This window comes from Nerophis lumbriciformis, linkage group LG11 (assembly GCF_033978685.3).
Source record: "Nerophis lumbriciformis linkage group LG11, RoL_Nlum_v2.1, whole genome shotgun sequence".
NCBI classification, from domain to species: Eukaryota; Metazoa; Chordata; class Actinopteri; order Syngnathiformes; family Syngnathidae; genus Nerophis; species Nerophis lumbriciformis.
The window spans coordinates 22,644,647-22,716,735 of NC_084558.2; the positions used below are offsets into that span (position 1 = coordinate 22,644,647).

Sequence of the window (72,089 nt, forward strand, 5' to 3'; positions counted from 1 at the left end):
TGGGATGACAATGAGAAACCTTGGATGGGACCGCAGATGTGGGGACCCCCCTGGGCGACCGGTGCAATGAACGTCGAGTGGATCTAGCATAATATTGTGAGAGTCCAGTCCGTAGTGGATTTAACATAATAGTGTGAGAGGCCAGTCCATAGTGGGGCCAGCAGGAGATAATCTTGAGTGGAGACAGGTCAGCAGCGCAGAGACGTCCCCAACTGATGCACAGATGAGTGGTCCACCCTGGGTCCCCACTTTGGACAGCTAACGCATCATCTGTGGTCACCAAATCTGTGCCCCCCCCCACGAAACGGCAGATCAACTGGTCTAAAAGGGGGGTCTATTAAAGGCTAGAGTATACAAATGAGTTTTAAGATGGGACTTAAATGCTTCTACTGATTTTACTGTTGGTTTGCTATGTTTGAAATATTTGTAACATTCATCTCTGCAGAATGATGTTGCCTAGAACAGGGATCAGTTCAAAGACAGAGACTCTCAACAGTTTTGCAGCAAATTAAATATAATAAAACACTAAAGCAATTAATAGACAAAAACTCAACACATGTCCACTAGAGCAGTGTTTTTAATACTTTTTTGAGCCGAGGCGCATTTTTTTCATTGAAAAAATGCGGAGGCACACCACCAGCAGAAATCATTAAAAAACGAAACTAAGTTGGCAGTAAAAAATCGTTGTCGCAATTGTTGGATATGACTTTAAACCATAACCAACCATCCATCCATCCACGTAGCTCTTGTCTCAAACTAGGTGTACTGTCATCACCTGTCACATCATGCCCTGACTTATTTGGAGTTTTTTGGTGTTTTCCCGTGTGTAGTGTCTTGCGCTCCTATTTTGGTGGCTTTTCCTGTTGCAGTTTCATGTCTTCCTTTGGCGCTATTCCCCGCACCTGCTTTGTTTTAGCAATCAAGAATATTTAAGTTGTTGCTATCTTTTTTTGTGTGGACATTGTTGTCATGTCATGTACGGATGTACTTTGTGGACGCCGTCTCTGCTCCACACGCTGTAAGTTTTTGCTGTCGTCCAGCATTCTGTTTTTGCTTACTTTGTAGCCAGTTCAGTTTTAGTTTTGTTCTGCATAGCCTTCCCTAAGCTTTAATGCCTTTTCTTAGGGGCACTCACCTTGTGTTTATTTTTGGTTTAAGCATTAGATACCCTTTTACCTGCACCCTGCCTCCCGCTGTCGCCTGCATATTGTGATCACGACAAACCATTGTCGTTTCACACGACCTGTTCCCAACATCTACAAAGCAATTAGCTACTGACTTCCACCTACTGATATGGTATGGTACAACATGGTTACTCTGCCAAGCTCTAGACAGCACCGACACTCAACAACGACACATTATTTGCAGATTATAATTACTGGTTTGCAAAACATATTTTTAACCCAAATAGGTGAAACTGCATAATGTCCCACGGCACACTAGGCCAGTGGTTCTCAACCTTTTTTCAGTGATGTACCCCCGGTGAACATTTTTTTAATTCAAGTAGCCCCTAATCAGAGCAAAGCATTTTTGGTTGAAAAAAAGAGATAAAGAAGTAAAATACAGCACTATGTCATCAGTTTCTGATTTATTAAATTGTACAACAGTGCAAAGTATTGCTCATTTGTAGTGGTCTTTCTTGAACTATTTGGAAAAAAAAGATATAAAAATAACTAAAAACTTGTTGAAAAATAAACAAGTGATTCAATTATAAATAAAGATTTCTACACATAGAAGTAATCATCAACTTAAAGTGCCCTCTTTGGGGATTGTAATGGAGATCCATCTGGATTCATGAACTTAATTCTAAACATTTCTTCACAAAAAAAGAAATCTTTAACATCAATATTTATGGAACATGTCCACAAAAAAATCTAGCTGTCAACACTGAATATTGCATTGTTGCATTTCTTATCACAGTTCTTTTTGACAGACATTTTAGTGAGGGTCACACCATCATGGCATGGGGGAAACTCTAGGTTTATTGTAATGAATGGAATAGTCCAGTGGTTCTCAAATGGGGGTACGCGTACACCTGGGGGTACTTGAAGGTATGCCAAGGGGTACGTGAGACTTTTTTTAAAATATTCTAAAAATAGCAACAATTAAAAAATCCTTTGTAAATATAAAAAAAAAAAAAAAACTATCTTTTTTTTTACAAATAGTTTAAGAAAGACCACTACAAATGAGCAATATTTTGCACTGTTATACAATTTAATAAATCAGAAACTGATGACATAGTGCTGTATTTTACTTCTTTATCTCTTTTTTTCAACCAAAAATGCTTTGCTCTGATTAAGGGGTACTTGAATTTTTAAAAAAATTCACAGAGGGTACATCACTGAAAAAAGGTTGAGAACCACTGGAATAGCCTACTTGATTTGATGTTCAGTTTATGAACTTACATTCATATGTTGAAGTATTATTCAATAAATATATTTATAAAGGATTTTTGAATTGTTGCTATTTTTAGAATATTAAAAAAAAATCTCACGTACCCTTTGGCATACCTTCAAGTACCCCCAGGGGTATATGCGTGCCCCCATTTGAGAACCACTGCACTAGGCTGTATCTCATGGCACAGTGGTTGTAAAACACTGCACTAGAGATTATTCTGGTTTTCAAAATAAAAATAAAGAATAAAGAATAGAGAACAACTTATTTAAATAATTTGGCCTAGTTTACCACCTTATTAATTCATGAACAAACATGTATTTATTGTCGGTGTATTTGAACGCAGAACGAATATTTTGTGTATCTTATTTAAAGAACACAGGGCCTTCACTCTCACATCTAACTCCGCCATCTTTAAACGGGCTTCTCGTGTATTGACGGAGTTTCTCTTACCACAACTTCAGTCTGAAGTCTTCAAGATAACAAAGGGTGTCGTCGAGCAGGTGAGCGGACAAACAGTCATCTCCCTTGGCAACAGCCTCGTTAATGCAAACACTGCGTCTCCATGCTCACATTGTGACCCGGCAGCCCCCAAAGCAGACATGGACGAGTCTCCCGCCGAGGACCGCCGACTGGACTTTATTGAGGACTACGTGCTGAGGACTCTTCAAGTTAAACACGACCGCTGGCAGAAGTGCGTGTCCTGCGAGGAGAACTTGCGTGTCCTGCAGGACTTCCTGGACGCACCGGGACAGGGGAGCTTAGTGGTGTCTGTGACCGCTGCTGGACTTCTGCAGCCCGCCGCTGGATTCACTTTCCAGTCCGGAATTAAAGCGGTCTACTTTCTAAAGACGAGGAACACACAGCTCAGTCCGGACCGGATGAAGGACTACCTGGTCTGTGGGGACTTGTCCTACGCGCCGTTGGACCACTTGTCTGTCCTGGTTGACGAGGTAAAAGTATTTCATTAATCCAGGGGTGTCAAACTCAAATACTGAGTGGGCCAAAATTTTAAACTGAACAAAGCCACGGGCCAAGGTTGAACAAATTAACCTTTTAATAGGGGCCCAAACAAGTTTTGCATTGAATATTGAACAAGCAACGCTTATATAACTTAATAGTGCACAATCAACTTTCAAAAAACCAATGTAAAAACATCAATGGTATATTAAATAAAATTTAAATAAACAATTGAATGCCTCTTTTCTATTTGCAGCCTTCTGAGGTAAATATCAACTTTTGGTGGTAGCTGGGGGATGTATATTGTAGCGTCCCAGAAGAGTTAGTGCTGCAAGGGGTTTTGGGTATTTTCTGTTGTGTTTATGTTGTGTTACAGTGCGGATGTTCTGTGTTTGTCATTCTTGTTTGGTGTGGGTTCACAGTGTGGCGCATATTTGTAACAGTGTTAAAGTTGTTTATACGGCCACCCTCAGTGTGACCTGTATGGCTGTTGACCAAGTATGATTGCATTCACTTATGTGTGTGTAGAAGCCGCATATATTATGTGAGTGGGCCGGCACGCTGTTTGTATGGAGGAAAAGCAGACTTGACGACAGGTTGTAGAGGACGCCGAAGGTAGTGCCTTTAAGGCACGCCCCCAATATTGTTGTCCGGGTGGAAATCGGGAGAAATTCGGGAGAATGGTTGCCCCGGGAGATTTTCGGGAGGGGCACTGAAATTCGGGAGTCTGCCGGGAAAATCGTGAGGGTTGGCAAGTATGTTAGTGGTGAATGTTGTGTTACAGCGCCACCGCCGCTGTATAATACTGGCGGGCCAGCTCTAATGTTAATTTGATATTGCCTCAAGGGCCAAATTAAATTACACGGCGGGCCGAATGTGGCCCGCCGGTCAGAGTTTGACACCCATGCATTAATCAAATACAACGTTCATATGAAGAGGTCAGCATACCATTTAAAGTGGTAAACAACAATCAAACGTATACCTTATAACTTATTTGTACCATGAATTGATTAATGTGGACACCGACTTAAACAAGTTGAAAAACTTATTCGGGTGTTACCATTTAGTGGTCAATTATACGGAATATGTACTGTACTGTGCAATCTACTAATAAAAGTCTCAATCAATCAATCAATACAATATCTTTACTGCACTAAATAGTTCAGTTTAGACCAGGGATGTCCAAAGTGGGGCCCGCGGGGCTAAATTTCGCCCGTCATGTAATTGCCTTTGACCTGCCTTAGGGTAGTTACTCTTTCAAGCTGCACAACCATGTCCACACAGCTACACTGTAAAAAAACAAAACAGAATCAGAATCAGAAATACTTTAATATTCCCGGAGGGGAAATTAAGATTTTCAGCACAATCCCATTCCAGAGCAGACAAACATTACAGGGAGACAGAACAGGATTGCTGACGGGTCTGCCAACTTCCGGCACCCCTTACAAAAAATGTGAGAAACAGGTTGGAGTGGGGGCGTGAGAAAAAAAAAAATCAGTCTAAGCCTGGGCCAAGGAGAAAATAACCTCATAGCCATAGCACACATAAACACGTGTGTAAGAGGTGTGTAAAAAAAGTCAGTAATTGAATCTAAAACCCTGCACACTAAAAAGTGCTGGGTTATTATAATTTAAAAAAACCATTAAAACATTATTAATAATCATAATCAGAAATAATACGAAGGTCCTGGGTTCAATCCTTGGCTCGGGATCTTTCTGTGTGGAGTTCGCATGTTCTCCCCTTGACTGTGTGGGTTCCCTCCGGGTACTCAGGCTTCCTCCTACTTCCAAAGACATGCACCTGGGGATAGGTTGATTGGCAACACTAAATGGTCCCTAGTGTGTGAATTTGAGTGTGAATGTTGTCTGTCTATCTGTGTTGGCCCTGTGATGAGGTGGCGACTTGTCCAGGGTGTACCCCGCCTTCTGCCCGAATGCAGCTGAGATAGGTACCAGCACCCCCCGCGACCCCGAAAGGGACAAGTGGTAGAAAATGGATGGATGGATAATCAGAAATAAAATAAAAGAATATAAACAAATTAAAAAAGAAAGTATTACTCCCTACATGTCTACATATAAAGATATATATATAGACATATAGGGAGTAATCCTTTTTTTTTTTTTTTTTTACAGTACAATCACTAATTTGAGAAATTAAAGTCAGGTTTATGGGGCATGACATAATTGACCCAGTTTTCCCAGTATAAAGTACATTTCTCCAATTAATAATTAATAAAAGCGGTTATATTCTCCATTTTATATATGTCAAGGGTATTATTTTAACTCAATATCTGGGTTTTCAAAACTATGAATCGTTTTTGGGTTGCTTTTTCAATGAGTAACGCATTTTTTGAGTAAAAGGCTTTTTTTTTTTATTAAAAAGGTACTTTTTTTCTTGAAGGGAATTTTATTAAGGATTAATCTTATTAACATTTTTTTTACAATCACACAACTTATGTACATGAAAATATTTGAGGAATGCTGTATAGAACTACTAATGTCATGTTTGTTTAGTTTTTGACTCCCTCAGTTCCTGTTTTGTGCACCCCTGGGTTTGTGTTTTAGTTGCCATGACTGCATATTGTTTTCAGCTGCCTCTGATTAGTGTTAGGGGACGCTCACCTGCTCCCGGGCACTAATCAGAGAGCTACTTATTCACTGCTTTTCGCCACACTCAGTCTGGCTTTCTTATTTGCTTCCATGCAACAGTTATGACGGCTACTAATTTGATTCCTGAGCTAAGCTCCGCCTTTTTGTTTGCCTGTTTACATGCTAAGCTTTTCTTGTTCGCTATTCCGTTTGCTTCTCGTGCTAAGTTTTGGTGCTCTATTGTTTGTATCCCGCATGATTTATGGAACATAAATCATGTCCTTACCTGCACCTTGCCTCTGGAGTCCCGTCGGCATCCTGGGAGAACGATCAGCGCAGTAAAATATGACCCCGCCGTGACAACTATGACCATATACGGCACTTCTTATAAAATAAATGTCACTCATGACTTTATAATTTTTAACCAACTATTTGGTCAAGTAGCGCTAAATTGCGCAACCCAATAGTTGGGTTTGGAATAACCCAACATTGTAGTGAGCATAACTCAGCTTTTGTTAAATAAATTCAACCCAATAGTTGGGTTATGAATCAACCAACATTGAGTTTGCGTAACTCAACTTTCTGGTTGAATAATTCAATGCAAAAGTTGGGTTGAAAAAATTAACCCAAAATGTTGAGTTAAAATAACTCAAATAAGGGGTTCGTCCTTTTCTGAACCAGCAGTTGGGTTCAAATTGGGTTATTTTTTAACCCAACATTTTTTAGTGTGTGGCAGCTCAGTCTCCAGAAATTTACTGTAAAATCATCAGTGGTACCATACCAACATGGAAAGTAAAAAACACAGTAAAAAAAGTAGCAGCTCAGTTGCCAGAATGTTGCGGTAAAAATAACAGTTCAATTTATAGTAATGCACTTTATACAAATGGCCATAGCTTTTATGGTAAAACTAAACAAAGCTGGGCCGCTCAGTCACCAGAATTTTAACATAAAAACAACAGTGGTACAGTTTTTCAATTTACAGTAATTTGGTGTAAAAAAAAAATATATATGGTAATATTCTTGTGACTGAAGTGCCAGTTGGTTTTACCCTGAAATCTATAGGGTTTTTGTTTTTTTACAGGCTAAGTCGTTGCGGTTGAGACACTTGCTTTACAGCAGGGGTGTCAAACTTATTTTAGATCAGGGGCCATATCCACATCTACTCCCCCGTGGGCCATACTGGTAAAATCACGGCACGATAACTTAAAAATAAAGACAAATTCAGATTGTTTTCTTTGTTTAAAAATAGAACAAGCACATTCTGAAAATGTACAAATCATGGGGATGGCGTGGCGAAGTTGGTAGAGTGGCCGTGCCAGCAATCGGAGGGTTGCTGGTTACTGCGGTTCAATCCCCACCTTCTACAATCCTAGTCACGTCCGTTGTGTCCTTGGGCAAGACACTTCACCCTTGCTCCTGATGGGTGCTGGTTAGCGCCTTGCATGGCAGCTCCCGCCATCAGTGTGGGAATGTGTGTGTGAATGGGTGAATGTGGAAATACTGTCAAAGCGCTTTGAGTACCTTGAAGGTAGAAAAGCGCTGTACAAGTATAACCCATATATCATTTATTTATCATTATAATGTTGTTGGGTTTTTTTTACACTTACATGTTGCGGTTAATAGTATTCTATCTTTATTTGTTGTAATTTATACTTTCTGAATAAATTATGTGACAATGTCAGTCAACTAATTGGTGTTTATTTTCAATCTATCAAGATAAAAAATGGATATCAAAATCAAATTACAGGATGTTAATTATGTAGTTTGCTCATTTGGTGCACTAACATTATTACTATTATTTTTTTTACGTATCCATCCATCTATTTCCTACCGCTTATCCCTTCCGGGGTTGCGGGGGGTGCTGGAGCCTATCTCAGCGACAATCGGAAGGCGGGGTACACCCTGGACAAGTCGCCACCTCATCGCAGTGCCAACACAAATAGACAGACAACGTTAGAAAATGGATGGATGGATGGATTTTTTTACATATGTAGCATAATCTACAAAGAATTGCTATTGGGACATCTAGTGGACACATTTAGAACAGCAGTTTCTTTCATTAAACAATTTCTGCTCATTTTCCGGGTCGGATAAAGCCGTACGTTTGACGCCCCTGCTCTACGGTAAAGTTGTGACTTTTTGACTCAGTATTTATCCCCGAGACCTGTACTGTGATTTTTTTTTTTAATGGTCATTGCTCAAATAATAATAATGAACCAAAAGCAATGTTGTTATGAATTATTTACCTATTAAAGCTTCCAATTACTTCACTTCAAATATTTAACTTTGAACATTTTCTTGGGGAAAATATTGCATATTTTCTGTTTTTCCTATTTAAAAGAAGAGTCCTTTGACAAAAAGGGCATACAACACATTTAAACTTTATTTCAACGGATAGCTCTAGAGTTGATTTATAAATATTTAAGCATTGAAAGTAAAAAAAAAAATATATATATATTTTAAAGGTGTTTTCGGCAATTTTTATTAGTGGTTGAACAGAACACATTTGTTTAACAATCGTCTATATTTTTCACAATTACAAAGTTTATGGAATAAACATTTTTATCGGCCCCAAAAAAGTGATTGCTGTTTAGGGCAGTCACTCACCCGGTCTCGTCAACACGTACATGCAGGTAGTGCACGCACACATACAGAAGCAGTTCGAGAGAGGCAACGAACAATTTGCAGTCATGTTGTTGTTATGATAGAATATACATTCAATGACAGCTAACGCTAACTATCCAAATCGCTATTATTAGCTAACAACCCCTAAAGCTAATGCGCGTGTATGTGTTACGTACGAACGTCATTACATGCGAGAAGCCATAAGAGGGTGGGATTTACTGTGTAAAATACATCGGAAAATTGGCACCCTCTAGGCATCTGTGAAATCTTTTAATGAAAGAAACCGCTGTTCTAAATGTGTCCACTGGATGTCACAATAGCAATTCTTTGTATCTTTGTAGATAATGCTACATATGTACAAAATAAACCACATGATGTTAGTACATCAGTCGAGGAAAATGATCGAACTACATAAATAACATCCTGTAATTTGATTTTGATATCATTTTCTTATCTTGATAGATTGAAAATGAACACCAATGAGTTGACTGATGAACATTATCATATAATTTATTCAGAAAATGTAAATAACGACAAATAAAGATAGAATACTATTAACCGCAACATGTCACAATACGAAGGTCCTGAGTAGTCTTGGGTTCAATCCCAGGCTCGGGATCTTTCTGTGTGGAGTTTGCATGTTCTCCCCGTGACTGCGTGGGTTCCCTCCGGGTACTCCGGCTTCCTCCCACCTCCAAAGACATGCACCTGGGGATAAGTTGATTGGCAACACTAAATTGGCCCTAGTGTGTGGATGTGAGTGTGAATGTTGTCTGTCTATCTGTGTTGGCCCTGCGATGAGGTGGAGACTTGTCCAGGGTGTACACCGCCTTCCGCCCGATTGTAGCTGAGATAGGCTCCAGCGCCCCCCGCGACCCCAAAGGGAATAAGCGGTAGAAAATGGATGGATGGATGTAAGTGTAACAAAACCCCCAACAACATTATGTTTTGTACAATTTCAGAATGTGCTTCTTCTATTTTTAAACAAAGAAAATAATTTGAAAGTTGTCTTTATTTTTAAGTTATCGTGCCGGGATTTTACCAGTCTGGCCCACTTGGGAGTAGATTTTTCTGCATGTGGCCCCCGATCTAAAATGAGTTTGACACACCTGGTTTAGACTATATTTTACGGACTATAACTCATTGAGTAAAGTGCATTTCTATCTGTCTATACATTTATTGCTCTATAATTTTCTATTTCATTGTTAACTTTTGCATATTCTCCAAGTAAAACAGGGCCTGCTTTAACATTACAGAGAAACAAATGTAAAACTAATGGAAATCAGTGTTGCACTCATCAGGAGGCAAAAAATAGCAATCTGCCAGAAGTCGCTAAATTTTGTCATAATCTAATTTGCATGATTAGTCATTTCCATTCCTGTGTTTATTCCGCTCTTTTAGAGGGTGTACTGTGAAGCCCACACCTCCTCCTTCAATTTTGAGTCAACCTTTTTGCATTAAAAGTGACTGTAACATGTTGATTAGTTTCAGCTCCAATAACAATCTGTGTTTCGCTTGAATTGTCACTATAAATCGAAAGGGCGGGGCGGGGGGGGGGGGGGGGGGGGGGGGGGAGAGGGGGCTTTTGCAGCCCACTGGTTATTTTTTATTGGCTCGATCACACATTCTAATGATACAATTGATTAAGAAAATTAAAAAAAATATAACAATAGTAACATTGTAAAAAATTATTTTGGATAATTTTGGGAGAAAACTAATTAAAAACAGTTATTTTTGGGCCACATCACGATTCAATTACGATTACGATTCAGGATTCACATTTGATTATCGATGCATCTTTAATTTATGTATATTGATGCAGTTTTACATTTATTTTGATTTCACTAAATCTGCGTTCATCACTTTCAACTTTTCAAAAACAGTGCATTTGTAATAAGAAATTCCCAACACATTTATGAAATTCATGGAAATATTGGCAGCAAAACAGGCCCAGAACATAATACCACCACCAATACCACCAAGTCTGGGCTTCTCTACTGAGGCAACCCGACCAAAGACTATAGTGCTTGACACTCAGCATTAAAGGTTGGAATTCGGGGTTAAATCACCAAAATAATTCCCGAGCGCGGCCACCGGTGCTGCTAACTGCTCCCCTCACCTCCCAGGGGGTGGAACAAGGGGATGGGTCAAATGCAGAGGGTAATTTCACCACACCTAGTGTGTGTGTGACTATCAGTTGTACTTTAACTGTTAACTTTAAATTGCATAGACATGGACAGCACAAATTACCTGTTATAAAATAATAAATAAAATAAAAACACATTTTAGTTACGTATCTAACAGCTGCCCTGATCTCTCTTTCCCCAACCCCATTTGTGACACATTTACACAGTGTTTGCTTGATCATTTGTTGCCAGGCAGGGCTTATAGAGCTTAGTGTTTACCCAACCATTACCCATGTCCCCAACAAGGTTGCAGCATGCAGCGCACAGCTAATCCTACTGTACTGTAATCACTCCTCCACACTACATTTCATAAACTTTTTATAATGAAAAGAAATAGACTCCATTGTAATCCATGAAGTCAATAATATAGAGCAGATGATGTAAATGTGGCAAAGTAGAGACATACATTTCATACTGTCATGTAAATAAGATAATTAGAATCAGACTATTTATTTTGTTTAGTTAAAAAAGAGACCAGGGGCCTGGGGCCTGTATAATTAATAAGTCATAAGAACAGATAAGATTGAGATTTAAGTCCGGATAGGCAGTACTATCAGGCGAGTTAACTTTTTAGGTGGATACATTGACATAGTAATTAATGCGCTGGAGCTAAACTGCTCAGGTGCAGGCTCGATTTGGGAATACAAGATTAGAGCCAATACAGAGTATAGCCCACTGACCAATTAGAGATCAGAGCCTACTGACCAATGAGTTGTGTCTTATGGTGATCCGCACAGATAATAAAAATTGAAAGCCAGGATTTGCTGAGATCTAGAAAAAAACCTTTGATTTTCTCCTTGCTTTTCACGAGGAAAGTTCTAGATTGTTGTTTAAGAGACTGTTTTATCTCTGCCAGCTTCTTCGGCTATTTACAATTACATGTACAGTGAAGTACATTGGTAGATAACAGTTTACATTTTTGAGTGTAAGTTTATATTTAAGTGTGTTTTACTGCGATAATAATGTTTTAATGAGACATTTAAGGCACATATGACATAAATAACCCTTAAATAATAGTTTCTTATTTAATTTGTATTTGCCACCGCGTTCACCTGACAGCACTCTGGTTGTGTTGCAGTATTTATACTGCAAAACAGTACAGTACTTTGTTAATGACGTGGCAAACTCACACTCACTACTCACATAGGCTGTGATTTTCTGAAAGCCTTCTCTTCTGCACTTAGCAACTGCAACCGTGTTTCCTTTAGAAAGTATAATATCTTTATATTCTTCATACTTAATACAAATATATTGTTCTTCCCGCGTGAAGATAACTGATGTGTTGTTGGCACATTCTTCTTGTTTGTGAATGGTCACCTAATGCTAACTCCATCCCTTTTATATCATAAGACTGGAAAATCCTGACCTGTTTAATCAAGTTTAAAGACTTAAGATTTATTTTTGTCAATTTTTGCATCGTGATCTAGCTTTGTAGTAGGGCTGGGCGATATGACCTTTTATTAATATCTCGATATTTTTAGGCCATGTCACGATACACGATATATATCTCGATATTTTGCCTTAGCCTTGAATTAACACTTGATGCATATAATCACATCAGTATGATGATTCTATGTGTCTACATTAAAACATTCTTGTTCATACTGCATTAATATATGCTATTTTTAAACTTTCATGCAGAAAGGGAAATCACAACTAAGTCAATTTACCAAAACTGTATTTATTAAACAGTTATTTAGCAGTGGCACAAACATTCATGTCATTTCAAAACAGAAAGTGCAAGATTGTCAGAAACATTTTCCATCCATCCATCCATTTTCTACCGTCCATTTTATCCATTTTCCCTTCGGGGTCGAGCTGGAGCCTATCTCAGCTACAATCGGGCGGAAGGCGGGGTACACCCTGGACAAGTCGCCACCTCATCGCAGGGCCAACACAGATAGACAGACAACATTCACACTCACATTCAGAGACATTTTAAAACAAGCTATTAGTGCACTTCTGTGCATGATGTCACGAAGATGACATATCAAAACAACACTAAATTAAAGTGCACTTTTTGTACATAACGCCACGACAGTATTTTAAAACAAATAAGGTGCACTTTTGTGGATGATGTCACACAAGATATTTCAATAACTGTCAAATAAAAATTAGCTGCATAATAGGATATCAAATAGTGTATGTCCTTCACTATGTGGTAGGTTACTGTGGACGTTATCTCCTTCTGTTGTTGACTATTTTTTTCATACGGTGTTGATCTGGAAATGGAAGACGCCAGGCTCAATTGGGTCAGTGCTGGTTGCTTGTTGGCTGTGTCACCGGCCGAGATGTTGACATGCGGAGTTTCAAGCACTCTTCATTCTCTAGCGGGTGACTTTTCAAATGATGCTATAAATTAGTAGTGCTGCTACTTTTTGTAGCAACACTTTTGCCGCATACTTGACATATTACGGTTGTCTGTTCAACATCTGCCCGCTTGAAGCCAAACCACTGCCAGACGATGGACCCCGTGCTGTTCTTCTTCCTTCATTTGTTACCAGATTGGCACCTTCTTTCTCTCGTATTACCACTCGCACGGCTCCGCTTGCACCACAGCTAACGTTACCCATTCCGCTACCTCTCTGCTAGTTGAGGGCGTATGATGTTGCACGTGTGACAGTATGTGACGTATGTAAGAAGGTGCACTTGTTTTATCTCTCTGTGAGAAGGAGAGACAAGAAAGAGTGAGAAAATCCTGTAGTGTAATGCCCGCAGCTAAAAGCAACTGCGTGAGAACGTATACTCAAATACTCACGATATAGTCATTTTCTACATCGCACAGAGACAAACCCACGATATATCGATTATATTAGATATATTGCCCAGCCCCACTTTGTAGTACCATTTATCACACATCTTCAATGTTTGGCAAGGTTCAGCCGGATAACAAAGTAGAGATCCTGGATAACTTAAACATTGTTTATGGTACTGGCCCCTGTTCTTAAGGAGTTCTGTATGTACATAATTCTTAGGATTTCAAATAGTGTATGTCTTTCGTAAAGTATGACATCCTATTTTAATGGTTAATATAATGGTAGGGAAAGACTTAATCAATCAATCAATCAATCAGTGTTTATTTATATAGCCCTAAACCACAAGTGTCTCAAAGGGCTGCACAAGCCACAACGACATCCTCGATACAGAGCCCACATAAGGGCAAGGAAAAACTCACCCCAGTGGGACGTCGATGTGAATGACTATGAGAAACCTTGGAGAGGACCGCATATGTGGGTAAACCCCCCCCCCCTCTAGGGGAGACCGAATGCAATGGATGTCGAGTGGGTCTGGCATAATATTGTGAGAGTCCAGTCCATAGTGGATCCAACATAATAGTAAGAGTCCAGTCCATAGTGGGGCCAGCAGGAAACCATCCCGAGCGGAGACGGGTCAGCAGCGCAGACTTAACAAATCTTAATGTTGACTTTGTGGAATTATTTAGACTCTTTCTAAAGAAGCATCAACTATCCCAATCCCCACCAACCCACATACATGCTGTGCATACTGCATACTGTACAGTATGCACCTGTATACAATACATGCATGCATGTATACCCCCCAAACTGTAAACATAGGAGAAACAATGAAGTTGTCTAGTTGTGTTGCAATGTATATGTACGGAATGCATTGTTTTTTGCACTGCAAAATGTAACACACCTTTGCATTATCTGCTCCCCTTATCCAGGTTGTGGCCCCATTGCTTTCCAACAGCAGCAACCACACCGAATGGCCCCAGGTAGTGTCCCAAGAAGTCAGACACCTCATACACTCCCTCAAGAGCAATGTGTTTGTGGTGTCGGGCCAAGTGCAAGGCAAGACACTCTTATCACTTCCTGTTAGTTTTGAGGGAAGGGGAAAAGCCGCCTTGGAGACAGACAAGAGGTACAGTAATTATGGAAAACAGCATTGTTATGTCAACTTCTTAAGTTATAAATACTCCTGTATTGGGTGCAACTGAGTCATTGTTGCTATGGTTATAGCTACATGATAATTTTGACAATTAGCATGTGCAATACTTTCACATAACCTTTCTAAAGTCAGCTGAAAGCTTAGCTAAACCAATTTTATTAAAAGGGAAGACAGTTCTTTTTCAGAGCACAAACACTAGAATTGGCTTAGGTCAAAAACAAATGTGCCAGAACATATACATAATCAATCCATAAAACATGAAACTCATTCGACAATTTTAGCTTTAAAGGTAACTTAATAGTCGATACCAATGGTACAATATTACCCACATATTTACCTAAGAAAACTAATGAAGAAAAATTAACATGAAAATCTGAAGCAATGAGTACAAATCCTGTCTAAGCTTTGCTGTTTTCCGTAACTTTGTTTGAAGACGCTTCTGCCAAAATTATATTCCATTGTTGAGCTTATATAGAAAACATGCACTTTTCACTGTCAGTTTAGGGTTATTTTTTCCCTTAGATCTTATTGGTAAACATGAAAATGGAGCCTGAAGACTAGTAAAAAATTAAATTTTTTTGCTTTTTGACATGAAAACCAAATATTCGTGCATACCTAACACCTCTTAGTGAAAATGTCCAAATTAAGGCCAAAGTTTCAATATTTTGTGTGGCTACCATTATTTTCCAGTACTACCTTAGCTCTTCTTGGGTATGATGTTTAATAGTGCTTCACAGGTTGCTTCTGGAATTCACTTCCACTCCTCCACGACGACATCTTGGAGCCGGGGGATGTTACAGACCTTGCACTTTTCCACTTTACACTTTAGGATGACCCACAGATGCTCAATAAGGTTTAGGTCTGAAGACATGCTATTCAGATTCATTCAGTGAACCGTAGCTCCCCAGTTCCGGCAACTTTCATGCATCCCCAGACCATGATGCTCTTACCACCATGCTTGACTGTTAGCAAGACACACATGTCTCTTCACTCTTCACCTGGTTGCTTCCTTTAGCCTAGGCTCTTTTTATGGAGATCAACAATTATGGATGGGCGATATAGCCTAAAATCCATAATGCAATAGCCTATAATTATTACATATTATAGCCTTTCGCGATAAAGATATGGAGCACAATATATGTTTTGGCCTTATAAATTACAATAAATCCCACTTCAAAACAGGTTGCAAAGGCTCTTCGTTTGGCTTCTGATGTGTGTAGCGTCTTTACTGTTTTTCTCTGCTCTGTGTGGCTATGTTTGTTGCTTTCTCTAGAATCGTATTAATCTACTTGATAATTTCCTGTTCATAGCTTGTTTTTCTCCGCTGTAACACATTTCAGCTATCCATCCATTTTCTACTGCTTGTTCCTCCTGGGGAGCCTATCCCAGCTGCACTAGGGTGGAAGGCAGGGTAGACCCTGGACAAGTTGCCACCTTGCGTTTCCAGCTAGTCTTCTGTTAAAGTGTACTAAGCCCTTATTATGTCTTTCCGCTATTTTACAATCAAGCTCGCTTAGCAGTTAGCATGGCTTTGCATCTCCTCTTGCTCCCTCTTGCTCAGGGTGTTGCATGTTTATTCCTCATCTTCCAGTGATAATGATACGAAGAGTTGCCACCACAGAGGTTGAGATTAGTAATTTAGAGGAGCGGGTCTGCACTGTGGAAGGACATACTTGAACACCTAGCCCACCTCTGACAGGACGGTACATTACATCCACGCAATGCATCAAGCATCTACATTTTTCGAGAAACGGCTATGTCATCAACATGTACTATTGCAATGAGACAATAGAATTAAAAACATCACTGTAGGCAAAATTTATATAATTTATATTGTATACTGTTTACATGGAGCAACCATAGCAATATTTCACTTTTCACATCCTCAGAGTTATTGGCATGTTCAACTTTCTGTGGCCAGTATGAAAGTGTGAGAGCGATATCACCAACTTTTTAACACTTGCACCTGAAACCTTGTCAAATTAATTAGACTTATTAACAACGGAGAGACTAATTGACCACAATTGGAACATGTTTGCTTATTGTATTTGTGTGTTGACTTTTGTTGCCAGTGGTTTAGACATTAAAAGCTATGTGCTGAGTTATTTTGAGGGGACAGTACTGTTATACAAGCTAGCGACTGATTCCTTTGCATTTTATCAACAAGTCATTTCTTCAGCGTTGTCCCATGAAAATATAGAAGAAAATATTAGCAAAAATGTGAGGGCAGGGTACTCATTTTTGTGAGGTACTGTACATTGAAATATGTGTGACATTTCACAGGGGGGAAATAGTAGATAAAAGCATCATCCACTCCTTGGAGTCAGCAGTGATTGAGTGGAGCCATCAGATCCGTGCAGTGGTGAAACAAGACTCGGCAAAGCTTTTGGTTGAAGGCAAAAACCCAACACCGCACACAGAACTGCTCCTTTGGAAGAACAGGTCAGCATATTTCGTTGCAGTTATGATTTATTTGTTTCAGACATGTTTAACAAGTTAAGGAACGTCACACGGTTACATCTGCACAATTCAATTATCTGAAAAGGAGTTGTAAGGAGCAAAGTTTTAGATTATACATAAATGTGTATATATATATATATATATATATATGTATATATATATATATATATATATATATATATATATATATATATATATACCCTGTATATGTGTATATATATATATGTGTATATATATATATATATATATATATATATATATATATATATATACATATATACACAAAACCAGTGAAGTTGGCACGTTGTGTAAATCGTCAATAAAAACAGAATACAATGATTTGCAAATCTTTTCAACCTATATTCAATTAAATACCATGCAAAGACAAGATACCTAACGTTCAAACTGGTAAACTTGCAAATATTAGCTCATTTGGAATTTGATGCCTGCAACATGTTTTAAAAGAAACTGGCACAAGTGGCAAAACAACTGATAAAGTTGAGAAATGCTCATCAAACACTTATTCGGATCATCCCACAGGTGAACAGACCAAATGGGAACAGGTGGGTGACATGATTGGGTATAGAAGCAGCTTCCATGAAATGCTCAGTCATTCACAAACAAGGATGGAGCGAGGGTCACCACTCTGAACAATTGCGTGAGTCAATAAACGATTGGGAATTGAGGACACTAATTGTTGAAGCTTTGAAAGTGGAATTCTTTCCCATTCTTGTTTTATGTAGAGCTTCAGTCGTTCAGCAGTCCGGGGTCTCCGCTGTCGTATTTTACGCTTCATAATGCGCCACACATTTTTGATGGGAGACAGGTCTGGACTGCAGGCAGACCAGGAAAGTACCCGCACTCTTTTTTTACGAAGCCACGCTGTTGTAACACGTGCTGAATGTGGCTTGGCATTGTCTTGCTGAAATAAGCAGGGGCGTCCATGAAAAAGACGGCGCTTAGATGGCAGCATATGTTGTTCCAAAACCTGTATGTACCTTTCAGCATTAATGGTGCCTTCACAGATGTGTAAGTTACCCATGCCTTGGGCACTAATGCACCCCCATACCATCACAGATGCTGGCTTTTGAACTTTGCGTCGATAACAGTCTGGATGGTTCGCTTCCCCTTTGGTCCGGATGACACGATGTCGAATATTTCCAAAAACAATTTGAAATGTGGACTCGTCAGACCACAGAACACTTTTCCACTTTGCATGAGTCCATCTTAGATGATCTCGGGCCCAGAGAAGCCGGCGGCGTTTCTGGATGTTGTTGATAAATGGCTTTCGCTTTGCATAGTAGAGCTTTAACTTGCACTTACAGATGTAGAGACGAACTGTATTTAGTGACAGTGGTTTTCTGAAATGTTCCTGAGCCCATGTGGTGATATCTTTTAGAGATTGATGTCGGTTTTTGATACAGTGCCGTCTGAGGGATCGAAGGTCACGGTCATTCAATATTGATTTCCGGTCATGCCGCTTACGTGGAGTGATTTCTCCAGATTCTCTGAACCTTTTGATGATATTATGGACCGTAGATGTTGAAATCCCTAAATTTCTTGCAATTGCACTTTGAGAAACGTTTTTCTTAAACTGTTTGACTATTTGCTCACGCAGTTGTGGACAAAGGGGTGTACCTCGCCCCATCCTTTCTTGTGAAAGACTGAGCATTTTTTGGGAAGCTGTTTTTATACCCAATCATGGCACCCACCTGTTCCCAATTAGCCTGCACACCTGTGGGATGTTCCAAATAAGTGTTTGATGAGCATTCCTCAACTTTATCAGTATTTATTGCCACCTTTCCCAACTTCTTTGTCACGTGTTGCTGGCATCAAATTCTAAAGTTAATGATTGTTTGCAAAAAAAAAATGTTTATCAGTTTGAACATCAAATATGTTGTCTTTGTAGCATATTCAACTGAATATGGGTTGAAAATGATTTGCAAATCATTGTATTCCGTTTATATTCACATCTAACCCAATTTTCCAACTCATATGGAAACGGGGGTTGTGCGAGTGTGTGGGCTTTCCCACAGACAAAAATGAGACCAACAATAAAAAAATCTGAAAGTATGTAAACGCTGAATCATGAATATGCGGGGATCAACTGGATGTGCAACATCACACATCTTTGACATAAATTTGTAGTATTTTAGAAAAAAAAAATCACAGATGTCTTTTATATGTAACACTTGATCTGTGGTAGATATGCTATCATTTTACTTTGAACTCAAATTAATACAGATTATTATGGGTTAGTAGTTTCTTTTTCTAGTGGAACATTAATAGTCTCACACAACTCAACCCATACAAAACTAAGGTATCAATATTTGTTTTTCAGTTGTGTTAAGCATAGCTGCCTTAATTCTATCCTAAAGGCAGGTGTTTTGCTGGCAGAAGGCTCTTGTTGCATCTTAACAGCTGTCCTTTTGTACAACAATACTCTGGGTCCAAATTTAGACTTGTATTAACTAATCTGAACTAAATCTGTCTTATTCAAGTATGTGAGTTTAAAGCGATTAAGCCTACTCGGATGGGAGCTGAAACGTCTTCCAAGACAATCCGAACAGTACAGTTGCGATTGACTCAAGACCCTGAAAGTACAATGACCTGGATGAATAAGAATATTCACACGCGTATTAAACTTCATGTTCTTTTTAGGTGAGCATCTTATAAAAGCAGATTGTAAACATCTGTAGAACACAACTCTAGTGTGTATAATGGAATGGAATGGAATTTTATTGTCCTGGCACTTAAAAAGTACAGCAACATTTGTTTTCCGTACAACCCATCAAAGAACAAACATAGCGTATACCGGGGGTTGACAGAACACAAAGACTGATGGGTCACCACCAAGCGGCGCCCCGTAGAGAGGTATAAAGTAAATGTAAACATTGGAGGAGGAGGGAGAAGAAAAAAGCAACCCCCAAACTAAGCTATAAGGGAGGAGGTTTTAAGACCCGACAAAAAACCTCAAGCAGCCATAACACATATGAGCACATATTACGACATACAAAACTCGATCAGCTGGTTGTCAGTGGGTGCCGGGACTTGATCCCCGGCCTCTGTATGGATTTGTTGGTTTATATATGTGAATGTTTGTGTGTGTGTGTGTGTGTGTGTTTATTTATATATATATATATATATATATATATATATATATATATATATATATATATATATATATATATATATATATATATATATATGAATGTATGTGTATGTATATGTGTGTATGTCTATATGTGTGTGTGTGTATATATATATGTATATACAATATACTGTATATATATATACACTATAAATGTATGTATGTGTGTATTAGGTTTGTCTCGATACCAACAATTTGGTACCGGTACCAAAATGTATATTGATACTTTGATACTTTTCCAAAATTAAAGGGAACTACGAAAAAATGTCAATGTTGGCTTTATTTTAACAGAAAATCTTACAATACGATAAACATATATTTCCTATTGCACTCAAAGAACAATTTTAGAAGGTTAAAATTAAAGGAGATTAAACACATTGGGTTTTTCTTGTTGCACTCAAAGAACAATTTAAAATTTTCCATAATCGAGAATTAGATTGGAATATAGTAAAAACAAAGCTTTATTAACATAATATTGAATTATTTATGATTTATAGTTGCCAATCTTGGTCTGTGTTTTAAGACAAATACAATCATTAGTAAGTACTAAAAATTAAACGATGGATAAATGTACACAGATAAGCCATGTAGCAGGTAAAACACATTTGTTAAAAATAAAACACAAACTGTAGCAATTTGTTACCAAATTCAGTCATTTTACTTGCACGAGTTGATGCTATTAATGGGCGGTCTTAACTCCGCTAATATTTGGCATCAATCCAAGCAGCTGTGTGCGCGTCTACGTATCTACATGTTGTGTATCTACATGTGCACAACAGAGGAGCTGGTTAACTATGTTATAAGAGTAGTGTATGTGTGTTTGTGAGAATGGCAACATGTTGTCTGAGTGACGTCAGTGAGTGAGTGGACGAGTAAAGAGAGGGATAGATAGCGCATGTACTGCGCAGTAGAGTGATGAACGGGTCCGGTTGTGTCCTGCAAAACTGATAATAAAGCAATGTCAGAAATCGGCGGCCTCGAATTCTAACTGGAAAGCGGAGCTTAGCAGACCCATTGTAAAGTGAAGGGTTACCCCCGACGAAAACATCGACCGTAGAGGGAACGTCTGCCCTGTGCTCATTGATGAAAGTCTGCACCGGAGCCGAACAGCAAGACAGGTGGAACAACTACATTATTACCTGTCACTCTTTAAACTACTTGTGCAGATGTAAATGTTCATTATTTAAAGTGTTTACCTAAGTTTGAAGCAAAGGTCCATCCATCCATCCATCTTCTTCCGCTTATCCGAGGTCGGGTCGCGGGGGCAGCAGCTTAAGCAGGGAAGCCCAGACTTCCCTCTCCCCAGCCACTTCGTCCAGCTCCTCCCGGGGGATCCCGAGGCGTTCCCAGGCCAGCCGGGAGAGATAGTCTTCCCAGCGTGTCCTGGGTCTTCCCCGTGGCCTCCTACCGGTCGGACGTGCCCGAAACACCTTCCTAGGGAGGCGTTCGGGTGGCATCCTGACCAGATGCCCGAACCACCTCATCTGGCTCCTCTCGATGTGGAGGAGCAGCGGCTTTACTTTGAGCTCCCCCCGAATGACAGAGCTTCTCACCCTATCTCTAAGGGAGAGCCCCGCCACTCGGCGGAGGAAACTCATTTCGGCCGCTTGTACCCGTGATCTTGTCCTTTCAGTCATGACCCAAAGCTCATGACCATAGGTGAGGATGGGAACGTAGATCGACCGGTAAATCGAGAGCTTTGCCTTCCGGCTCAGCTCCTTCTTCACCACAACGGATCGATACAGCGTCCGCATTACTGAAGACGCCGCACCGATCCGCCTGTCGATCTCACGATCCACTCTTCCCCCACTCGTGAACAAGACTCCGAGGTACTTGAACTCCTCCACTTGGGGCAAGATCTCCTCCCCAACCCGGAGATGGCACTCCACCCTTTTCCGGGAGAGAACCATGGACTCGGACTTGGAGGTGCTGATTCCCATCCCAGTCGCTTCACACTCGGCTGTGAACCGATCCAGCGAGAGCTGAAGATCTTGGCCGGAGGAAGCCATCAGGACCACATCATCTGCAAATAGCAGTGACCTAATCCTGCAGCCACCAAACCAGATCCCCTCAACGCCCTGACTGCGCCTAGAAATTCTGTCCATAAAGGTTATGAACAGAATCGGTGACAAAGGGCAGCCTTGGCGGAGTCCAACCCTCACTGGAAACGTGTCCGACTTCCTGCCGGCAATGCGGACCAAGCTCTGACACTGATTATACAGGGAGCGAACTGCCACAATAAGACAGTCCATTACCCCATACTCTCTGAGCACTCCCCACAGGACTTCCCGGGGTACACGGTCGAATGCCTTCTCCAAGTCCACAAAGCACATGTAGACTGGTTGGGCAAACTCCCATGCACCCTCAAGGACCCTGCCAAGAGTATAGAGCTGGTCCACAGTTCCACGACCAGGGCAAAAACCACACTGTTCCTCCTGAATCCGAGGTTCGACTATCCGGCGTAGCCTCCTCTCCAGTACACCTGAATAGACCTTACCGGGAAGGCTGAGGAGTGTGATCCCACGATAGTTGGAACACACCCTCCGGTTCTCCTTCTTAAAGAGAGGAACCACCACCCCGGTCTGCCAATCCAGAGGTACCGCCCCCGATGTCCACGCGATGTTGCAGAGACTTGTCAACCAAGACAGCCCCACAACATCCAAGAAGCAAAGGTGCTAATGCTAATCGCCACGTTTGGCGAGGCGTGTTTTAAAGTAACACTTGAAGCGTGGCACTTCCTTGTTTAAAGCGCCACCTTTACCGTTAGTTTTGAAGCCCAAATACCTCCATATTGCGCTTCACGCACCCTCAGTATTAACCAGTAGAATTGTCGTTTTTTTTTGCCATTCTTCCCCACTACGATGTTATCGCTTGTATGCCCTTTGTGGGGGCCCGGTTGCTGGTGGGGCGGGGAGTCTCTGGTCCCCTCGGGGCAAGAAGAAGTGACAACAGAAGCAGTTTTACTTGATGGCCAGCTTGTTGAAATTGTGGAAGCATTCAAATATCTTCGTACAGTCCTTGATAGTAGGGCTGGGTCGATATGGACGAAAAAGTATACCTTGATATATTTTTACTTAAACTCGATATTCGATATATATCTCGATATATTTTCCGGTGAAAGTATACATATAAAGATATTCATTTTTGAGCGAGATTTACTGAAATTGAACTGAATGACAATTGTACTGTAAACAGTCAGTGGCACTTTTATTGACACAGTTAGTCAAGATGGGTATTAACAGCACAGAAAAGAAACTGTTTAAGTAGCACAGAATTACATAACATAAATAACATAGAAAAACATTATTTCTATGTAAAATAAATAACAAAGCTCTGCAAATAATACAAAATGTATCAAACTCAGATAAAAAATTCATTTGCAGGCAGGCACATTTAAATTCCCAGTCGACGACGTAATGGACTGTCACACACGCACGGTTCTGGTCAGCGCCAAGTAAGTGACTTTACTTAATTGTGCGGCTATGATCTTCCTCACTTTGGCATACATTTTTGGCGAACTTTGCAAATTGACAACTCGAGTACAGTTTTGATTTGGGCTTACATGGTAAACAACTCAAATTAATGTTTTATCCAGACGCATACATTTGTCCAAATGTGGCCAAGTAGACGCATTGTGGGTTTCCTGGACGTCGTCAACATCGCTAAAAGAAAAATCTAAGGATGAGAATCCCTCTGCCATCTTCCACTAGTTTTTTTTAATATATAAATCGCCCGTTTGAATATTCCCTCTTCACTTCTCCGACTTTCTCATTGTCATTTGGGATGTCTGTTGTGATTTCCCTTCCTGGTTCGATGACCCGCCCTATCTTGCCTCTGATTGGCCTGTCAGTAATGTTTTGCTCTAATCTTAAACAATCGTGACTCATCATAGTAAACAACCGACCAATCATGGATGCAAGCACGTCTTGGAAAGAGGAAGGGGAGGGGTTTATTATCCCATGGAGTTTTGAGAGGGATTGGGAAGCAGGGGAGAACAATGAGCACAACAAATAAGCGGTGTTTGGTAATTTTGACGTGAAATAAATTATATCGATATTACAATATTTTCTTAATTCATATCTTGTTTAAAAATATATCGATCTATCGCCCAGGCCTACTTGATAGCCATATTTCCTTTTCTGAAAATACTGACTTTATATTCAAGAAATGTTTACAGCAACTTAGTCTTCTAAAAAGATTCCTATTCTATAATCATTTGTAGCAGTTTTGTGGTACCTTGAACGGCTACCAGCATCCTCCGAATTTGTCGATACACCAGGGCAAGGCTTACTAGTGATGGGATCGGCAGTTCTTTTGACTGTACTGAATCACTAGAATCAGTTCCTTAAATTGAGTCGTTCAAAAAATTTGTTCACCGAATCTCCCCCCCCCCCCCCCCAAAAAAAAAAAAAAAAAAAAAAATAGGAGGGGGGTGGGGAGGGTGCATAGTACAGTACAGTGCAGACATTCGCGGGAGAAGCAGCAAATAGGGTGAACGTGAGTCCCTACACAGCTCTGTGCATGCAGTACACCAGGCAGTGAGTGACTTACACAGCGCCACAGTCAGCACAGTTCAGTACGTGAACCTGAATCACTTCTGCAACAGCAGTTCTGTGTGCAGGTCGACGAATCAAGAGTCAGTCAGTAACAGATTCCCCAGCGGCAGATCTCGGTGTGTGTCAGTTCGCGAACGGCACAAGCCCTCAGCACCCAATGAATGACACGCACGGTGACTGAACGAGAGCCTCAATGTGACGTCCTCCTCCGCGACACAGTCAGTTCTCTGTGTCAGTAGGTTCGCGAGTCCTGATTCTGTCGTTCACTGATTGATTCATGTCGTTAATCCGCGGTGAACGAATCGTTCGCTCAGTCCCTACCCCCGCCCCCATGATGATAGCTGGCTGCGTCGTTTGCCGACGTCAAGGGTTCAGTGAGTCACAGAATGCGCCAGTTCCACTCATACCGGCATGGTCGCGGCGGAGCTCAACTGAACTGAGAAAGGAACGAATCAGTTCATGAAGTGATTCGGTTCAGTACGTTCACTCAAAAGATTTGTTCGTTCGAACGAATCGTTCGCGAACGACACAACATTAAGGCTTACTACAATCAGCAGATGTCCTGTTATCATGATTCCGAATAGGAATAACACGACCCTCCTTTTCTCCCAAGAGTCCATTGTGTATCGAGCAACGTTGAATTAGGACAGACAGGGTCCTCCGAATGCGAAGTTCTCGTCAAGAAGATCTTGTCAATTTCTTTGAGAGGCCAGTTGAACAATTCCATTGTTTAGATTTTGGAGACTATTGCAAAAAGAGACTCCAAAAAAATTAAGACAAAAAAAGACGAGACATCCAGCCCATCCACTTTCTACCGCTGGTCCCTATTGGTGTCGCGGGGGGTCGCTGGAGCCTATCTCAGCTGCATTCGGGCGGTAGGCGGGGTACACCCTGGACAAGTCGGACAAGTGGCCACCTCATCGCAGGGCCAACACAGATAGACAGACAACATTCACACTCACATTCACACACTAGGGCCAATTTAGTGTTACCAATCAACCTATCCCCAGGTGCATGTCTTTGGAGGTGGGAGGAAGCCGGGCAAAGAAGCAAAAACAAGAGAGATAAGGAAGAGGGAAGGGAAGCGTCCGCATTTGTCAAGAGCCTGAAATAAGTAAATTAAAATAAAATATTTAGAATTTAGCAGCTTTGAAAAAATGTTTTACTTACCAAATGCAATTGAATGAGTTCATTTGAACGCTATCTGTATGTACAAATATTCTAATTCACAAAAAGCCTTTAAAAATGTATAATTTCCAGGAACTATTAACATCCAGAGAGAAATGTGACTTTGTGTGTTCTCTATACTCTCCTTAAAGATGTGCTGATTTGGAGTGCATTTACTCCCAGTTAACATCACACAAAGGGAACACAATGAAGATTCTTCTGGATGCTGTGGAGAGCAGCTATTCCCTAGCTTTTCAAAACATCCTGCGGGATGTCCTTGCAGGTAATTACACATCATGACAACAGATTGAAAGTGTAAAAGCCACTGTGAGGTCGGCTTTTCAAGTTTGGAGTGTTGAACAGAATATGAAAACAATGTTCCCATCTACCTCTACACATGAATCTACTCAAGTGACTAATCCCCTCTTCACTTGGCAGCGTTGGAGGAAGCAAAGGACATCTGCACCTACTTGACACCACTGCAGCACCTAATTGAGGACATGGAGAATAGAGAATTTTCTGATGTCAAGAGTCAAATAGGCCCAATGATGCACACCGTGTGCCTTGTGTGGGCAAACTCTAGATACTACAACACCCCAGCACGACTCATTGTTCTACTGCAAGAGATCTGCAATGTCTTCATCCAACAGGTCAGCTGTAGTTGGCTGTCTAGCCCTCAGTATTCCGTAGGCAGTGTTTCATGGATTTATGTTATTGCAAAACCTGTTTCTGAATTCAGCACCTGCCAGTAATTGAGTGGTCATTGAAAATGTAATGCAAATGTAATGTTCGCTTTTGGTTTACAGCTTTGAAAGGTCAGGGGGCACAAACACGTGCACATGCATGCTGAGCCAACTCTAATGTAGAGAAAGCAATGACATTATTAATGTCCTATAAATAAAATAAACAATGAACTATTTAGTTTATTTAACTAAGGAACAAAGGCATACACACATGCATTTGCACAGTTAGCCAACTTTAATGTAAAGTTAAAGTTAAAGTACCAATGATTGTCACACACACACTAGGTGTGGCGAAATTATTCTCTGCATTTGACCCATCACCCTTGATCACCCCCTGAGAGGTGAGGGGAGCAGTGGGCAGCAGCGGTAGCCGCGCCTGGGAATCATTTTTGGTGATTTAACCCCCAATTCCAACCCTTGATGCTGAGTGCCAAGCAGGGAGGTAATGGGTCCCATTTTTATAGTCTTTGGTATGACTCGGCCAGGGTTTGAACTCACAACCTACCGATCTCAGGGCCGACACTCTAACCACTAGGCCACTGAGTAGGGGTCTAACATTGAACAATATAATGATAAACCGCACTAAAACTTTCCACGGTTAGTATTACTGTTTTAATTAGTTGCATGGTCACTGATGATGATAGCGTGGATGTGAATATTTGAGATGTCAGATAAAATTGAGTGACTTGTTAAAAAGTAGTCAATGCAAGAAGGTGAGTGGTTAATTGGAGAAAAATAAGTTTATTCCCTAAGAGTGGGGTAATAAGAACGGCAAGCATCACAAAGACCGCAACGTTCATATATTTCTTAAGTATTCCCCCTAAAATTTGGTTATAAGGGTGTATGATTACTTTTTGAGCAACAGTACCGTGATAATAATGATTACCATATTATGAAATTGTCATATCCTTTCAGTCCTACTTTAATGTGATTCATCCTCTCCAGTTATATTCGGGATGCAGGTGGGCCCTCTTCTCTCATGCGATTATGTAAAAAAGGAAGCTGCGCAACTGCATGGATTCTGGCTGTGCTGCATTCTCCTCCTCGAATTAGTCCATCAAATAATCAACCAAAGTTGACTTATATAGCCCTTAATCACAAATGTCTCAAAGGGCTGCACAAGCCACAACAACATCCTTGGCTCAGATCACACATCACGGCAAGAAGCCCCCGGACAACATAGCTCCTAGGATCATTGGGACACGCAAACTCCTCTACCACAATAAGGTGGCAGCTCAGAAAGGAGAAAGAAACACAAAAAAGAAACAACACATCCAAAATATGATTTAGTTTATTTTAGACTGCGACTCAAAAAATAGCAGTGATGTTCGTCTTTAAGATATATATATCTAACATTGTACATTTTCCAAAAAAAAACAACTGTTTTGGAGAGGATTGGGCATAAAGGGTTTCATTTACAATTTAAAGGGGATGCGTCTGAAACCATTTTCAGACGCAAAAAGTGGGTTATAAATGTAAGTGTGGTGCAAAATTTACGCAAAATTTAAACCAAAGCAATACAATAACAAATCAAATACATATTATTTAAACCAAAAGGAAGTGTTTTAAATGTAGATTAAAATCATTATAAGTCCCCTTTGAACATGGCGTTTTGCTTTACACACTCAGCCTGCATCAATTTTCCTTTTTTTTTTAGCATGAGCGGACATATTTTTTTACTGAATACTGCTAAACTCAAATCTGGTAAAGGAGAAAAGTGTTCACGCGCAGTTCAATAAACTCTTACAAACAGTTAAACTGTTAAACTTGTTTCTGCTGTCCAACAACAGGCTCGGGGTTATTTGGTGCCTGAGGAACTTTTCAAAGGAGAGGTTTCTGAGAGTCTCTTGAAAGTTCAGACCAGCCTAAACATCTTGGAGCTATTCAGGAGCACCTACAAGGATCGAAGAGCCAATCTGGACCAATACCAGAGAAACGGAAGCATGGTAAAACCCTGGGATTTTTCCCCTGCTTTGGTTTTCTCTGGACTTGATCACTTCATCCATAGAGTCAAGGCTGCAGAAGTAAGTGTGTTCAATCGCTGAAGGGATTTTTGGACGCATAATATTTTCCTGAGTGAGGTTCTTCATGGATATCTTTTCCATTTCTGGATAGAACATTCTTTTGACGGCCGCAAACTTGCTCAAGCTTGAGAAATTGGAAATTGGAGGTGTTCAAGGTCGAACACTCAGCCAGCAGGTCCAGCTACTCTACCAGGATTTTATAGAGCGTTTCAAGATCTTAACAGAGAAGCCTTATGATTTAGACTTCCTAGACCTCAACAATAAGGTAAGGAGCACTTTTGTATTTGCTTTGCTACTTGGCCTACCACTCTATTTTACTGCAGCTAATGCATCAAAGACAACAAGCAATGTTAACCCTAATCACAACATAGCACATACAATGGGGAACATTTTTATTTAATCCCTTGCTGATTTTGTTAGTTTACACTCTTACAAAGATATTGCATAGTTCATATTTTTTATGGTATGTTTTTTTCTAACAGAGAGAGAGACTGAATGTGAAAATCTTAGAAAAAAACGTATGTGCTAAATTAAGGGCAAGACTAAAGAGCTACACAAGGCTGGAATTGACGACAAGACCTTTCGCAAGAAGCTTGGTGAAAAACAGACAATAATTCAGAGAAATACAAGATAACAGTTAGTCGCTCTCAGTGTTGGTAATAACACTGTTATTTTTTTCAGTAACGAGTAATCTAATTAATTGCTGTTCCTATGGTTGCAACGCCGTTGCCGTTACTGAGAATGTGAATTGGCTCGTTAATACAGTTTGGTTGAATGAATAACTATAATGCTTATCGCTTTTTGATGACGTTCTGGTCGGATGAAGGCAACCAGAGCGCGGGAGCATACTTTCCTTTGCTTTTATATCCATCCGTGTAATTGCACACACAGGGGTGTGTTAATTGTTAATATGTCTCTGATGTGCACATCAATCATTCTGAGGAGTTATTGTTTGACATTTCTTATCCAAACAGTTACTCAGCATCACATCTGAGTGTCGCCAAAATATCCATGTAGGAATCTGCGTACGTCAGACATGAAGTTAGTGTTAGGCACCTCACATTTTCAGTTCACTCTTGATATGCTTCAACTTTGCCATGAATAAGTTCATACGCCAGGTTTTTGTGTGTATGCACGCTTAATAAATGAGGTCCCAGGTTCTTACCCCAGTTTTCCGCTTGATGCGTACCAGCCGCTGAACGGTTACGCCACCGTGACCATTTCATTCTTGTCAAAGTGTCAGTTTTCACCAACGTTGGATGGCTTGTGTGCGGCACTGGCATGACTCTGTACACATTGCTTCTATTTATAGCGGATGCCACAGCACAGTGAATTAATTCAGCAAAAATCAGCTTTTCATGAAGTCTTGCAGAGACAGAAAATTTAATTTTAAATGTTTCTAAATGTTTCTAATATATTATCATATAATAAAATACTCTGTGTTCAAGGCGGATCATTTTTACACATTTAAACCTCCTAAATATGATGGTGTTTCTGAAGGTCCAACATCAAAGAATTGCTGACCTGACATAGAGACGAAGGAAGCAGTGGAGTGGTTAGTCAGAGCTAAATGAGAAGTATGTGTGCTAGCTGGCCAAAGTGTTTGTTGCATTTGTGCTTAAGTTTCCTACAAATACAAACATAAAGTAGTCATTCTTCAAGGCAGAACTTTTGTCTTTTCCAAGTCAAGTCAGTGCCGTCACAGAAGCTGCTGGTGGGTTTTGACGGACGGCACAGCACAGAGACGTTCCGCAACGTAACCGTTCATTAGCCGTTATGCATGCAGTGTAATGAAGTTTGGCAAATAACACTTAAATGATTTGAACAAGGCTTAGGAGAATGGGATGTGGTCACAAAATGTAGCTCTTTGATTGGAAACAGAAATGCTGACTATGAGCCCAACAACACAATTCCTTCTGTCAAACATGTGTAAACATTCTGCTGTGGTGATGTTTGCCTAACTAAAATTCCTCAAAAGATGTCTGCAACCTTGGTTAGCAAGTACAAGAAACACCTGACCTCTGTTCTTGCCAACAGGGTATTCTCCACCAAGTTCTGAGTCATGTCTTGCATTATGTCATTCACTCAAATACATTTACTGTATGTTTAATGAGCAGATCATACCTTTTTAAGTGGGTAAACTTACAAAATCAGCGGAGGATCAACTCACATTTTTCCCACTGTACGTTCTCCACTGGACTGGGGTCACTGCAGAGTATGGTTTTGTGGCCCAAATGTCATCATGTTGCTCATTTGAGTTGTTCCTGAGTCACAGCAGCAAAAGCAATTTAGCTTGCTTGTAAAGACCCAGTTGGCAAAATCCTTTTCGGGTGGCTTCGGGTTAGTGAGATGTGAAAAGCAATATGTTGTGTTGGCTTCCTGTGAGATCACACACACCTTTGTGGTGCCTTAGCTGTGGGCCTAGCTGAGCTTTCTGCCCTGCAGGAGTTTGAGGAAGATGTGAGAGACTTCAAACTGATGGTGGATGACACAGACCGACGACTAGGAGCCATCTTCTGTCACGCCTTTGACGATGCTTCTGGATTGGAGCATGCCTTTAAGGTATTGAAAATAATCCCCCTCATTTACACGCATCCATGAACGTGCGATCAGGGTAGACAGGTGAGCCTCACTTGTCATGATGGGAACCCCCCCCAAATAAAAAAATAATAATATAACCATGAATATTAAAATGTTTCCATTAAAGAAAGGCTATCCGTGGGGTTTTAAAAACTCTTAAATCCAAAAATGTCAATTTAAGGCTTTAATAAAAGAATAGAATAGAATAGATCTTTATTGTCATTGTACATTGTACAACGAAATTGCATGGCTGTTATGACATTTCATAATATTTGTTCTGTTAGTTTACAATAGCTATACTTCTGGTATATTTAGTTAGTTTAACTATTTTGTTTTCCAATGTGAAAGAGCAGTGAATGAATACATATACTTAGAATTTGATTGGATTTTCCTTCATGTCTTTGTACTTTTTTGTCCGTATTAATGGGAAAAGGTCTTCAAATATAATCATTATGGTCTTCAAAAGTCTTCAAAAGTCTTTAATTTGACTTGTTGAAACCTGCAGAGACCCTGAAACTGTCATCAAGCCCTTTTCTGTATATTTAAAATCGCTTTTTAACATTTACTTAAGTAGAGATTACTAAATTTGCACACAAGCCGATCATGAGGCTTCAGCATGTGTTGCCGCTTCACATTCGAATGTGTGTGTATGAGAAAGAGGAACAAGGCGTGGCTTACTGCTGGTCTGTTTGCAAAATGTCGGTAAAATAATGTTTGCAGATACATGTTTACACCATTAATTTATAGTTTGTATACTGTGGAATATAGTTTAGGTGCTCCAATGCCAAACCACTGCATATGACATCAGTAAACACACTCGGAGAAGTGGGGGTGCTCGAGCGAGCAGACACATGTCTCTACAGCGGAAGCCAGCTTTTTTCTTCAAACAACTTTATTAATAACGAACATGGCATTGGTTTTACAAGAAGCCAGCTTTTGTGTTTTTTTTGTCAGATGCAAAACTGTTTCTTTACTGCTTTGAATGAAACAAAATGAATAAATGAATTAATAAATGTGTCTGCCAATATGGAGGATTATATAAATCTAAAATCAAATACTTCTCTAAACTGGACTTTAAGACACACTGAATGTGATCATACAAAGTATGTTTTCATTGAGGATAGCTAGTGCTGCTTGAGATACAAATACAGAAAGGTAAGAACACTTCAAATATTTAATGTATTTTATTAAAGCAAATGTCGGCAAAAAGTATTTGAAAATGACTTTATTAAGTATGTTTGGGTCCCAATTATCGTACGATATCATTATCAACGCTTTTATGAAAGTGATTTACTCCCTTCGTTTTATTGGTATTATGAACAATCTGTACTAACAATGGTTAGAGCATCTGAATTTAAGTTAAACAAATTTCCAAAGGTATCTATGCCTCACCTGGTGTAAAGGTCACAAGGAAAGTCTCTTTTGCGTGCTTGCAGGTTCTGGATATGTTTGGTGGCTTGCTGGAGCGCCCCCTGGTAGCACAAGATGTGTTGGACATATACCCTCACTTAGTGAACATGTTTGGCAAGGATCTCGACTGCTGCAAAGACCTCTACTGCAGGCATATTAAGACTGCAAATGAACTGGGTGAGTTTTGTGACAGTCGTGTCTCTGCACGGCAAGAATGAAACTAAAATTGGCTCCCTAAATTGTTTTTAGGTATTATCCTACAATAATTCTTTAAGTTGGTGTACATATATAGAAATGTTTGGACAATTATTTTACTTCTGCAAAGATGGTCCTGTCTCTTTGTTGTTGTAGTCCATAAATACACTATGACCAGAGAAAATCATTGACTATGGACGCGAGTGCGATCGCTCCTCCATATGAGATGCACACATCCATCGCACATGTATCCTCTTCTCTGGCCTTGATTTAGAGGAATAATGTCTATCCTAATTAACAATACACTTGTGTTCAGTCACAGACATTGTGGTAAACCTATGTGTAACAATAATCCTCTAGTCAGTAAGAATATGCCAGAAGTTGCTGGAAGGCTGAGATGGGCCCAGGAGTTGCAGCTGCGAATCCAGACTTCTTTCTCCAAATTCAGACACCTCTCCTACCCGTGAGTATACTTTCTCGCCTCAAGGATTAAAGCTAAAAAAAACATACAATATAATCACTGTACGGACACAATTATGGAGTCTCACCACTTTAATCTTATAAATTATTCAAGCATCTCAATGACTCTTAAATATTTTCCTTATCAAGACATTTTAATATGTTTGTGTTGAAGGTTTTAGCAGCCCATACACAGGTCATGAATGTTTCTGAATCGATGGACAAATGTCCAAATATGCATCTTTAAAAAAATAATACGGACGGTTATAATATGTGGAAGTAGCGTGGACACACACAAAGCAAAACCAGGCAGAAGGAGAGGCGAAACGATGCTAACGCTTAAGTTATCTTGAATATGAAGTAGTAAAACAGCACAAGAATAACTGTTTTTTACACTTCAACAGAAGTCTAACTGGAACCGCGTTACACCAGAGAGTAACCAGCTGAGAAGAGTAAAGTAGCAAGTACCGTACATGAGTAAATTAGGAGAGATAATAATATCCACGCAGTGCGACATCACTGTGAGCTATTTTTTTGAATAAGTTGATTCGACACACCTCTCTAAACGACGTGCTTATGCTGACCAAGGAGGGCCAGGTGCAAAATGTGTGTGCTTTCCGTGGTTAGAGAGGCACATCGCTCAGCAGGATAATACAATGCTGATCATGTCTAGTCACACAGACACATACATACATGTATGTGTATATATATATATATATATATATATATATATATATATATATATATATATATATATATATATATATATATATATATATATATATATATATATATATATATATATGTGTGTGTATATAATATATACAGTATGTACATGTATATATATGTGTATGTAGGTATTAGGGTTGTACGGTATACTGGTACTAGTGTAGTATCGCGGTACTAATGAATCAAAAACGCTACTATTTATACTCTGTTTGAAAATGACCAGTTCCCAATTTTATTTTTAATTTAAAAATGTTTAACGGTCATGACGACACTGGGTTTACGAGCAGCGTAACATGTTCGGCAGCGCACAATCACAGAGTACTTACAAGCAGACACAGTGTGTAGACAGAAAAGGGAGAATGGATGCATTTTGGCCTAAAAACTTGACGATAAAGGTGAAGCTATAAGACTGCAACGCCCTCAGGAAGAGGTGCTTTAAAACATGGCTAGCTAGCTAGCAGCAAACATCCATCCGCAGTCGGTAGTGTTTTAGCTACTTCTAAATCACTAATCCTCGCCTCCATGGCGACAAATAAAGTACATTTCTTACAAGTATCATCCCTGCAGGACAAGGAATACAATAGCGTATCTAGTCGATACTACTATGATTACATCAGTATTTTTTATTGTCACAAAATCTTTATTCCTTTTTTTAAAATTCATATTCTGTTTATAAACTCAGTAAATATGTCCCTGGACACATGAGGACTTTAAATATGACCAATGTATGATCCTGTAACGACTTGGTATCGGACCGATACCTAAATTTGTGGTATGATCCAAAACTAATGTAAAGTATCCAAACAACAGAAGAATAAGTGATTATTACATTTTAACAGAAGTGTAGATATAACTTGTTGAAACGGAAAATAACCAGATATTAGCAGTAAATGAACAAGTGGATTAATAATCAATTTTTACAGCTTGTCCTTTATAATGTTGACAAAATAATAGAATGAGAAATGACACAATATGTTACTGCATAGGTCAGCAGACAAATTAGGAGCCTTTGTTTGCTTCCTTACTACTAAAAGACAAGTTTCCTAGTATGTTCACTATTTTTTTTCAGGCCAAAATTGTTCTTCGATTGCAATAAGAAACATATGTTTAATATACCGTAAGATTTTTTGTTAAAATAAAGCCAATAATGCAATTTTTTTGTGGTCCCCTTTATTTAGAAAAACATCGAAATACATTTTGGTACCATCATCGATATCATATATATGATGTACATATACATATATAATATATGTTACATGATACAGTGTGTATGTATATATATATATATATATATATATATATATATATATATATATATATATATATATATATATATATATATATATATATATATATATATGTGTGTATATATATATGTATATATATATATATATTTATATGTATACGTGTGTATATATATGTGTATAAATGATACAGTGTATATATATATATATATATATATATACATATACACATATATATATATGTATATATATATATATATATATATATATATATATATATAAATATATACTGTATATAAATATATATATATATATATATATACTGTATATACATACATATATATATATATATATATATATATGTATATATATATATATATATATATGTATATATATATATATATATATATGTATATATATATATATATATATATATATATATATATATATATATATATATGTATGTGTGTGTGTGTGTGTGTATATGTATATATACATACATGTACTGTATATTTTTTTTAAATGTCATTAAGTGTCTTGAAAACATTTCCATATGCTAATAATGTCTTTGAGCCAGGTGCCTCGAGTCTGCACAAGGAGTCCGGGTCATTCAGAAGTATGAGGAGATGATGCAACTTCTTGACAGGTTAGAGCACACATCATGACTCGCTGTATTGCTTGACATGTCATCATACATCCATTTACATATTTCTGAATACAAGAACAGGATGGGAGATAAAACAGAATTGATTGTGAAGGTGCGGCCTGACTGTTTAAGGAAAGTCAAGATCATGTATTTGATAACATCCTCATCGACTAAATATGTCATTTAGTTTAGTTTACCAAGCAGGCCACATGGCAGGCTGTGTAGACATGCAGCTGCAGGCATGATTGATGTTCTCATTACTGTTGTATTGCTCTGCAGATGCTCTCACAGGACTCTCATAATCTCATGCCCTGTTACTGCTCACTGATGCCAAGTGAGAAGTTGCTTTTTAAACCACGTTTAACGTTACACTTGAAAGATAAATCATTGCCCTCATTGACAGACATAAATGTTGCTTTCAATTGTCAAACAACCAAGATAAGAGGGAAAAAAGGTCTTCTGTTGCTTTATTGCAGTGTTTCTCAAATAGTGAGTGAGGTCGAAGTGAGGTGTCAGGGGCTTGTGAGCAGTAGGAGAGATTTCCATGATTTGTAAATATATACACTCTAGTTATTATGTTTGAACAACACACAAACCTGCAGCTAGGTGGCAGCAGTGCTCCATCTAATCAGAGTAGCAGGAGTACACAGTACGCAGGAATTCATGTATAGAACTAACAGAGGCAGAGAGATGGAGAAGTTTGTGACAGGAATGAAAAGAAAAAATAAGATGTCATCAGCGGATGAAGATAACCACAATAAAAAGACTTGAAAGTACGACGAAGCATACATAGCAACATCCTATCTCTTTGAGGTGGGGTTTTTTACTGTTGCTGCAATTCAAACAAAGTACAGATCCCCCCCTTAATATTTAAGTTAAGAGGAGCCTAGATTTAAAAGGATGCACAGTGCAAAAATAGGCTCAGTGCAGCCATTAAATACAAGCAAAATGATAATTTTTTGTTGCGTTATTCTTCTTCTTCTATCCTTTTTAATGGTGAATTGCAACCACTTGACAGAACATTATCACCTACTTGTTAATTTTACCACCACTACTCGTTTTAGTGTGTTTTCGTGGTTTTGACGCACTCCTACTAAGTATTAACAAAAAAAAAAAGAGGAAGAGAACTAGTTAGATGCCAGCAGCAGAATAATGTGGAGGCGGAAAAATAATTTGCATAATAATTATTAGTCGCGCATCGCTACACTGGGGAAGGACCGCACTTTTGTTCTTTTTAACTTTGACCTTCATTATGTCTCCCTATAATGAAAACCTACGTGAAATTAGACATCAGAATGTCTAGCCCACCAACATTGCCGCTGTCATGTCTGTGTAATCATGTTTTGTTTTAAGTCATGTTTTGTTTAGTTTCTGTCTTTTCACTCCCTTGTCTTGTTTCCATGATTACCCATTAGTTTCACCTGTTCCACGTTTGGACTCATTGTGCACTCTTGTTTGTCACCATAGCAACCATTAGTTTTCACCTGTCACGTCACGCACCTGTTTCACGTTTTGAGTCACGCACCTGCTTTCACTAATCATGTCTATAGTATTTAAGTTCATTCTTTTCAGTTTGTCGTGCTGACGACCTCTCCACATTTATGCTTATCTACTCTCTTCATCCTCTAAGATCCTGCTTCACGTCCCTTGTCAAAGTAAGTTTTTGTTCCATGTTTATAGTCTTTTTGTTTTTCATAGTTTGTTCTCCGCCACTGTGCGTGCTTTTCATTTGTACTTTTTTGCTGTAGTCTTTTGGTTTCATAGTTTATTCTCCGCCACTGTGCGCGCTTTCATTTATTCCTTTTTTTTGATAATAATAAATAAATCATGTACCTTCATTCCCGTCTCGCCCGAGCCAACTTTCCGTTGCATCCCGGAAAAGCACACACCCAAGACCAAGTCATGACAGTAGGTCGTCAGCAGACCCGCTTTTCCGCACGTAAGTTGGCCGAGTTGGACAATTTGGACGAGGCTTCTTGGGCGGTCATGTGCGCGATGGAGGAGGAAACTCTGTGCTACTCCTCCGTGGAGTACAGAGACTCCATTTGGTCCCAGGAATGCGGGGACGCAGCGCAGTGCCGGAAGCGCCGCTCCCGACGAAGGACGTCAGGTAGAACTTCCGCGAGCCTGCAGGACACGCCGCTCCCACATGCCCCTCCCCCTCCGGGCGGAAGCAAGCAGCAGCCAGCCCGGCTTCGCCCTAATGACTTCAAAAACCAGGATTTTTTTTTTCTGAATTCTTTTTCTTTTGATTCCCCGCCCCCCAGGACTCAAGTCACGCCCAAGTCACAAAAAAATTTTTTTTCACCCACAATATCACAGGTAGAAAATAGACATTTTGGACAATTTAAAGGGGACGTTTCTGCCTCCCCCCGCCCACCCCTAGAGAGAGTTCCAGACCGCAGAGAGCGCGTCTGGTATCCGCGCCTTGAGGGGGGGGCTGGGGTCGGGAGCTGTGTAGGTGAGGTGGCTCTGCATCACCATGTCAAGCCACAGCCTCCAGCACGGCCGCCACCACCAGTCTTCCGACCTGTCAAGCCACAGCCTCCAGCACGACCGCCCTCACCAGTCTTCCGACCTGCCAAGCCACAGCCTCCAGCACGGCCACCACCACCGGTCTTTCACCATGCCAAGCTGCAACCCCCAGCTAGGCCACCTCCACCTGCACCAAGGCTAGCACCAGTAGCTGCACCACGGCTAGCGCCAAGGCTAGCACCAGAGCCAAGGCTAGCCCCTGTCGCAGCACCACGGCTAGCACCTGTCGCAGCACCACGGCTAGCACCAGCTCCATGCCAAGACCAAGACCCTCCACGCCAAGTCCAGGACCAAGATCCTCCACGCCAAGTCCAAGACCAAGACCCTCCATGCCAAGTCCAAGACCAAGACCCTCCACGCCAAGACCCACCACGCCGAGCTCCGGGAACAGCTCCACGACGCCAAGTGCCGCCAGTCGCAGCTCCACGACGCCAAGTTCCGCCAGTCGCAGCTCCACGACGCCAAGTGCCGCCAGTCGCAGCTCAACGACGCCAAGTGCCGCCAGTCGCAGCTCAACGACGCCAAGTGCCGCCAGTCGCAGCTCAACGACGCCAAGTTCCGCCAGTCGCAGCTCCACGACGCCAAGTGCCGCCAGTCGCAGCTCAACGACGCCAAGTGCCGCCAGTCGCAGCTCAACGACGCCAAGTGCCGCCAGTCGCAGCTCAACGACGCCAAGTGCCGCCAGTCGCAGCTCAACGACGCCAAGTGCTGCCAGTCGCAGCTCAACGACGCCAAGTGCCGCCAGTCGCAGCTCAACGACGCCAAGTGCCGCCAGTCGCAGCTCCACGACGCCAAGACCCAAGCCAAGACCTAGACCAAGACCCGCCATGCCAAGACCTAGACCAAAACCCGCCATGCCGAGACCGAGACCAAGACCAAGACCCGCCATGCCAAGACCAAGATCCGCCATGCCAAGACCAAGACCCGCCATGCCAAGACAAAGACCAAGCCCCACGCCAAGACCAAGACCAAGACCAAGCCCCACACCAAGACCAAGCCCCACGCCAAGACCAAGCCCCACGCCAAGACCAAGACCCGCTGCCTGATGCGCCACGCCGAGCTTCGCCGCCTGACTCACCACGCCGAGCTTCAACGCCTGCAAAGATGACGACGCGCCTGTCTCCTCGTCGGCCACGGATATGGCCGCTACCTGGTCGCCCGCCACGCCAAGTGCGCCCACCTCCCAGTCGGCCACGGATGTGGCCCGTCCCGGGTTGCCCACCTCGCCTGCTGCTTGCGGCGTTCCACTCGCCGCCGCCACATGACTATGCCTCGATGGATTCGGGGCCACTTGGGCTGGCGACCCACCGCCATGTCCCCCTCCCGCCCTCCCATGACTCTTGTTAATTTTTTTCTTGGACATCTGGTATCTGTCCTTAAGGGAGGGGCTCTGTCATGTCTGTGTAATCATGTTTTGTTTTAAGTCATGTTTTGTTTAGTTTCTGTCTTTTCACTCCCTTGTCTTGTTTCCATGATTACCCATTAGTTTCACCTGTTCCACGTTTGGACTCATTGTGCACTCTTGTTTGTCACCATAGCAACCATTAGTTTTCACCTGTCACGTCACGCACCTGTTTCACGTTTTGAGTCACGCACCTGCTTTCACTAATCATGTCCATAGTATTTAAGTTCATTCTTTTCGGTTTGTCGTGCTGACGAACTCTCCACATTTATGCTTATGTACTCTCTTCATCCTCTAAGATCCTGCTTCACGTCCCTTGTCAAAGTAAGTTTTTGTTCCATGTTTATAGTCTTTTTGTTTTTCATAGTTTGTTCTCCGCCACTGTGCGTGCATTTCATTTGTACTTTTTTGCTATAGTCTTTTGGTTTCATAGTTTATTCTCCGCCACTGTGCGCGCTTTCATTTATTCCTTTTTTTTGATAATAATAAATAAATCATGTACCTTCATTCCCGTCTCGCCCGAGCCAACTTTCCGTTGCATCCCGGAAAAGCACATACCCAAGACCAAGTCATGACAGCCGCATTCTTAGTTGCGACAATCATCAAGGATAAAGATGCTATTCTGAAAATGTGCAAGGCTCTATCCTATGAAATAGACAGTAATAATAACTATGCAGTGTAATGGTGTCATTATTCAGACTCTTTCCAATAAGCCTGTCTCGACCTCCCTTATAAACACAAGGCAACCACAGGGATAATAGTAAAGGATTATCAATTTGTTTCACTTTATAAAACATGTAATTCTTGTTTTTAACATTATTCATTTGATCTTTTACTTAATTGTCATTTACTTGTTCAATGTACTTCGGTGTTAATTTAAGTATACGCTTTGATTTACACTAAAACTGGACTTATATGCCATAAGTAGATTCATGGTGTGGGTATAGTATGAATGATTATTTATGTAACAATACAGCCAGAGCCTCATTGCCCCGGTTTTATTTCGGGCACAAGACGTTTATGATCTCCTTTAATTGTTTTGATCTTTTTCAATCAAAAAAAACTTTTATTGTCATTACACTGAAAAAGAGGTACACATTACTTTCTTTTTTATTGCAGACACAATTAGGTATTTGAATAGAATTGGAAGCAGTTTATATTAGACTAGAAAAAAAATAATTGGCTGACCAATCTGCTCTTGCAAACCGTTTGTTGCTTTTAATTCCCTCAAATAGGTTTACTTAGTTTTAATAACTTCATGTTGTGCAAACCTTATACTAATTAAAGCATGTGTGTAACCAATTTGCTATGTTAATTCATTCTTTTTTAAATGAGATGCACATAGTTACAGTTTAACACGCTTCACTGTAAATAGTAAAGCTATCGTTAAGACCTGTAGAACTGATCTATGCCTGCCTTAATTAACTCCCATTAGATGTTACAGCCCTTGTTAGGCTATAACAATCATCCCTAATGCCAGCATCATTCTAAACATTGCAGTCACGATTGGAGTAAGCATCCTTACTCATTACTCCCCGCTGACAAAATGCTGCATGATTTATGACCATTCCCAAGGCATCGGATTGCCTCTGCGTCTGCAGTTCCACTATCAGGAAATGAAGCTCACAGCTGAAATCCAATAAGGCGCACCACCCCATGCACCAAAGTACTCATCATAATAGTTACTTTTTACAGATTGAGATAACCGTACAGAGGCTTGACATAATGCCTATTCCTAGCATTGTAGATGAATCAGTGTTTATCCTTACATAACCCCCGCTGAGTTACATAAAAATGACAAGCTACAGGTGTCACTCCAGACTTTAAAGTAGTGGTTCTCAACTTATTTGCCTGTAGAACTCACCATTCCCGCATGATAGCTGTGACCCCAGAGTCATGTATAAAGATCTGATATTTGTTCTCCTAAGGCAAATAAAACTAAAATGATATTCGGTAACAGTAAAAGAGAAATTCAAACACAAATACAAATAGACGGACATTGAAAGAGTAAAATAAACCAAATTTTGGGTGTAATAATAGATGATAGTGGATAAATAAAGTTTGTCTCAGTCTAAAAGTACAGGCATAGCACATACAGTGATTCCAAATACATTGGAGGCAGACACCACAGTTGACACAATTCACACAAAAGTCACAATTTCTCTGTGATTGTTGGTCCAAAGCTAATCAAGATTTTGGCAAAATGAGGGTAGTAAGTTATTTTTTTGGTCGTTTTATTTTTTCACGATTTTTGCATCGACGGGTGCGTGTTATAGAGCCTGCTGGTAATGAAACACTGCAGGATTGTAGCAGCCAAGTGCGTCAAATACGGCTGCAAAATTATACTTTGGCAAAATATAAGCATGTTTTATTGTAAGTTCATGAGCTGGAGTATGTTTAGAACTTTATACAGATGTATTATTTTGATTGATTGGATGTCCAAAACGACAGCAATTGTATGCACAGCCGCACACGTCCTTGGTAGCAGTCATGGTGCCTGTTGTTTAGTTGGCCATACTCTCTTTATACACCACTCTGAGTGACCCGAATTACAGTTTTTTCAAATTGCAAATTTTCTCCTTAAATTTATGTGATCTATCTACGTACCAAAGTCCTCCTCTAGGCTAAGCCCCCTTCGACTGCGTCTCCACCCCGTCAGCCATGTTGTAGTTTTTGGCGCTTCCATACCAAGTCTACTAACAGGTATACGTTATAACTATACCATACAGCGGAGGATTTTAGCATGCATGTGCATGTACCAGCCAGTCTGCCTCACAACAAAAGGATAGAAAAAAATAAGGAATCTATTGACTACAACTTTGGACTACAACTGAATAAAAATATAGGACTTATGCAAAGCTCTTTAGGTAAACCTGGAGATATCTGCTGACATAACTAAGGCACAATATGTTACTAAAGTCTCAAATTCCAAATGGCTCGTTTGGAGCATGTTTTGAAGGAGGCACAATGTTTTATAAAAATCTCCGCCATGCCTCCATGATTGATTTCAAATTTCTGGATACCCCAAATACTAGGGGTCAGGTCAGGAAAAAACACAGAGGCTATTTCATCCCTACAAGCCTGTTTCGCAGGTTTCCCTGCTATTCAGGGGATTTTATTATTATTACATACAAACATACATACATACATACATACATATGCATATTTGTATATATACATATATATGTATATATATATATATATATATATATATATATATATATACACATATATATATATATATATATATATATATATATATATATACATATATACATATATATATATATATATATATATATATATACTATATATATATATATATATATATATATATATATATATATATATATATATATATATATATATATATATATATATATATATATATATATATATATATATATATATATATACACACACACTATATTGCCAAAAGTATTTGGCCACCTGCCTTTACTCATATATGAACTTGAAGTGCCATCCTATGGAATTGTCCAAAAATGTTTTGGTATCCTGGAGCATTCAAAGTTCCTTTCACTGGAACTAAGGGGCCAAGCCCAACTCCTGAAAAACAACCCCACACCATAATTCCTCCTCCACCAAATTTCACACTCGGCACAACCATAAGTAGCATTCTCTTGGCAACCTCCAAACCCAGACTGGTCCATCGGATTGCCAGATGGAAAAGCGTATTTCATCAGTCCAGAAAAGGCGTCTCCACTGCTCTAGAGTCCATTGGCAACGGGCTTTACACCACTGCATCCCACACTTTGCATTGGATTTGGTCATGTATGGCTTAGATGCAGCTACTCGGCCATGGAAACCCATTCCATGAAGCTCTCTGGGTACTGTACGTGGGCTATGGAAGGTCACATGAAGTTTGGAGCTCTGTAGCAACTGACTGTGCAGAAAGTCTTTACACTATGCGCTTCAGCATCCGCTGACCCCTCTCTGTCAGTTTACGTGGCCTACCACTTGGTGGCTGACTTGCTGTTGTTCCCAAACTCTTCACTTTTCTTATAATAAAGTTGACTTTGGAATATTTAGGAGCGAGGAAATTTCACGCCTGGATTTGTTGCACATGTAGCATCCTACGACAGTTCCAAGCTGGAAATAACTGAGCTCCTGAGAGCGGCCCATTCTTTCACAAATGTTTGTAGAAACAGTTTCCATGCCTAAGTGTTTGTTTTTATACACCTGTGGCCAGGCCAAGTGATTAGGGCACCTGATTGTCATCATTTGGATGGGTGACCAAATACTTTTGGTAATATAGTGCATATATATATATCCCACATATATATATATACAAATATATATACAAATACATGTATATACATACATACATATATTTATATATATATATATATATATATATATATATATATATATATATATATATATATATATATATATATATATATCCATCCATCCATCCATCCATCTTCTTCCGCTTATCCGAGGTCGGGTCGCGGGGGCAGCAGCCTAAGCAGGGAAGCCCAGACTTCCCTCTCCCCAGCCACTTCGTCCAGCTCCTCCCGGGGGATCCCGAGGGGTTCCCAGGCCAGCCGGGAGACATAGTCTTCCCAACGTGTCCTGGGTCTTCCCCGTGGCCTCTTACCGGTCGGACGTGCCCTAAACACCTCCCGAGGGAGGCGATCGGGTGGCATCCTGACCAGATGCCCGGACCACCTCATCTGGCTCCTCTCGATGTGGAGGAGCAGCGGCTTTACTTTGAGCTCCCCCCGGATGACAGAGCTTCTCACCCTATCTCTAAGGGAGAGCCCCGCCACCCGGCGGAGGAAACTAATTTCGGCCGCTTGTACCCGTGATCTTGTCCTTTCGGTCATAACCCAAAGCTCATGACCATAGGTGAGGATGGGAACGTAGATCGACGGGTAAATTGAGAGCTTTGCCTTCCGGCTCAGCTCCTTCTTCACCACAACGGATCGATACAGCGTCCGCATTACCGAAGATGCCGCACCGATCCGCCTCACTCGTGAACAAGACTCCGAGGTACTTGAACTCCTCCACTTGGGGCAGGGTCTCCTCCCCAACCCGAAGATGGCATTCCACCCTTTTCCGGGCGAGAACCATGGACTCGGACTTGGAGGTGCTGATTCTCATCCCAGTCGCTTCACACTCGGCTGTGAACCGATCCAGCGAGAGCTGAAGATCCTGGCCAGATGAAGCCATCAGGACCACATCATCTGCAAAAAGCAGAGACCTAGTCCTGCAGCCACCAATCCATCCCCTCAACGCCTTGACTGCGCCTAGAAATTCTGTCCATAAAAGTTATGAACAGAATCGGTGACAAAGGGCAGCCTTGGCGGAGTCCAACCCTCACTGGAAACGTGTCCGACTTACTGCCGGCAATGCGGACCAAGCTCTGACACTGATCATACAGGGAGCGGACCGCCAAAATCAGACAGTCCGATACCCCATACTCTCTGAGCACTCCCCACAGGACTTCCCGAGGGACACGGTCGAATGCCTTCTCCAAGTCCACAAAGGACATGTAGACTGGTTTGGCAAACTCCCATGCACCCTCAAGGACCCTGCCGAGAGTATAGAGCTGGTCCACGGTTCCACGACCAGGACGAAAACCACACTGTTCCTCCTGAATCCGAGGTTCGACTATCCGGTGTAGCCTCCTCTCCAGTACACCTGAATAGACCTTACCGGGAAGGCTGAGGAGTGTGATCCCACGATAGTTAGAACACACCCTCCGGTTCCCCTTCTTAAAGAGAGGAACCACCACCCCGGTCTGCCAATCCAGAGGTACCGCCCCCGATGTCTACGCGATGCTGCATATATATATATATATATATATACACACCGGTGTGTGTGTGTATATATATATATATATATATATATATATATATATACAAAAACCGTTTCCAAATGAGTTGGGAAATTGTGTTAGATGTAAATATAAACGGAATACAATGATTTGCAATTCCTTTTCAACCCATATTCAATTGAATGCACTACAAAGACAAGATATTTGATGTTCAAACTCAAACTTAATTTTTTTTTGCAAATAATAATTAATTTAGAATTTCATGGCTGCAACACGTGCCAAAATAGTTGGGAAAGGGCATGTTCACCACTGTGTTACATCACCTTTTCTTTAACAATACTCAATAAACAATTGGGAACTGAGGAAACTAATTGTTGAAGCTTTGAAAGTGGAATTCTTTCCCATTCTTGTTTTATGTAGAGCTTCAGTCGTTCAACAGTCCGGGGTCTCCGCTGTCGTATTTTACGCTTCATAATGCGCCACAAATTTTCGATGAGAAACAGGTCTGGACTGCAGGCAGGCCAGGAAAGTACCCGCACTCTTTTTTTTGCGAAGCCACGCTGTTGTAACACGGGCTGAATGTGGCTTGGCATTGTCTTGCTGAAATAAGCAGGGGCGTCCATGAAAAAGACGGCGCTTAGATGGCAGCATATGTTGTTCCAAAACCTGTATGTTCCTTTCAGCATTAATGGTGCCTTCACAGATGTGTAAGTTACCCATGCCTTGGGCACTAATGCACCCCCATACCATCACAGATGCTGACTTTTGAACTTTGCGTTGATAACAGTCTGGATGGTTTGCTTCCCCTTTGGTCCGGATGACACGATGTCGAATATTTCCAAAAACAATTTGAAATGTGGACTCGTCAGACCAGAGAACACTTTTCCACTTTGCATGAGTCCATCTTAGATGATCTCGGGCCCAGAGAAGCTGGCGGCGTTTCTGGATGTTGTTGATAAATGGCTTTTGCTTTGCATAGTAGAGCTTTAACTTGCACTTACAGATGTAGCGACAAACTGTATTTAGTGACAGTGGTTTTCCGAATTGTTCCTGAGCCCATGTGGTGATATCCTTTAGAGATTGATGTCGGTTTTTGATACAGTGCCGTCTGAGGGATCGAAGGTCACGGTCATTCAATGTTGGTTTCTGGCCATGCCGCTTACGTGGAGTGATTTCTCCAGATTCTCTGAACCTTTTGATGACCGTAGATGGACCGTAGATGTTGAAATCCCTAAATTTCTTGCAATTGCACTTTGAGAAACGTTGTTCTTAAACTGTTTGACTATTTGCTCACGCAGTTGTGGACAAAGGTTTGTACCTCACCCCATCCTTTCTTGTGAAAGACTGAGCATTTTTTGGGAAGCTGTTTTTATACCCAATCAAAGTACCCACCTGCTCCCAATTAGCCTGCACACCTGTGGGATGTTCCAAATAAGTGTTTGATGAGCATTCTTCAACTTTATCAGTATTTATTGCCACCTTTCCCAACTTCTTTGTCACATGTTACTGGCATCAAATTCTAAAGTTAATGATTATTTGCAAAAAAATAAAATGTTTATCAGTTTCGACATCAAATATGTTGTCTTTGTAGCATATTCAACTGAATATGGGTTGAAAATGATTTGCAAATCATTGTATTCTGTTGATATTTACATCTAACACAATTCCCCAACTCATATGGAAACGGGGTTTGTATTTTAAATTTTTACTCCTTTTATTCCTGTTTAGCACTTTGCTTAGTGATTGCTGTGTGTGCTGTACAGATTAAGTTGGCTTGACTTGGCTATTTGTCGTTTTGTCTACACTCATTTCTCTTTTTGTTTGTTATTCCAGCTTCTGTACCAGTTTGCATGCCACATGGACAAGGACCGTGGATGAAAATTGTCATATCAACCTCAGTCTGCCACTGATCTGCAGAGACATATCCTCGCAGCTGATATCAGTGAACTTCAACTCACAGGTTTTTTTTTTTTAATTACATCATAAACACATATGAATAGTTTAACTGAAATAGACATTAAGTCATCATTCTACTCTTCAGCTTGCATCAGTGCTGAGGGAAGTCAAGTACATGGAAGCTGCACGCACTGAAGCCATCCCCGAATCTGCAATGCAGGTTTATAACACCAGGTGGCAACTGTGGCAGTATGTGGCAAGCCTGGAGCTCGCTGCAGGCCAATACAACAAGGTTAATAATCTTCAAAATCACTTCATACACAGTTACCATTTTAAAAATGAATCAAATTAACATATTTTTTTACATTGTATTGTGGGTAAAATCCAGATTAGCTCTGACACTTGGCATCTGTAGAAGACATAGCAAACTTTAGAATCTTTGAACAATCTGAACCGCAATCAACGCTTCAAAATAATTTGGCATGCTAATACTATCATTTAGCCCCTTTAGACCTTAAGTTCTGGTCATTGGATATTGTTTATTTTTATTTAAAATGTCTAATTATATATTGTTTTTTTTCTTTCATGCACTCTTTATTGTCAATTTTCCATCAATGCAAGACATTTGGAAGAATTAAGATATCCTGTAATCTGGAGCAAATTTCCAAGCTCTAGGAGAGAGTGGCAGCTGTGTCCATAATAATGACTCATACTTGATGGCACTTACTGTATGGATATCATAATGTTATTAAAAACAAAGTCTAAATGGTTAAACTTACAGTTTAAGCATGGAACACATTCCCATTAAAAAAAAAATGGTTCAAATGAGAACTTCATTCAACCCGCATGATGAAAGGGACTATTTTTAACTTTGGAGGTTCCATTCTATTACACAATCAAGTTTCTAAGAAAACAATCATTGCTTTGGGAAGCTAATAGCCAAATGCTTTACCTGGACACATAGGCCTACTCACAATGTATTTTTAAACAGCGTTATCATTTTTATACTCTACCTTTGTCTATTGTAGGTGATTCAGTCTGTGCTGGACATAGAGAATCCCCTAATTCAGAGCCAGCTCAGGGATATTGACAACCAGCTAAAAAAGGCGGAAGAGGGTCTGAGCTGGAACTGCCAAGGTGTGGAAACACACTCACATACACACGCACACACACACACACGGTAATGATAATACATACCTTTTTATTTGGTTGCACAATTACGCATTATATAATCAAACAATCACACAAGACTATAAGAATCCCATAAGAAATGAATAGGATATATGTTTAGTTATTTATAAGCTATTAACATCAGGTTTTAAAACCAGAGCAGAGGTAGATAGAATACTGTTAGGGCGGAACTACGAGGCAACGACAAGATGCCATATATCATGGGTCCCTAAGTGGTAGAGATCCGTCCGAGTAAGGGTCCAGACGCTGTCCTACACAGACCCTGGTCATATAGTCAAAACATTATTGGAGTAGTTTAAGTTTTGACCATGTGCTTTTATTTTGATAGCAGCTATTATAAACTTAATAATACTGGTCGTGATTGGATCTGGAAATCTACTGACCAGTCGTATGCAAGTTAGCCCTCCCACATGATATTACTAAGCCACCGAAATCAGTGCACTTCTTTGGCTAAACATACAGACGGACAAACGATCACATACAGGAAAACAAGTAAACTAACGCTGACGTCAAGTGGCCAACTTACACAAAGACACAACATTGCTCGAGTGTTGTTATCCCTAAATACATGGTGGAAAGTTTCAAATAACAATTATATTCACTCATTAATTACACAATGTTAATGACAATTATATACCCAAAAGCTGGAAAAGGGCAGGTAATTAATTAATGTTACAGGTACAGTATATTCATCACCAGTATAATGGTTTATTCAACGTACGTAGTTAATCCAATTCTCACTGAAGAGAAAACCAAAACATTACTTCGATCAGGATTGTTTTAATGGTATTAACTGTAACTGTATCTATGTGTTTTTTCTTTGATTGGCAGAATGTCTGCTGGGGTTAATTAATTTCTCTTTGGTACAATCACGCATGATGAATAATAATACATTATCTGCAGTGATCTAAAAATATTATTACTCAATTATGGTACTATATTGTGAATACCTAAACTGAACCGTAAAAAAATCTTCCTATTTTAAGGCATTTGGCAGTATATTCAGGAGTTGCGCGATTCTGTGTGTGACCTGGAGTGGCGACTCCAAACGGCCAAAGACAATGTGGAGGAGATCCAGACCTGTATCAAGTCCTGGGCAAGTCCCATGTTTGACAGGAAGGATGGTAAAAAAGATACTCTGCTCAGTCTGGAGGATCGCGCTGAAAGGCTAGACTGGTTTTATAGTATGATACGATTATGTGGAGAGAAGATCCACTTCCTCATTAAGGTAACTAGCTGGTTAATTCATATTTTGAGATAATACATTGTTTTACAACTCTTAAAAAATATATTTTTCCTATGTCCCAAACTCAGAGGAATCTTGAGCTTTTTACGGCAGATCCATCCTCAGATGAATGGAAAGCCTATGTGGAGTACATGGACGATATGGTCATCAACGGATTCTATAATTGCATTGAGTGCTCACTCAAGTTCTTCCTGGATAATACTGGTAAGATGTTCCAAACAATGCATAATAGACAGATTATGGATCACAGATCACCTTAAATCTGGGTCTGCAGGGAAGTATTGTTTTTAATACCAACTCACAATGTATGAGTTAATTGCTTACGACAGGAAGACAAACCTACTAATTGTCCTGGCTGAGAGAACTTAAATGCTTACACTGTGCGTTTGGGTCATTGCCGTGCAGGAGCGTGTTTCAAGTTGTTGCTAACTGTCATAACTAACCAAGGATGCTCCTGCAAACTACAGTATGTGACCAGGAAGCGAATGTGAAATACAATTCTAACTACAAACTGACACAGCTTTTCTACCCTGTCTTTGTACTGGATTTTAGGGCTGCACCAAAAAAATTAAATCACATTAACATGCAATCTAATTTCAAACCGGCAATATATATTTTTTTATTTACTCAAAGGTGCCATATGTAATAATTTAAGTCATCATTAAATGGCCCCGATATGTCAAAAGGTATTAATACTGTAAATCATGTTCTGTTTGAATACCTTTATAACTGATGACGGTAGCTCAGCCGGGATATGCTAATTTCAAAACTTGATTTACAGCCCCGAAATCTTATTGTTTTAATTTCGATGATCCGCCCTCCACCGTTTGACCAATTAGAAAATCCGTGAGTGTGTCACATCCAGGTTGCCAGTTACGCACCACCCTCTTTGTCTGGCTACTGCCACTGGTAAAGTTACTAAACATGTCAGACCTCAGTAAATTTAAAAGGCGTCGTTACGATTCTAAACTTATTCATGACAAAGTCAGGAACAAAACAAGGATTTGTATCGAGAATGCCCTGGGGACGATTGAAGGCGGAGAAGATTTTTTTCATCTGACGCCAAACTTGCTAATTTCCTCCTTGATAGGTACAGTAAGTAAGGGATTTACATTTTCTTATTACTTGTAATAAATTGAAATGGACATTTTGTATGTAAACTATATTGTCCAATACAGTCTATGATCTTGTCTAACAAAGCTGGTATGTATGTGCAACGAATGCTTAGTTTGATGGTGCTCAGCTCCTACTGTAATGCTTAGTGTGCTGGCCCGGTCAATGACACATCGACATATAGGCTAACGGGGGAAATATATGCCTGTTAGCCTGTATGTCGATGTGTCATCCAACTCACAGGGCAAAATATATTTTCGACAAATAAAACCTACCGTATGTGGATATGGGTAGTGTCAGTGCCTATTTAATTGTCAATATGCCGAGGAAATGGGTTCCAACATTAGCACGGCTAACTACGGTTTCTGGTACTGTATGTGCATCAGGCACATATAGGGTGGTATTTGCTTGGCACAATATAATGCATTACATGTAATGCTTTACTACTTTGTGTATTGACCTGGTAGCGGGCTATATGATTTATGCGTAATGTGGTTTTTGCGTAACGTGGGTTGGCTCATACAATTGCACTGAAAGATGGTGATGTACGTACATGGAAGAGAATGCAGTGGGTCAGGTTGGATGCAATAGGGAGTTATGCTGAACGAAACATGGCGGTAACTTCACTGTTGGCCTTGGCTTGCCATCAAAGTAGGCCTATGTGATATATAATATGTTATTATATATAATTATTTTGATGGTGGTCCGTGCGGTCAAACTAGACATTTTAACAGGGTAATGCAAACAATCTGTTCCGACCCCCGACGAAAATATTGCTGCGTAACTTTACAAATACATTACATAATTACTTAGTAAACCATCTTAGTAGGCCTATGTGATATATAATATGTTATTATATATAATTATTTTGATGGTGGTCCGTGCGGTCAAACTAGACATTTTAACAGGGTAATGCAAACAATCTGTTCCGACCCCCGACGAAAATATTGCTGCGTAACTTTACAAATACATTACATAATTACTTAGTAAACCATCTTATGTGGGCTTTGTACCGAGGATGTCGTTGTGGCTTGTGCAGCCCTTTGAGACACTTGTGATTTAGGGCTATATAAATAAAGATTGATTGATTGATTGATCTTGCAAGAAGCATAAACAAGAGAAACCTACAGCGTAGGACTCGTCGATTGCCTTTTGAAGTTCCTTGGAGTAGGATTCGGATTCGGCTCCGTACCTGGCAACCTCAGTCATGTAGAGTGGGAGGGGACTACATAATTTTGACCGTGATTGCAGTACCATTTCTGGCCATATTACTACATATGGCTCCTTTAACAAGCGACATTACAAACAACCTGCCATAGTACTTAAGAACTCAGTCACTCACTCACTCACACACTCCCTCATCCCCCTGGGAACTTGCCTGATGATTTCTGCTCATGCCGATGCCTATGCAATGGCATCTTTCTTTCATCAGCTTGCGGGAGAAGCGATCACATTCATTAAATTAAATTAATTGATGACTTTCAATCTTTAACCTCTAAGAATTCATTCATTATTTTCGAGGCTAACACATGCAAGGTTAAATCTGCATCAGAAGTGGTCCAAATCTGCGACATTGTTAGGTGCCATTGGGATTTAGGTTTAAGGCATACTTGCCAACCTTGAGACCTCCGATTTCGGGAGGTGGGGGGAGGGGTGAGGTGGGCGTGGTCGGGGTGGGACGGGGGCGTGGTTGGGTGCGTGGCTAAAAGGGAAGGAGTATATTTACAGCTAGAATTCACCATGTCAAGTATTTCATATATATATATATATATATAAGAAATACTTGACGTTCAGTGAATTCTAGCTATATATATATACATATTTATTTAATTATATATATATATATATATTATATATATAAAATAAATACTTGAATTTCAGTGTTCATTTATTTACACATATACACACACATAACACTCATCTACTCATTGTTGAGTTAAGGGTTGAATTGTCCATCCTTGTTCTATTCTCTGTCACTATTTTTCGAACCATGCTGAACACCCTCTCTGATGATGCATTGATGTGTGGCACGCACAAAAGTGCTTTCATCAAATGCACTAGATGGCAGTATTGTCCTGTTTAAGAGTGTCACAACATTGCTGTTTACGGCAGACGAACTGCTTTACGGTATACAAAAAAGTGACTGCTGTTGTTGTGTGTTGTTGCCACGCTGGGAGGACGTTAATGAAACTGCCTAACAATAAACCCACATAAGAAACCAAGAACTCGCCCTCCATCATTCTATAGTTATAACGTGATTGGGCAGGTACGCTTTTTTATATTGTGGAGGACCTGAGTCCGCCTGAATTTCGGGAGATGTTCGGGAGACAATTTGTCCTGGGAGGTTTTCGGGAGAGGCGCTGAATTTCGGGAGTCTCCGGGAGGGTTGGCAAGTATGGTTTAGGGTGATGGTTCATATAAGAACTGACAGATCCTGCATTGTCCACCAGAAGTGTTGGTGGTTTTACAACTTATATACAATCTTCAGTTCAGTTCAGTTTATCTATATAGTACATTTAAAAACAACCTTAGTTGGCCAAAGTGCTTTACAGACATAAGAAACAAGCAGTGTAACAAAATGCTAAAAAATGCTACACAAGGCCATCTACTACAATATACTTGACCACCTATGCAGGGAAAGGGTGACATCACCGCTATGTCACTATATAAGCGTACCCTGTGCTACTCTAGATCACCGGTTCTCAAACTTTTTCTGTCAGGCCCCCCTTCAGATGAAAAAAGAAAATTGGGCCCCCCTCACACCAACAAAAGTCACAATAGTTACAGAATTAGTTAAGTTTAGATTTATTAGATTTATTGACATAACATAAATATGTCTTTTTCAAAAAGATAAAACATCTTAAAGTATTGAACTCACTTTACAATCTGTGCAAAAAATGAAAGAAAATGCAGCCATTTGGTAAAAAGATGAACAGTTACCTTGCTAAAAAAATAATTTTATCACAGCGTGAGTGGCTGCAATGAGCCTGTTTTGTACTGCACAGTTTTTCAAAGCGGGGTTGCAGGCTTGATATGCCACTCTTAAATCAAATCAAATCAAATCAACTTTATTTACATGCTTAACGTTGAGTTGAGATTAGAAATTAGGGTAGCTAGCTATTTTGTGTATTTTTCTGCTGTCTGACTTGCAGTGGGCGTGATTCGCGGTGGGTGAGCGGGACAACGCGATTAGAGATGGTTATTATTTATTATTATTATTTATTCCTCTTTTTATAGTATGTTTATTTGATGCTTGTCTGTTTTTAAATGAAATGACATATGTATTTGTATAAAAAATGTTTATAAAAAAAACAAACTATTTGTTAAAAAAAACTTCTCGTTACTCGCGCCCCCCATTCATGCCCCTGCGCCCCCCACTTTGAGAACCACTGCTCTAGATAGAGTTAAACTACCAACTGATCAAGTGGATTTGTCAACTCAGTAATATTAGAGGATACTTCTATAGCATACTTTGGTGCTTTGTCTTAGCTCCGGACAATGCAGTATTACATTACATTGATGTCTTTTCATCTCTTCCCCAAAAAGGGACTCCTTACCATGGCTAACAGCAACATTCCAAAAAGCAAATACAGGAATCACAAATTTCTCCTTTTTGTGTTTGTTTGGATATCTAAAGTCCACAATTGATATATGTTTAATTGTGCAAGCCATCTGTATATACAGCTGATAGAGTCAAAACTGTGCTGTTTCCAAGTGGGAATCAAGAGAATTCACCATTTAAACCCACAGCAAATTACTTTGATTATCATACAGTACAGTACAGTACCGCTCTTGTCTTTAATTGCCAGTGGGCATGACATACTGTAAATCTGAACTAGGTTGCTAACATGGGAATTGTCAACTACTTTTGTAAGACCGGGATATGAAATTATTGCCAGACTGCTCCTTCTATGTCTTTCCTCACCTTACCCTCTAATTATTTTGTGTTATTTCTCAGGTAAATATGCTCTGTTGAAACGGCATTAAACATGATCTAAACAAGGGACATTGTTTGGTGCCTTCAGGATTTAGTTTTAGGGTTGTATAATTATTTTAGAGTTTGAGAGAGTTTGAAAATATCCTGAAATGAAATACCATACACGGCCACAGAACAATGAGGCAGCTGTGTCAGCAGAAAGACAGAATAGAATACAAATGGCTGCGTTGACTTTTGTTTTTGAAATAATTTAGAATTTAATAAAGTGAGGGTGTGTGCGTGTCAGATAGCAGCTATGACAAGAGGTAGGCTAATAAATGAAACCTCTTATTAAGCCAAGAAACTAAACTACCCAGATAAATTGTCTGCATGAAGGACATCTGTCTGTTTTCTAATGCGTTAATGGTGTTAACTAATTTGTTTGTTTAATTATGTCATTTTAACTTGATTATGCATGCACATCTTGTCAAGCCATACCCTCTCTGTTATGATGATGGATTAGGAGGCAGAGACTGAGGCAAACACTTTGAGTAAAGGTTTATTGTCTTTATTAAAGGGGAACATTATCACAATTTCAAAAGGGTTAAAACCATTAAAAATCAGTTCTCAGTGGCTTATTTTATTTTTCAAAGTTTTTTTCAAAATTTTAACCATCACGCAATATCCCTAAAAAAAAGCTTCAAAGTGCCTGATTTTAACCATCGTTATATACACCCGTCCATTTTCCTGTGACGTCACACAGTGATGCCAATACAAACAAACATGGCGGGTAGAACAGCAAGGTATAGCGACATTAGCTCGGATTCAGACTCGGATTTCAGCGGCTTAAGCGATTCAACAGATTACGCATGTATTGAAACGGATGGTTGTAGTGTGGAGGCAGGTAGCGAAACCGAAATTGAAGAAGAAACTGAAGCTATTGAGCCATATCGGTTTGAACCGTATGCAAGCAAAACCGACGAAAACGACACAACATCCAGCGACACGGGAGAAAGCGAGGACGAATTCGGCGATTGCCTTCTAATCAACAATTGGTATGTGTTTGTTTGGCATTAAAGGAAATTAACAACTATGAACTAGGTTTACAGCATATGAAATACATTTGGCAACAACATGCACTTTGAGAGTGCAGACAGCCCAATTTTCATCAACTAATATATTCTGTAGACATACCCCCATTCCGCTCTCTTTTCCTGAAAGCTGATCTGTCCAGTCCAGTTGGAAATGCATCTGCTTTGAGTGTCGCAGGATATCCACACATTCTTGCCATCTCTGTCGTAGCATAGCTTTCATCGGTAAAGTGTGCGGAACAAACGTCCAATTTCTTGCCACTTTTGCATCTTTGGGCCACTGGTGCAACTTGAATCCGTCCCTGTTCGTGTTGTTACACCTTCCGACAACACACCGACGAGGCATGATGTCTCCATGGTACGGAAAACAGTCGAAAAAACTGAAAATAACAGAGCTGATTTGACTCGGTGTTTGTAATGTGTTTGAGAATATGGCGGATTGCTTCCCGGTGTGACGTCACATTGTGACGTCATCGCTCCGAGAGCGAATAATAGGAAGGCGTTTAATTCGCCAAAATTCACCCATTTAGAGTTCGGAAATCGGTTAAAAAAATATATGGTCTTTTTTCTGCAACATCAAGGTATATATTGACGCTTACATAGGTCTGGTGATAATGTTCCCCTTTAAAGTCCACACAGATAAACACAAAACTATGATTTTCAGGGCATTGAATTGATCGCACATGGACTGTTCAGATTGTCTTAGGAGACATTTCACCTCTCATCCAAGCAGGCTATATAAGTCATGCTAGCAGACTTAGAGCAGCTATTGTCTAAGGACCTGGTGCAGGATCCAAAGTATTCATTCTCTACAGGAGGTGACATGCTCAGACAAGGATTGTTTCGCTATGTAGTGGTGCAAAACTACAGTTGTGCAAATACAGTAACATGGATGGATGAGAATATTCAGATGCATAAAACTACAAGCAAAAAAAAATACTATCAAAAAATAAGTGTCACGATAAGCATGAGTAAAATTAAAGCACAAACAAAACTTCAGCGTGCAAAGCAACAAGCTGGGCAGGATGGCGTACACCATACGCTGTAAGGATACTGGGAATAACATTTCATCATTTTATTCTTTCAAATCAAAATCTATTATGACATTTACTGTTAAGAAACTAAAAAAGTCATAATTTACTGTCAATATGCTGTGTATGCATTCCATTTAATAGGAACTTGGCCCCTACCTAGATTGCCGACACGTAGACACGTCAGTAGCATGGATGCAAGGGCATGCTGGCGTATCTCGTCTTCTATATACTGTACATCTATGGTTTAGAGGGGGAGGGGGAAGCCGACGTAGCATATGGTGGCACCTTAATAATGCAGCATATTCCAGGATTTATTAGCGTGTCAGAAAATACTTTTTGGGGTTGCTGGTTTGGACTCCGCAAAGTCAGGTTGGGGCGGGCGGGCGCTGGCTTTGTTTGGCAGGGGGCTGACTCGCATTGCGTCGTGTTAGACTAGTGTAGAGCCCCTGCGGGATCATGGGGGTATTTCGAATATGCAAACAATTACAATAACCCACATATTTCCAGTTGTTTTATTACAGCATGTCTGAAAAGGAGTAGGAAGAAACGGACCTTCTAATCCTATACCTTTTCGTATCATAGCAGATGTATGCCATTTGTTTGCTCGCTGTATGTAACACAACAGTGACTATTGATAGATTAAATAGAACATTTATATACAATTAGTAATTGATTAATTATTAAATACATAAACAAATAATGATTAAAGTTCTCATAAATAAATAATTAAGTAATTTATGTTACACCTATGAGATGAATAAGATTATCACATTTTTTATGTAAGATTTAAGTAGTTTAATAAAATTCTTCTTCTTTGTACTTTGTTAACACTTTTAGTTTGAATGGTTTCTTAAACTTGATCATATTGGTGCTTTGTCTGATTTTCTTTGCTTAATCCATTCCACAATATAATTCCACATACTGATATACTAAAGGTGTTAAGTGTTGTACATGCATACAGATGTTTTAAATTGTATTTTCCTCTAAAGTTATATTTCTCCTCTTTTGTTGAGAATAATTGTACATTCTTGGGTAGCAGGTTGTAGTTTGCTTTGTGCATACTTTTAGTTGTTTGCAAATGCATCAAGTCATTGAATTTCAATATTTTGATTCAATAAATAAAGCATTTGAGTGTTCTTTATATCCAACATTATGTATTATCAAAACTGATCTTTTTGTAACACCGTTAGTGAATGAAGCATACTTTTGTAGTTATTTACTCATAATTCTAAACAATAACTCCGATGTAGTAACACTAGCGAGCAGTAGAGAATATGAAGTGATTTTTGGTCCAGAACATATTTTGCTTGATTCATTATTAACAAGTTTCTTGCTACTTTAGGTTGTATATTTTTTTTACATGAGACTTCCATGTCTATTATTACACCCAAAAATGTTATTTAATTTACTCTTTCAATGTTTAATGCGTCTATTTGTATTTGTGTTTGACTTTCTCTTCTACTGTTACCGAGTTTCAATATTTTTGTTTACTGAGATTCAAAGATAGTCTTTTTTTGTCAAAACCATCTTTCTAGTTTATCATCTGTATTAGTTTCTGTGTGTTTTCTACTGAACAAAACACTGTCGTGTCACATGCAAATAGTACTTACTTTGAGTCTTTTCTAAATTGACAAATGTTGTTTATATAAAGATTAAACAATTTTGGTTCCAGTATTGATCCTTGGGTTACACCACACAATGTATTTAGCTTTGTAGATGTGTGTTTGCCTCGCTTCACATATTGCTTCCTGTTGGTTTCGTAGCTTCTTACTCAGTTCAAACCCCGCCCTCTGATACCATACCGTTCTAATTGTTAAGATATTATGATTAATTGTGTTAAATGCTTTTGTTAGATCCATAAACACTGCAGCTGCACATGGTTTACCATCTATTGCGTTGGTCATCTCTTACGTTTTTTGCGTTATTTATAAATGTTGGCTTTGTATCTGTATTGGTTGACTGTGAGTGTTCCACTTTTATTCATGAATTTGTCCAATCTGCTGTTAAGCAATTTTTTAAATAATTTTAGAAAATTGTGGAAGTAAGGAAACAGGTCTGTAATTTGTAAACCTGTGTTTTTTTTGTCTTGTAAATCGGTCTAACTTTTGCCCTTTTCGTTTTGTTTGGGAATTTGCCTGTTTGAAATGATGGGTTGTTGATATATGTTAAAGGTTGTGAAATGTCTTCAATAACTTTTTCTATCGTTTCCATATCAATTTTGTTACAATTAGTTGATGTCTTGGATTTACATTTGTTCACAATTTTAATTATTTCCTCTTTTGTCATACCTTCGAGGAACATCGAGTGGGGATTTCTATCCATAGTGACATTCAAGTCCTTAACTGACACTGGATCTGGAATCTTTTTCTACAGATTTGGTTCAATATTTACGAAGTAGTTATTAAAACTTTAAACTACTTCGTTCATATTGTCATTTTGTACCTCTGTCTGACTTTAGGTAAGTTGGACCATTTTTAATGATGCCATTTAAGATGTCTCATGTTGTTTTTGTTCCAGTCTAATAACTGACTGTAAAATTATTGCCTCTATGTTTATAGTATGCGAGTTAGCTTGTTCTTATACATTTTGTACTTGTGAGATTTATACTATTTTGATTATATCGATTGTCCACAAACCTTTTAAGCCTTTTGGTGTCATAAATCTTGAATGACGTGCTACTTCAACCACTCACATCGAAATCAACCCGTGACGCTGATGAGAGCGACGCTGGGAAATCCAAAACAGAACAGCTGACATATTGGATAATGACAGAGCGAAAAGTTCTCTGTTCATCTTTTAAATAATTAATATTCAATAGATTCGACAAAACAGTTGCAATAGCAGAATCAATGTCAGCACACGACTTGTTGTTTGAATCAAACAGTCGCTTCGACGCTACATCACATCTATGAAATCCCGCCCGGCGATGCTGATTGATTCATTATTTTTTGCTATCTTGAAAGAGTTTGCATTCCCCTCGAGCCCAGATCCTTGTGTGGAGCTCAGCGAACTACAAGGATCTGGCGAGAGTCATGTTAACTTTGAAATACAGTTTCATTTTGAATTTGAAAGCAATCTGTCCCAATTCTTCTGTTTTGTGCAGACGAAAAAAACGTTCCAGTGCCTCTTTTTGAGGCCAAACTGGATCTGAAAGTTCCTGACATGGTGTTCATTCCCTCTCTGGAGTTTGGAGAAAGAGACAGTTTGTTTGAGCTGGTGGAGAGTCTTATCAATTCTGTGTTCAGGGTGTCTTCACTGGTGCCACGCCTCGCTCAGCACTGTCCCTACCCTCACTATCAGGTATTGAAGTTCCACTTCCATATACAGGGTCATTAAAAAGCATCAAATGTCATTAAATGGATTTTGTGAAAATTAAGGCCCTAAATGGCATTAAATATGATGTGCAGCGACCGATAGTGAATTAGTCAATTAATCGAACGATAAATGTTGATGAACTCAATAACTTTGCCATCATCAGTAAATTGCTATGTCTCTGTTTTTCTTCGTCTCTGGCTTTCAAACTGGATACAAGAGGTTTGTGCATCGCTCTCATCACCTGAGCATGTTCATTGGACAGTAGAATTACATGAACAGACACACAGGTGGGACCGACTGGGCTCGCAATTCTCTTCCAAATGTTTTCCTGTGTGTAATAATGGTTGTATTTATTTAACATTGGCATCTGAAGCGACACTCACTTTAATGTTAGGGCTCGGAACTAATCATTTTATTACAAAGGTCACTTTTAATGTTCACATTGCTTCGAAACCGTAGGAAAAGACGTGGGCTATGTGATCCCGGAAATGATGTCGTAGCAAACTGACCAATCAGAGCTCTTTGTTTCCCCTAACTTTATTTCAACTACAATACGACATACAAAATTTAAACAAAAAAGTAAACAATCAAAACATACAAGTAAACATGTGTCTAAACGTTTTTTTCAAAATGTGTACATAGAAATTATTTTTCTCCATAATTTTTAAACAATAATTAAGAAATTGAAATAAAACTACCATAAGGAAAATAGAAACAAAAGAAACATGAAACAAGTGCAAGGGACAAAAGAAAATAGTTTTCATTACCTTTTTTTCTTCTTTCTCATCATTAGTGAAGGCTAGTTGAAGCCCGTCGAAGGTAAACCCAGAGAGGTGTTCTGTAGCATGTGAAAAAAGACTCCAAACTCTGCTTGATGCTGTGAAATCACTCATTCTATTACAAGTCACCAATTTAAGGCAGGCAGCAGTTAACTGTGACAAATATCTCCTGGCGTGACCAACAGAGCAACTTCTGCTGTATAAAATAAATGAAAAGAGAAATAAATACTCACATTAAACAGTCTTGTGAGCCAATCCTAATTCACTAGAGAGTTATAGTTAAGGTAAACTTTTCAACTTTAGATTGAAAAGATTATTATAAATGTCAAATGATTACAATTTTGCCTGTACAGACAAATATAAGTTTGTGTCTATATATACTAACTAAGTGATTTTCAACCACTGTGCGACGGCACACTATTGTGCCGTGAGATATTGTCTGGTGTGCCGTGAGAAATTATGCAACTTCACCTAATTGGTCCAAAAATTATTTTTTGCAAATCAATAATCATAATAATGTGCCGTTGTCTAGTGCCTGTGCTGTGTAGAGCTTGGCAGGATAATCTTGTAATACTCCATACCAGTAGGTAGCAGCAGGTAGTTCATTGCTTTGTAGAAGTCGGAACGCGTCGAGGATGGTTTGTCGTGATCCCAACATGCAGAGCACAGCGGGAGACAGCGTGCAGGTAAAAAGGTAAGTAACGCTTAAACCAAAAAATAACAAGGCAGGTCCCACTAGGAAAAGGCACTGAAGCATAGGAATGGCTATGTAAAACAAAAGTAAAACTGAACTGGCTACAAAGTCAACAAACACAGAATGCTGGACGACAGCAAAAACTTACAGCGTGTGGCGCAAAGACGACGTCCACAAAGCACATCCCGTACATGACATGACAATCAGCAATATCCCCACAAAGAAGGATAGCGTACGCACAACTTAAAGAGTCTTGATTGCGAAAACAAAGCAGGTGCGGGCAATAGCACTCAAAGGAAGGCGTGAAGCTGCTACAGGATAACACCAACAAAACAGGAAGGGTCACCAAAATAACAGCGCAAGACAGGAACTAAAGCACAACACACAGGAAACAACAACAAACTCAAAATAAGGGACGACAACCTGGTGGAGTTTCATTGTTTAACCTTTTCTGCTGGTGGTGTGCCTCCGTATTTTTTTAATGAAATAAATGTGGCTTGGCTCAAAAAAGGTTGGGCATTACATTTATGGCATTTAAAAAAGGCAATAAAAAACGTTACAGTACACATGCAGAAACCCTGATATCGCAATTATTCCCTTTATGTAAAAGTTTCATCATTTAAATTATTTGAGCTAGAAAACTTACAAAACTACAACCAAATCTTTACGTTCTCTTTCCACTCACAGGCGGACATGAAAGACATGGCTGACTTGGCAGACATGCGTCACCTCCTCATGGATCGCGTCCAGAGCGTCATGGCGACTTGCTGCGTGTTCCGCAACTCTTTAGAGCGGTACAGCTACCTGTATGTAAATGACAGGAACGAGGTCCTGCGTTACTTCCTCCGATATGGCCACATTTTGACCAGCCATGAGATGGAGATTCAAGCTGACGATGGTATCCTAGAAAGACCACCAACACTCCATGACTTTAAACAGCAGGTGGACAGGTGGGTTCTTCTTTGTTTGTGAATAATTTGTTCAGGGATGACTATATTTATAAATACTCACAATTACAATGCATGGTTATGTTTTCAATTCATAATTTTTGGAATTCATTAGCCCTTCCAGCCATAAATTTACGCAGTCTTTAGAATCTGTCCAACGACATCTATTTGGATTTTAAATGACAAAAGATCTTCTCCAAAGTCTGCCATCATAAATCTTATAACTACAAAAAAATATTTTAAGTTGATATTATTAATGAACTTTTGGAGACCAGGGTAGGATTTTCCTTTTAGTACAACCTTACATGTGAGTTTTTATTTTTATTTTGACATAGTGTCATTGGCATCAAGCAGGTGCAATTTACTATCTGCTGTTATACCTTAACTTACGAGGTTAATTGTATCACCTGTGACTGAGCTCGTAATTCAAAACACTCATATCTCAAATCAGCGTCACCCATTGATATTTGTTAAAATCAATTGAATCTGCTCTTGTCCACTAATACACCACAATTTTAATAATAATAATAATAATAATAATATACCCATCAAAAATAACAATTAACTCATAGACAAGACATATATGGTATGAAAAACAATACAATGCTATGTATTACAAACAACTACTGTAGGTTTATAAATTAATAATTTACAGCATTTACCTTGGAGAGTGACTGCGGTCCACGTTGAGATAGGTTTCACGTTCGTTGTTGAATATTCGCCTCCCTAATTACAGCGTCTGTTCAGCCTTACTGTCTCTGTCTTGGTGCAGGGAGCTCGCACAAGTAGTGCCCTCTGAATGCTGCTCCTTTATATTTGGGAAAGCAGACTTGTACAGTATGACCTTCAAGCTGCTTTGCCATAAAACACAATGTGGGGAGGCGGGGCCGGCAGACCGACGGCGCCCGCTCCAATATGGCGGCGAGGAGGCGTGGACGGCGAGCAAGTGGCGAAACGATGCGCGCCGAGAGGTGGTGGAACAAGAAGAAGCGTGGGAGGGAAACCAGTCATGTGCTCAACAAGAAGAAGAACAACAACGAGAAGAAGAAGAACAAGAAAAAGAAGAAGAAGAACAAGAGGAACAAGACAAAGAAAAAAGACAAAGAAGAAGGAAAGGACAAAGAAAAAGACAAAGAAGATGAAGGAAAAGACAAAGGAGAAGACAAAGGAAAAGACAAAGAAGACGAAGAAAAAGACAAAGGAAAAGACAAAGAAAAAGACAAAGAAACAGACAAAGGCAAACATGGTACAGAAGAAGAAAAGGATACAGAAGAAGGAGAAAAGAACACGGAAGAAGAAAAGGACAAGGAAGAAGAGAGAACAGCTGGAGAAGACCGGGGCCACAGGGGGACCGGGCCGTCCCCACTTCCCGCTCCCTCAAAATGGCGGGGGGGGGGAGTAGGCATAGCCTAGGCTTGCGTCCGGCGATGGAGGACTGTGGGGAGGCGTGGACGGCGAGCAAGCGGCAAAACGGTGCGCGCCGAGAGCGACGATGCAATTGTGACCAGGTGCGGGGATCGCGCACCTGGTCACAATCAGCTAATCCCCTCACAGTGGTTAAAAGGGCAGAAGGAAGTGGAGAGCCAGGAGTGCTGGAGGAGCGAGAGAAACAGACAGCAAGACGCAGATGAAGACGCGGCCGGCTGAAAAGCTTAAAGCAGACGGCGGGGCGAGCAGCAGAGGGAGGCGCAGCTGAAAAGCGACCCGACCTGAAGACGTCTTTATTGAAATAATAAAGAAGTCTAAACCTGCTCACAACAATGTTGTCCTTTGATGGTCCTGCGAACCCACCCGACAGCATAGGACTGTCACATTTGGCGCCCAATCGGGAAGGACCATCGGAGGCGGGGGAGGACGAGCTACTGTGGGCTCTCATGGGGGCGCTCACGCCAGCGACTCGAAGAGTCCCGCCAATAATTGAAGCTCCTGCAGGTGCTAGCGGGCCAGGCGGGGTGTGGGGGGGCGGCGAGTGGCCCCCCAAAGAAGTGGTGGAACAAGAAGAAGCATGGGAGGGAAACCAGTCATGTGCTCAACAAGAAGAAGAACAACAACTAGAAGAAGAAGAAGAACAAGAAAAAGAAGAAGAAGAAGAGGAACAAGACAAAGAAAAAGACAAAGAAGAAGGAAAGGACAAAGAAAAAGACAAAGAAGATGAAGGAAAAGACAAAGGAGAAGACAAAGGAAAAGACAAAGAAGACGAAGGAAAAGAGAAAGAAAAAGACAAAGAAAGAGACAAAGGCAAACATGGTACAGAAGAAAAGGATACAGAAGAAGGAGAAAAGAACACAGAAGAAGAAAAGGAAAGGAAGAAGAGAGAACAGCTGGAGAAGACCGGGGCCACAAGGAGACCGGGCCGTCCCCACTTCCCGCTCCCTCGAAATGGCGGGAGGGGGAGTAGGCTTAGCCTAGGCTTGCGTCCGACGATGGCGGCGAGGAGGCGTGGACGGCGAGCAAGCGGCGAAACGGTGCGCGCTGAGAGCGACGCCGCAATTGTGACCAGGTGCGGGGATTGCGCACCTGGTCACAATCAGCTAATCCCCTCGCAGTGGTTAAAAGGGCAGAAGGAGGTGGAGAGCCAGGAGTGCTGGAGGAGCGAGAGAAACAGACAGCAAGACGCAGACGAAGACGCGGCCGGCTGAAAAGCTGAAAGCAGACGGCGGGGCGAGCAGCAGAGGGATGCGCAGCTGAAAAGCGACCCGACCTGAAGACGTCTTTATTGAAATAATAAAGAAGTCTAAACCTGCTCACGACAATGTCGTCCTTTGATGGTCCTGCGAACCCACCCGACAGCATAGGACTGTCACACACACCATCAGCAGCTTCTCTATATTTGCATGGATACATGTCCGCCATTTAACGTTCTTATTGGAAAAAAAGCTGGCTCCTGCTTTAATATGGTGCCAAGTCTGCCGTCTAGCATTGCTATGAACCACACGGTCATGTTATTAGATTTTTTTTTCTTCAATTCAATAAATATCATCCAGTTCTATTTCACATGAGGTCAACACACCACCGTGTGGTTCACTCTCTCCAAGGGTGAGCTGTTCAGGAGACAAAGTAGAAAATTAATCACATTAACTGTGCTGCCCTGCGGGCGCCAACAGGCCCTGTGAGTACAGCTGTGCAATCACCTGTTCAGTTTCTTTTTCTCATCCTGGAGCGCATGAATATGTTTTCCAGATTCGTTCTTTAGGAGCAGCTTGTTGCTGCAAGTAAGGAAGAGTGCCTGCATCATCAGATTGTTTTTGGAGTTATATTTATTGTGTGGCGCTGCAGGGAGCCTATTTTCCAGTGAGGGGAAAAACGCTAACTCACATAGCTGAAATTGTTTGTTGAGGTCTTTGACCAGGTGAGTATTAAAAAGAAAAAAAAAGTACTTTCAGCCGCTGCAGCCGCAAAGTTGTATGCTTTCTGAAGCTTTACCCACACCTGTTTTTCCGCCGAGTGACTGTCTTGGCGTGCCAGACCATGTCACTGGACAGCGATGGCGACATTGTTACCCCCTCCTTAAATGCCCACTGGCCAAAGCTGTCAGCAGTCGGAGGATGAGCTGGACACGGTGCTGATGGTGGAAAGACGGCACGCGCGGGAGGGGAAGCGCCCGAAGATGATGTTTAGGCAGGTGCAGGAAATGCAACATACCCTGTAGGAGCTTGTTCATGCTCAGCGCCGTTTGGCGCTGCATTACATGAGCAGGCCTGCCTCTGATTTAGGGGATGGTTCTTCGCAGGCTGTGGAGCCTGAGCCGATGGACCCTTCGGACAGGGATGTGGTTGTGAGAGCAGCAGCACGCTTGCAGCTGGTCTGCCAAGCTCCTCCCCCTGCTGCTTCAGTGTTTAACAGAGACTCACCTCAATGCAGGTCAGACGGGCTCCCTGTACTCCCTTGTTTTGTGCTTGAAGCCGTGAGTCAGCCAACATGACATGAATGCATTATACACGTCGCTGCTGGAGTCTCGCCGTTTGCCATGACAAGACAACTCCAAAAGATATTTTTTCTCAGTTGAACATATTTTCTTTCACACTACTGGTGGCCTTAACCAGCCTTTGACTATTGAATCCCAACCTGAGGTTTTCCTCAATGAACTATGTTTTGAACCAAACTTGGTCAAATGTTTTTTGGCTTCACTTCACCTCCTGCCTGACCTTATTTGGTAAACTGTTGACCCATACTTGATATGAAATAGACTTAGACTTAGACTTCCTTTATTCAAATTTGAACTTTACAGTACAGATAAGAACGAAATTTAATTTAATTAGCTCATGGTAGTGCAGGATAAAAAAAGCAATAAGGTGCATGTATAAATAAATAAATAGGTTACTGTACAGATAAATATATTGCACTTTTTCACGTTTATGGATGTATGTTGTATTGTCTTTTTTATTCCAGCGAGTTAATCCATTTTGGGGGGAGTTGAGGGGATAATTTAATTATGATGCGTTCAAGAGTCTTACGGCCTGAGGGAAGAAGCTGTTACAGAATCTGGAGGTTCTGCTTCGGAGGCTGCGGAACCTCTTTCTAGAGTCCAGCAGTGAAAACAGTCCTTGGTGGGGGTGGAAGGAGTCGTTGCAGATTTTCTGAGCCCTGGTCAGGCAGCGGCTTTTTGCGATCTCATGGAGAGGAGGAAGAGGAGTCCTGATGATCTTTTCCGCCATCCTCACCACTCTCTGGAGAGACTTCCAGTCTGAGGCATTGCAGGCTCCAGTCCAGACAGAGATGCAGTTGGTCAGTAGGCTCTCTACAGTGCCTCTGTAGAATGTGGTGAGAATGGGGAGAGGGAGCTGTGCTCTTTTCATCCGATGCAAAAAGTGCATGCGCTGCTGAGCTCTTTTTACAAGAGCTCCGGTGTGTAGGGACCAGGTTATATTGTCAGTTATCTGCACCCCCAGGAACTTGGTGCTGCTTACTATCTCCACCGCTGTGCCGTTGATGAATAGTGGAGCGTGGCTGGACTGGTGCTTCCTGAAGTCAACGATGATCTCCTTGGTCTTGTTGACATTCAGGAGCAGTTTGTTGGTTCTGCACCAGTCAACCAGATGTTTCACCTCTTCCCTGTAGTCCATGGCGTTGTTGTCACGGATGAGGCCCACTACTGTCGTGTCGTCCACATGCTTCACAATGTGGTTAGTAGTGGACCTGGCGCAGCAGTCATGGGTCTTCAACGTAAACAGCAGCGGACTCAGGACGCAGCCCTGGGGGGAGCCGGTGCTCAGGGAGATGGCACTAGAGGTGTTGTTGCTCACACTCACAGATTGGGGTCTGTCTGTGAGGAAGTCAAGCAGCCAGTTGCATAGGGGGGTACTGAATCCAAGGGGGGGCAGTTTGCTCACCAAGTGCTGCGAGATGATGGTATTGAATGCTGAGCTGAAGTCCAGGAACAACATCTGCATGTGTGTGTCCTTTCCTACCAGATGTTCTAAGCTCAGGTGGAGTGCAGAGGAGATGGCGTCCTCTGTGGAGCGGTTAGGGCGATAAGCAAACTGGTATGGGTCGAATGTGGGGGGAAGTCTGGAGACAATATATTCCTTTACCAGCCACTCGAAGCACTTCATTATGATGGGGGTGAGTACAACGGGGCAATAATCATTGAGGGTTTTTTAGGCACTGGAATGATTGTGGCCGTCTTAAAACATGATAGGACCACAGCCTGGGTCAGCGAGATGTTGAAGATGTCTGTGAGAACCCCAGCCAGCTGGTCTGCACATCCCTTAAGCACCTTGCCTGGAATGTCATCAGGTCCCGGTGCTTTCCGGGGGTTCACTCTCCTCAGGGTTTTCCGGACATCCGCTATGTCCAGGTTGAGCGGCTGCTCATCAGGGCGAGGGATGGATTTTCTTGCCGGAGTGGTGTTAAGTGCCTCAAACCTCGCAAAGTAGTTAAGGTCATTTAGGAAGCTGATACTGTTGTCACAGGGACAGGGGGCAGCTTTATAGTCCGTGATGACCTGTATGCCCTGCCACATTCGTCTAGTGTTTATGGGGTTCTCGAAGTAGTCCTGCACTTTCTGACTGTGAGCACGCTTTGCAATCTTAATGGCACGGTTCAGGTTAGCTCTGGCTGTTTTTAATGCTACCATGTCGCCAGACTTAAAAGCCTTGTTCCGAGCCTTCAGCATTGCACATACCTCACTGTTCATCCAGGGTTTCTCGTTGGCCCCTGTGGGGATGTTCTTGATCACACTGACATCCTCCATGCACTTCTGAATTCATGCGGACACATACTCTGCATACTCCTCCACACGTGTGATGATTATCGGTGGCGGCTGCCTTGAACATGTCCCAGTCTGTGGTTTCGAAGCAGTCTTGTAATGCTTCCATTGCTCCCTCTGGCCAGGTCCTCACCTGCTTCACTGTAGCTTGCTTCCTGATCAGCAGGGGCTTGTATGCAGGAATTAGCATCACAGAATGGATGGTTACGGAACGTAACCATGGTTCTATGAATAAAGGTGGTGTTATTGTGGTTAATTTGCTACATTGTCTCCTAATCCATATGGTGGCGTGTTGACCTGTAATAATAGAACATCTTTTACGTTCCGTAACCATCCATTCTTCTTCTCAAGCACTCACTTTTTCTGCTCCCACAGTTGGAAAACAAAGTTATGTCGACTTCTAGCTATAAGCTATTTCTAGTAAGGGACACCGGATGTTTAGGGCGGATCTTACAGGGTTCATTCTGACAATCACTTTGCCCATTTGCGATGGGTGGCTCGAAACTCATATTTATGTCCACAACTTAAAGCATAACAAAAAGCCGAGACCGCTTGTATCTCAAAATACTCATGGTTTGAGGTACTCGTAAGTTCAGATACCACTGTATGTACACAACTAATATGTCCAAAAAAAGTAGTTTTTGTCCACCTCAATATCAAATCAAATCAAATCAACTTTATTTATAAAGCACATTTAAAATTTACCACAGTGGTAGCCAAAGTGCTGTACAATGAACAGGTTAAAAGATCAAACGAGTACCGAGCAAACACAACACAACACAAACAGAACACGATAAAAAATAAATAATTAAAATAGAATTAATAAAAACATAAAAACAGGATCACAGCAGGTGTATTATGGGGCGCCATTGCAGGATGGATATCACTCAGTGTTAAAAGCCATGGAATAAAAGTATGTTTTTAAGAGAGATTTAAAAACAGGAAGAGAGGAGGCTTGTCTAACACTCAGGGGTAGGTCGTTCCAGAGCTTGGGAGCAGCAACGGCGAAAGCTCTGTCACCTCTAAGCTTCAGCCTTGTGTCAGGGACCGTCAACAGCAGCTGATCGGCTGATCTTAAGGATCGGGTGGGGCAGTAAGGCTGAAGGAGGTCTGAGAGATAGGTTGGCGCGAGGTTGTTTAGACATTTAAAAACAAATAAAAGGAGTTTAAAATTGATTCGGTAACGCACAGGGAGCCAGTGAAGGGACGCTAAAATAGGGGTGATGTGCTCACGTCTGCGGGTCTGTGTTAGCAGACGAGCAGCAGAGTTCTGCACGAGCTGCAGGCGGGCGAGGGAGGCCTGGCTAATGCCTACATACAGGGCATTACAATAATCAAGACGAGTCGAGATAAAGGCGTGGATTAATTTCTCAAGATCATGTCTTGATAGAAGCGGTTTCACTTTCGCTATTTGGCGTAATTGATAAAAGCTTTTTTGAACGACGCTGCTGATTTGTTTTTCGAATTTAAAATCTGAGTCAAACTTTACCCCCAGGTTTGTGACAGAGTCGCTGAGATACGGGGTCAGAGTGCCGAATATAGCTAATTATAACATGAAGAAACATCAAGGGCATCAAAGGGGAAAAGTCAGGCCTGTAGGCCTTTTAAATGCTTTTGTCCGCGTAAGTTGTCCTTGTGGTGGCTGAGTTTACTTACCTTTTCCATCTCTCCCTCAGAAACCAAATGGCCTGTAATGTCTAACTAATTGAACATTTTGAAACGGACTGGCCACAAATGAGAAGATTGTTTCATTGTCTGCAGATATTTTGGTTTGCAAGCGGAGCCTTCTCCTTTCGTCCTGTACTAACAGCTAATCCAAATGTAACGGCAATAAGATGGAAACACGGCGAATATTACTGATCACAAGCCTGATTTTACTTGACCAAACTACACCACTTAAAGACTCATGTGCAGTAATTCTGCACTTTTGACGTAAATTGAAAGGGAGTGTAAGTGACTGCCTCATAATGCTGTGCCACCCTCTTCTCTGAATATGGATATGACTCAGAAGTGCATTTAATAATTACACCGAACAAAAGTAATGCGCTTAAAATTTAAGATGAATGACGATGGTGTACTGTCCATTATGAGCCCTGTCGATTCACCTTGAGTCCTATTCATTAAGTTTGGTTATATATTCTTTTTTCACAATTATATTTGTCTAACTTACCCTGGTTGAGGCTAGAATAAGTTGTGAGAAAGCCAAAGATAATAAGACAGAAATAATTTTCTGGTTAAACTGAGCTCTGTGGGGCACGGAAACATACTATGGTGTTATGCGTGCCATGCGGTTGATCTTCTACGATGTGCTGAAAAAAACAACCTTGAAAAATCTAAACATGCCGGAGTGAAACCCTTCATTCAGCTGTGATGTTTGCTGAAGTCCCGTGCGATATGCCTGGTGGTGTCATGTATGCTCATATCTCCACAGGGTATAACCTAAAGGGGGTTGGATTTGGGATATTCAGCTGTATTCATATTCCAAATTATTAATTAATTTACAAGCTAAGAATTTAAACTGAATACTGTTAGGTTAGAAAAACATGCACATAAATCATGTACTCATTTACACAGGAAAACAGAAAATATGTCCAAAATTGAAATGCATTTTTTTTGTGATTTAGGTATGAGAAGATCTATGAAGAATTGCAGAGTCTGGAGCCAGTAAATGTCTTTCATTGCTGGATGCGGGTAGACGGGCGTGGCATGAAGGTGGCCTTGCTCAACATCGTCAAGAAATGGAGCTTCATGTTCAAACAACACCTCATTGACCATGTAATTAACAGGTGGAGTATAATTTAATATACAGCATTATATTTCTTCAAAATTGTTTTGTTCACTCGCTGATGTTTTCTGATTACTTTCTCATTTGTCTGTTGGACAGTGTGATAAA

The 72,089-nt window shown here is 40.5% G+C and overlaps 2 protein-coding genes across 2 annotated transcripts in view; both read left to right on the forward strand.

Moving 5' to 3' along the window:
* The first annotated feature begins 2,993 nt into the window (after positions 1-2,993).
* On the forward strand, positions 2,994-33,415 carry LOC140679143 (dynein beta chain, ciliary-like). Its single transcript, XM_072914098.1, has 10 exons — positions 2,994-3,347; positions 14,439-14,635; positions 16,946-17,104; positions 26,149-26,279; positions 26,435-26,646; positions 28,530-28,763; positions 28,855-29,028; positions 31,209-31,325; positions 32,780-32,945; positions 33,309-33,415. The coding sequence occupies exons 1-10, from the start codon at positions 2,997-2,999 to the stop codon at positions 33,413-33,415; spliced, it is 1,848 nt and encodes a 615-aa protein (XP_072770199.1). The 5' UTR covers positions 2,994-2,996.
* Positions 33,416-62,734: 29,319 nt separating this feature from the next.
* LOC140679136 (dynein beta chain, ciliary-like) overlaps positions 62,735-72,089 on the forward strand; it is a 20,383-nt gene continuing 11,028 nt past the window's right edge. The window contains exons 1-2 of the mRNA XM_072914050.1: positions 62,735-62,991; positions 71,821-71,982. Coding sequence (XP_072770151.1) covers positions 62,735-62,991; positions 71,821-71,982 — 419 coding nt within the window. The remainder of the gene's footprint in view (positions 62,992-71,820; positions 71,983-72,089) is intronic.

Bases quoted from the DNA above. Each gene is read 5' to 3' on its own strand.
- LOC140679143 (XM_072914098.1), top strand. From the start codon at position 2,997: ATGGACGAGTCTCCCGCCGAGGACCGCCGACTGGACTTTATTGAGGAC. The intron at 3,348-14,438 runs GTAAAAGTATTT...CCCCTTATCCAG, and splicing joins TGTCTGTCCTGGTTGACGAG to GTTGTGGCCCCATTGCTTTC. The intron at 17,105-26,148 runs GTCAGCATATTT...CTCTCCTTAAAG, and splicing joins CTGCTCCTTTGGAAGAACAG to ATGTGCTGATTTGGAGTGCA.